A 72,089-nucleotide genomic window follows, 5' to 3' on the forward strand; every position below is an offset into this window, starting at 1 on the left:
GATGTCAAGTAATAAAAGGCACGAACACGAGCCGCGCACGGCTCAGTGTTCTTCGAACCACACTATCACACTCCTGGTGACATGGTGCATTATCTTTGTTCAAAGAAATGTGGCCGTCATGAAGGCTGTACGTGGTCTGCAACCTGGGTACGATACGCCTTGGTAGCCATGGTGTCTTGCAAAAGCTGCACTGGACCCATGGGAACCCTCCTGAATGTTCCTCAGTACGTAATGGAGCTACTGCCAGCTTGTTTTCGTCCCACAGTACAGGTGTCAGGGAGTTGTTCCCCTGGAAGACGACGGGTTCGCGCCCTCCTATTGGGCTGATGAACAATTAATCGGAATTAATTAGACCACGCAGTGCTCTGCCACTAAGCCAATGTCCAGTGCTGATGGTCATGTGGCCATTTCAGTCATAGTTGTCGATGTTGTGGTTTCACCTTGGTTTCGCCACGTGTCCATCACAGCACTCCTCGAACACCCGACAAGTCGTGCAGTTTCCGAAATGCTCGTGCCGAGCCTCAAGGCCATCACAATCAGCCCTCGGTTAAACCAGAATAGGTCGCACACCTTTCCCATCCTCCACACGGACCGCATGCTCACTCATTCAACATGCAACGTGCATGTGACTGCTAACAGTCATTCCTCTCCAGGTGACGCTGCTATCGCCTGGACCAATTTGTATCCATAGTGGGTCAGTGGCTATAACGTTCTGATGGTCAGTGTAAGTGCTGTAGCGTGCTAGACTTTTTGGTGCACAACGTTCCTAGAGAGCTACGCTGAGTTAGTTTATATTTTTTTAAATGTTGTCTTTATTCTAAATAGTGTTAACGTACGTTTATTTATTTTGCCTGCAGCTTACCGAGAGGAGAGGAGGGAGGACCAGCGTCTGGTCAGTAACGGTCGCGGAAAACCAACCAGCCAACGGCCATCCGACAAGAGAAAACGCCACTGGACCCATCTACATAAGTTATATTTAATTATTCTATAGTGTTAAGCAAAAATAAATGTGTTATTATAAAAGACGAAACGCTGTGACATTGTAAATAGGTTAGTCTACGGTCATCTGCCAAACTCTGTTCTATCTGCCAAATTGTTAACAGTACTGAAAGTATTATATCTGTTTATGATAACACGTTTTCTTACATTTTGCATTTGATTGTTTCTGAAGAATATAATACAGTTGATTCAAAAGTTTTTTATTGTATGGGAAGAAGTTGTTGGAAAACTTAAAAATGCATTAGGAAAAAAATGGGAGACTTTTAATGAACATCTCTCATTTTGCAGCGATTAAAGTCGTTTTAGCCAAAGAAAAGAAATGAAGTGAAGCTATTCTTACCTATTTATTTATAAGAAGCCACAAGTAAAGTCTATAGCCAGTAATATAATTCATATGTCAAAATTCAGTAACAACACGGCACTTGGAGTATACGAAGGTTATTCGGCAAGTAAGGAACGATCGGTCGCGAAATAGAAACCACAGTAAAAATCCGATGAAGTTTTGCACAGGTGTGTTGGGCAATGTCTCTAGTAGGGTCGTTGTTCGCGTTACGTAGTTCTTTTTAGTTCTGAGCACACAGGGAACACATAAAGACACCTAGAACAATAGCGTCTCCCGCCAAGTACGAGGGCCTGGTGTGAAATTTCGCCTGAAGCTATGTAGCCACCATTACATAAATGTCGTGCGTTTTCTTCTTCAAGACAATTTTCAGCCGCATTCTGCAGGGACAATGAAGATGCTACTGCATCGGTTTCAATTGGAAATGTTTGATTACCCACAATACACCCCGTAATTGTCTCCCTCTGAGTTTCATTCTGCTCACATGAACCGCTGACTATGAAGACAACATTTTGGCACAGACAACGAGCTGTAGACCAGCGTAGAGAATTGGCGGAAAGCACTGTCGGCTGCCTTATATAATGAGGGTATTGGAAAGTTGGTACAACGCTACGACAAACGTATAAGCCGGATCGGCGGCTATGGAGATAAGTAGCTGGAAGTTGTAGCTAATTGTTGCAAATAAAACAGTTTTGATTTTCACTGCGGTTTCCACTTCGCGACCTATCGTTCCTTACATTCCGAATAGCCTTCTTATGAACTATGGATTACCTTCGGGACAACAAAGTCCGCCACACACTATAAGTTTTCATAGCTACAGAAAACTCAATATGAGAAAAAGACAAATTTTAACGAGAGAATGAGATGAAAATGTAACGATGTGTGGCAAGAATAGACCACAAATACACTCCTGGAAATTGAAATAAGAACACCGTGAATTCATTGTCCCAGGAAGGGGAAACTTTATTGACACATTCCTGGGGTCAGATACATCACATGATCACACTGACAGAACCACAGGCACATAGACACAGGCAACAGAGCATGCACAATGTCGGCACTAGTACAGTGTATATCCACCTTTCGCAGCAATGCAGGCTGCTATTCTCCCATGGAGACGATCGTAGAGATGCTCGATGTAGTCCTGTGGAACGGCTTGCCATGCCATTTCCACCTGGCGCCTCAGTTGGACCAGCGTTCGTGCTGGACGTGCAGACCGCGTGAGACGACGCTTCATCCAGTCCCAAACATGCTCAATGGGGGACAGATCCGGAGATCTTGCTGGCCAGGGTAGTTGACTTACACCTTCTAGAGCACGTTGGGTGGCACGGGATACAAGCGGACATGCATTGTCCTGTTGGAACAGCAAGTTCCCTTGCCGGTCTAGGAATGGTAGAACGATGGGTTCGATGACGGTTTGGATGTACCGTGCACTATTCAGTGTTCCCTCGACGATCACCAGTGGTGTACGGCCAGTGTAGGAGATCGCTCCCCACACCATGATGCCGGGTGTTGGCCCTGTGTGCCTCGGTCGTATGCAGTCCTGATTGTGGCGCTCACCTGCACGGCGCCAAACACGCATACGACCATCATTGGCACCAAGGCAGAAGCGATTCTCATCGCTGAAGACGACACATCTCCATTCGTCCCTCCATTCACGCCTGTCGCGACACCACTGGAGGCGGGCTGCACGATGTTGGGGCGTGAGCGGAAGACGGCCTAACGGTGTGCGGGACCGTAGCCCAGCTTCATGGAGACGGTTGCGAATGGTCCTCGCCGATACCCCAGGAGCAACAGTGTCCCTAATTTGCTGGGAAGTGGCGGTGCGGTCCCCTACGGCACTGCGTAGGATCCTACGGTCTTGGCGTGCATCCGTGCGTCGCTGCGGTCCGGTCCCAGGTCGACGGGCACGTGCACCTTCCGCCGACCACTGGCGACAACATCGATGTACTGTGGAGACCTCACGCCCCACGTGTTGAGCAATTCGGCGGTACGTCCACCCGGCCTCCCGCATGCCCACTATACGCCCTCGCTTAAAGTCCGTCAACTGCACATACGGTTCACGTCCACGCTGTCGCGGCATGCTACCAGTGTTAAAGACTGCGATGGAGCTCCGTATGCCACGGCAAACTGGCTGACACTGACGGCGGCGGTGCACAAATGCTGCGCAGCTAGCGCCATTCGACGGCCAACACCGCGGTTCCTGGTGTGTCCGCTGTGCCGTGCGTGTGATCATTGCTTGTACAGCCCTCTCGCAGTGTCCGGAGCAAGTATGGTGGGTCTGACACACCGGTGTCAATGTGTTCTTTTTTCCATTTCCAGGAGTGTAGATATTTCAAAAGAGGCTCAGAAAAAGATTCCTGAAAATAGTGACCATGTCTAACAAATTATCGATAGCAATGACGATTTGCAGCCTGTCCCATCGTGTTAACCCCCCTGTTACTAACATGTTGCGGTGGGACATGGTGGCAACCTAGAACACAATCCTAGATGCTAAGCTGTGACAAATCAGTTGATTCAATAACAGCAGCAAGACTGTCTTCACAGTATCTCTTGCACGTTACGGAAAAGGTAAGTCAATCTCTATACTTAATATATTGCTCTTCCTCCAACAACTAGAGCTATGATCCACCGATTTGAACTCATATTCTCTTTATCCTAGAGATACATCGCACGTCAATTAGTCAGGAAGTTCTGTCTGACAAGTTTGCGTCAATCAAATCATCACTATGACAGAAAAACAAATGATGCAGAGCGAGGAGTTTCTCTTACGGTTTCATAACGCAGTGGACAGGCTTCCGGCGGCTTTAGAGACTCGTCAACTTTTGCCGTGCTGTCATTGGCCACTAAGAACATTATGGAGTAATTACTGTCACTGTATATTCTATAGCTACAAAAAGCTTTCAAAAATGGCTCTGAGCACTATGGGACTCAACTGCTGTGGTCATAAGTCCCCTAGAACGTAGAACTACTTAAACCTAACTAACCTAAGGACATCACACACATCCATGCCCGAGGCACGATTCGAACCTGCGACCGTAGCGGACGTGCGGTTCCAGACTGGAGCGCCTTTAACCGCGCGGCCACTCCGGCCGGCCAAAAAGCTTTCGTCTGCTTACGTTTCGAGAACTTTCAAAATTCGAGGAATCACCTGACACGATTTAGTCGCCTGTCTTGTCACAAATGTTTCCGACGGACTTTAGTGCAAGACAGTTTGATACTCCTCTCTTCCCCAACAACACAATTTCGTCAGGAAAAATAAACTGTCTTCTACTCCATTATTCGCGTCTCGCAGAACGATTAGAAGCCTAGCTACTGGACTACGCAAGACCTGTGATGATACGGTAGTGTTCTTCGGTGACTACCCAAGAGCAATATCATTCTGATTAGATAACGTTACTAGTATCTAACTATACAGCGCTAAATGGCATTGCTTTCGAGACTGGAAAATTTTAATTCAAAAATTAATTATTTTGCCTTGAAGGGAGAAGCAATTAATATTCATTAATAGAAATGGATGTTGATACCTTTACGTATAGCCACAATATGGGTCTTATTTTTCATGTACATCTAGGCTGCACAAACCACTTAAAGGTGCGTGTTGGACGGTACTTGTGACATCGCTAGCACGTCTCTTCCATCCTCGTTGAACTAGTGAGGGCTACACGGGAAGAGCGTGTGCCGCACAAGATCGTAGAGCAACTCCCTAACGCTCTGCTGCTTACTAATCCAAGAGCTCCACACTGAAGAACAATAGTCAACCACCCATCGAACTAATTTCTGAGTCAGTCAACCTGTGGATGAATTAAATTTCCTTTAGGGTCTTTCGATAAATCTCAGTCCGCCGCTTGCTTTCCCTATAACTAGTTTTATGTGGCCATCCCAGTTCAGGTCACTACTAGACACAGGATGACAATTATTGAACTACATGAAAAGAAAACGTAAATCATTTACAAACTACGGTGTGCACACACTTTATTCAACATGTGACCGTCACTACAGATGTTTGGATTTCGGTTAAGACATGTTCGATACGCCTGCCATCATTGGCGATGATATGGCGCAGACGAATAGCAAATTCTGAATGATCAGCTGAAGTGTCGGAACGTCGATGCTGTCGATGACTCCTGAATGGCTGGTTTTCGCTCAGCAATGATTTTGGGGTTACTGCTGTACACCTTGTCTTTAATATAGCACAAAAAAGAGTCGCATGTGTTGAGATCTCGAGATTACGGCGGCCAATCGAGGCCCGTGTCCGTGGCCTCTGAGTATCTCGCAGCCAGAATGCAGTCCCCAAAGTACTCCTCCAGGATATCACTCTCCTGCGTCGATGCGGTAGAGCTCCGGCTTCCATGAACCACATCTTGTAGAAATCAGGGTCACTTTGGATAACAGGGAGGATATCATCTTCCAAAACTTTCAGGTACCATTCGGTAGTCATCGTGTCATCAAGGAATATCGCAGAGCTCCGGCTTCCATGAACCACATCTTGTAACAATCAGGGTCACTTTGGATAACAGGGAGGATATCATCTTCCAAAACTTTCAGGTACTGTTCGGTAGTCATCGTGTCATCAAGGAATATCGCAGAGCTCCGGCTTCCATGAACCACATCTTGTAGAAATCAGGGTCACTTTGGATAACAGGGAGGATATCATCTTCCAAAACTTTCAGGTACCGTTCGGTAGTCATCGTGTCATCAAGGAATATCGCACCAATTATTGTGTTACTGAACATTGCACACTGCACAGTCACCCGTTGAGGGTGTAGAGACTTCTCGATCGCGATGGGGTAGAGCTCCGGCTTCCATGAACCACATCTTGTAGAAATCAGGGTCACTTTGGATAACAGGGAGGATATCATCTTCCAAAACTTTCAGGTACCGTTCAGTAGTCATCGTGTCATCAAGAAATATCGCAGAGCTCTGGCTTCCATGAACCACATCTTGTAGAAATCAGGGTCACTTTGGATAACAGGGAGGATATCATCTTCCAAAATTTTCAGGTACCGTTCGGTAGTCATCGTGTCGTCAAGGAATATCGCAGAGCTCCGGCTTCCATGAACCACATCTTGTAGAAATCAGGGTCACCTTGGATAACAGGGAGGATATCATCTTCCAAAACTTTCAGGTACCGTTCGGTAGTCATCGTGTCATCAAGGAATATCGCACCAATTATTGTGTTACTGAACATTGCACACTGCACAGTCACCCGTTGAGGGTGTAGAGACTTCTCGATCGCGATGGGGTAGAGCTCCGGCTTCCATGAACCACATCTTGTAGAAATCAGGGTCACTTTGGATAACAGGGAGGATATCATGTTCCAAAACTTTCAGGTACCGTTCGGTAGTCATCGTGTCATCAAGGAATATCGCAGAGCTCCGGCTTCCATGAACCACATCTTGTAGAAATCAGGGTCACTTTGGATAACAGGGAGGATATCATCTTCCAAAACATTCAGGTACCGTTCGGTAGTCATCGTGTCCTCAAGGAATATCGCACCAATTATTGTGTTACTGAACATTGCACACTGCACAGTCACCCGTTGAGGGTGTAGAGACTTCTCGATCGCGATGGGGTAGAGCTCCGGCTTCCATGAACCACATCTTGTAGAAATCAGGGTCACTTTGGATAACAGGGAGAATATCATCATCCAAATTTTTCAGGTACCGTTCGGTAGTCATCGTGTCATCAAGGAATATCACAGAGCTCCGGCTTCCAAGAACCACATCTTGTAGAAATCAGGGTCACTTTGGATAACAGGGAGGATATCATCTTCCAAAACTTTCAGGTACCGTTCGGTAGTCATCATGTCATCAAGGAATATCGCACCAATTATTGTGTTACTGAACACTGCACACTGCACAGTCACCTGTTGAGGGTGTAGAGACTTCTCGATTGCGATGGGGTAGAGCTCCGGCTTCCATGAACCACATCTTGTAGAAATCAGGGTCACTTTGGATAACAGGGAGGATATCATCTTCCAAAACTTTCAGGTACCGTTCGGTAGTCATCGTGTCATCAAGGAATATAGCAGAGCTCCGGCTTCCATGAACCACATCTTGTAGAAATCAGGGTCACTTTGGATAACAGGGAGATATCATCTTCCAAAACTTTCAGGTACCGTTCGGTAGTCATCGTGTCATCAAGGAATATAGCAGAGCTCCGGCTTCCATGAACCACATCTTGTAGAAATCAGGGTCACTTTGGATAACAGGGAGGATATCATCTTCCAAAACTTTCAGGTACCGTTCGGTAGTCATCGTGTCATCAAGGAATATCGCTCCAATTATTGTGTTACTGAACATTGCACACTGCACAGTCACCCGTTGAGGGTGTAGAGACTTCTCGATCGCGATGGGGTAGAGCTCCGGCTTCCATGAACCACATCTTGTAGAAATCAGGGTCACTTTGGATAACAGGGAGGATATCATGTTCCAAAACTTTCAGGTACCGTTCGGTAGTCATCGTGTCATCAAGGAATATCGCAGAGCTCTGGCTTCCATGAACCACATCTTGTAGAAATCAGGGTCACTTTGGATAACAGGGAGGATATCATCTTCCAAAACTTTCAGGTACCATTCGGTAGTCATCGTGTCATCAAGGAATATCGCAGAGCTCCGGCTTCCATGAACCACATCTTGTAGAAATCAGGGTCACTTTGGATAACAGGGAGGATATCATCTTCCAAAACTTTCAGGTACCGTTCGGTAGTCATCGTGTCATCAAGGAATATCGCAGAGCTCCGGCTTCCATGAACCACATCTTGTAGCAATCAGGGTCACTTTGGATAACAGGGAGGATATCATCTTCCAAAACTTTCAGGTACTGTTCGGTAGTCATCGTGTCATCAAGGAATATCGCAGAGCTCCGGCTTCCATGAACCACATCTTGTAGAAATCAGGGTCACTTTGGATAACAGGGAGGATATCATCTTCCAAAACTTTCAGGTACCGTTCGGTAGTCATCGTGTCATCAAGGAATATCGCACCAATTATTGTGTTACTGAACATTGCACACTGCACAGTCACCCGTTGAGGGTGTAGAGACTTCTCGATCGCGATGGGGTAGAGCTCCGGCTTCCATGAACCACATCTTGTAGAAATCAGGGTCACTTTGGATAACAGGGAGGATATCATCTTCCAAAACTTTCAGGTACCGTTCGGTAGTCATCATGTCATCAAGAAATATCGCAGAGCTCTGGCTTCCATGAACCACATCTTGTAGAAATCAGGGTCACTTTGGATAACAGGGAGGATATCATCTTCCAAAACTTTCAGGTACCGCTCGGTAGTCATCGTGTCATCAAGGAATATCGCAGAGCTCCGGCCTCCATGAACCACATCTTGTAGAAATCAGGGTCACTTTGGATAACAGGGAGGATATCATCTTCCAAAACTTTCAGGTACCGTTCGGTAGTCATCGTGTCATCAAGGAATATCGCACCAATTATTGTGTTACTGAACATTGCACACTGCACAGTCACCCGTTGAGGGTGTAGAGACTTCTCGATCGCGATGGGGTAGAGCTCCGGCTTCCATGAACCACATCTTGTAGAAATCAGGGTCACTTTGGATAACAGGGAGGATATCATGTTCCAAAACTTTCAGGTACCGTTCGGTAGTCATCGTGTCATCAAGGAATATCGCAGAGCTCCGGCTTCCATGAACCACATCTTGTACAAATCAGGGTCACTTTGGATAACAGGGAGGATATCATCTTCCAAAACATTCAGGTACCGTTCGGTAGTCATCGTGTCCTCAAGGAATATCGCACCAATTATTGTGTTACTGAACATTGCACACTGCACAGTCACCCGTTGAGGGTGTAGAGACTTCTCGATCGCGATGGGGTAGTGCTCCGCCTTCCATGAACCACATCTTGTAGAAATCAGGGTCACTTTGGATAACAGGGAGAATATCATCATCCAAATTTTTCAGGTACTGTTCGGTAGTCATCGTGTCATCAAGGAATATCACAGAGCTCCGGCTTCCAAGAACCACATCTTGTAGAAATCAGGGTCACTTTGGATAACAGGGAGGATATCATCTTCCAAAACTTTCAGGTACCGTTCGGTAGTCATCATGTCATCAAGGAATATCGCACCAATTATTGTGTTACTGAACACTGCACACTGCACAGTCACCTGTTGAGGGTGTAGAGACTTCTCGATCGCGATGGGGTAGAGCTCCGGCTTCCGTGAACCACATCTTGTAGAAATCAGGGTCACTTTGGATAACAGGGAGGATATCATCTTCCAAAACTTTCAGGTACCGTTCGGTAGTCATCGTGTCATCAAGGAATATAGCAGAGCTCCGGCTTCCATGAACCACATCTTGTAGAAATCAGGGTCACTTTGGATAACAGGGAGATATCATCTTCCAAAACTTTCAGGTACCGTTCGGTAGTCATCGTGTCATCAAGGAATATAGCAGAGCTCCGGCTTCCATGAACCACATCTTGTAGAAATCAGGGTCACTTTGGATAACAGGGAGGATATCATCTTCCAAAACTTTCAGGTACCGTTCGGTAGTCATCGTGTCATCAAGGAATATCGCTCCAATTATTGTGTTACTGAACATTGCACACTGCACAGTCACCCGTTGAGGGTGTAGAGACTTCTCGATCGCGATGGGGTAGAGCTCCGGCTTCCATGAACCACATCTTGTAGAAATCAGGGTCACTTTGGATAACAGGGAGGATATCATCTTCCAAAACTTTCAGGTACCGTTCGGTAGTCATCGTGTCATCAAGGAATATCGCAGAGCTCTGGCTTCCATGAACCACATCTTGTAGAAATCAGGGTCACTTTGGATAACAGGGAGGATATCATCTTCCAAAACTTTCAGGTACCATTCGGTAGTCATCGTGTCATCAAGGAATATCGCAGAGCTCCGGCTTCCATGAACCACATCTTGTAGAAATCAGGGTCACTTTGGATAACAGGGAGGATATCATCTTCCAAAACTTTCAGGTACCGTTCGGTAGTCATCATGTCATCAAGGAATATCGCACCAATTATTGTGTTACTGAACATTGCACACTGCACAGTCACCCGTTGAGGGTGTAGAGACTTCTCGATCGCGATGGGGTAGAGCTCCGGCTTCCATGAACCACATCTTGTAGAAATCAGGGTCACTTTGGATAACAGGGAGGATATCATCTTCCAAAACTTTCAGGTACCGTTCGGTAGTCATCGTGTCGTCAAGGAATATCGCACCAATTATTGTGTTACTGAACATTGCACACTGCACAGTCACCCATTGAGGGTGTAGAGACTTCTCGATCGCGAAATGCAGATGCGCCAGTTTTGATTATTGACGAACCCATCCATATGAAAGTGGGTTTCGCGTGTACATGCGCATACTAATTTCCATCATGCCCCACAGCCAACAATGCAGTTTCAACATCCTAACGCAAACCGTTCAGAAGTTATTACGATTTTATTTCTTATAGCTCAACAAGTGTCACCCTGCATTTTACCCACCAGTGATGTTGTTGACAGACCCGTCATCCTGCATTTCGCTAATCTCATCTGGCGTTTAAACTTTCTTCTATATACAGAAACAGCATCATCTGCAAGCAGCCTCACAAAGTTTCGGACTTTATCCACTAAATCAGTTATACACTCCTGGAAATGGAAAAAGGAACACATTGTCACCGGTGTGTCAGACCCACCATACTTGCTCCGGACACTGCGAGAGGGCTGTACAAGCAATGATCACACGCACGGCACAGCGGACACACCAGGAACCGCGGTGTTGGCCGTCGAAAGGCGTTAGCTGCTCAGCATTTGTGCACCGCCGCCGTCAGTGTCAGCCAGTTTGCCGTGGCATACGGAGCTCCATCGCCGTCTTTAACACTGGTAGCATGCCGCGACAGCGTGGACGTGAACCGTATGTGCAGTTGACGGACTTTGAGCGAGGGCGTATAGTGGGCATGCGGGAGGCCGGGTGGACGTACCGCCGAATTGCTCAACATGTGGGGCGTGAGGTCTCCACAGTACATCGATGTTGTCGCCAGTGGTCGGCGGAAGGTGCACGTGCCCGTCGACCTGGGACCGGACTGCAGCGACGCACGGATGCACGCCAAGACCGTAGGATCCTACGCGGTCCCGTAGGGGACCGCACCGCCACTTCCCAGCAAATTAGGGACACTGTTGCTCCTGGGGTATCGGCGAGGACCATTCGCAACCGTCTCCATGAAGCTGGGCTACGGTCCCGCACACCGTTAGGCCGTCTTCCGCTCACGCCCCAACATCGTGCAGCCCGCCTCCAGTGGTGTCGCGACAGGCGTGAATGGAGGGACGAATGGAGACGTGTCGTCTTCAGCGATGAAAGTCGCTTCTGCCTTGGTGCCAATGATGGTCGTATGCGTGTTTGGCGCCGTGCAGATGAGCGCCACAATCAGGACTGCATACGACCGAGGCACACAGGGCCAACACCTGGCATCATGGTGTGGGGAGCGATCTCCTACACTGGCCGTACACCACTGGTGATCGTCGAGGGGACACTGAATAGTGCACGGTACATCCAAACCGTCATCGAACCCATCGTTCTACCATTCCTAGACCGGCAAGGGAACTTGCTGTTCCAACAGGACAATGCACGTCCGCATGTATCCCGTGCCACCCAACGTGCTCTAGAAGGTGTAAGTCAACTACCCTGGCCAGCAAGATCTCCGGATCTGTCCCCCATTGAGCATGTTTGGGACTGGATGAAGCGTCGTCTCACGCGGTCTGCACGTCCAGCACGAACGCTGGTCCAACTGAGGCGCCAGGTGGAAATGGCATGGCAAGCCGTTCCACAGGACTACATCGAGCATCTCTACGATCGTCTCCATGGGAGAATAGCAGCCTGCATTGCTGCGAAAGGTGGATATACACTGTACTAGTGCCGACATTGTGCATGCTCTGTTGCCTGTGTCTATGTGCCTGTGGTTCTGTCAGTGTGATCATGTGATGTATCTGACCCCAGGAATGTGTCAATAAAGTTTCCCCTTCCTGGGACAATGAATTCACGGTGTTCTTATTTCAATTTCCAGGAGTGTATATTTTGTAAACAGTAACGGCCACATAACACTTCCCTGTGCTATCCTCGGAGCACCATTATCTCCAGATTTTCTGCTAGGAAGTCCTGAATCTAGCCCCACATCTGATCTGATACTCTTTAAGTTAGTATTAGGTTCAGTAAATGATGATGTTTGGTTTGTGGGGCGCTCAACTGCGCGGTTATTAGCGCCTGTACAAATGCCCAACCTTTGCTCAGCCCAATCTCGCCACTTTCATGAATGAAGATGAAATGATGAGGGCAACACAAACACCCAGTCACCTAGAGGCAGGTGAAAATCCCTGACCCCACCGGGAATTGATTCCGGGACCCCGTGCACGGGAAAGGAGAACGCGACCGCGAAACCACGAGCTGCGGACGTTCAGTAAAAGAAAGAGAAGTTCCATATCGAATGATTTCTAGAAGTCAATGGAATATTGATGCTGCATCAATCTACACACAGATGTCAATGGTACTCTAGATTTCATGGAGGAACAGAGCAACCTCAGTTTACGGAATCCAAGGTGATCTTGAGATTTTAATTCATAAAAGAGACACAATACGTGAGCGTAAAACACTTTCCAAAATTTCATAGCTGGACCTCATCTATGCAGGTATACAATTACGTCCACCTGTCCGGTGAATGTTCTTCAAAATTTGGGAAAGTTATTCCTTCTTATATACCTGGGACAATGACTAAGTAATGGAAATGGAACATCGCAGCCGTATTTTCGAAGTATTTATTATTCAAACGCTTACTTTCAACGCAACATTTGTGTCATCATTAGGTCCTGCTATTAACCAAATAAGTACTTCATCATTGTCTCATGTATGTTAGGATCCGTACAATAACTACTGTATGTGCCGTGGACCGATATTCATCAGGAGTGTATATTCCGAACGGGGGAATGAGCAGTGACTATCTGTTCGGAATATGCACACCTGAGGAATAGCGGTCCTCGGCACATAGTTACTTTATGGGTCCTAACATATATGAGCCAATGATGGAGTACTTATTTGGTTAATAGTAGAACCTAAAGATGTCGCAAATGTGGCGTTGAAAGTAAACGTCTGAATAATAAATACTATAACAACACGCCTTTAGTGTTCCATTTCTATTACACCTTGAAAATGGCCTGTACTATGTGTAGTCACTTGCTACCTTCAGTTGATCCAGCGAGCTGCCATAAACTGCTTCTAGAAAAGTTGCAAGTCTCGTCACTTAGTCGTGTACAATCAGTTGTTTGACATTTATTTGTATTGCATTAATTATATAGCAAATCTGGTCTGGTCATTTGATGGCGCTGGTCATACACTTCGTCTCAGTTGCATAAACATCAAACTAACTCAACACATTTAGGCGCTGCATATAAATTGAGTACTGCCCCTACAGATTTAGCCTCTCTTTATACGTGCTTACTGTCATTTGTCTTCTCTGCCATTAGTACGCTCTTCTTTGTACCTTCACTCATTCGATTTTTATTATTGGGGTGGGTTTAGACGACTACTGAGTGCTGCGTCAGACATATAGTTACTTCAGTGCGCACCACGAGTGATCACACGTTTGCTAATTTTACAACATTAGAGCACTTTGCATTTGAGCGCTACCAACCACACGTTGTAAAATAAAAAATTTTGTTTTGTAATTTAAACGGCGCAGTGTATGAAACAGTATTTTTGTGCCGTTCTTATCATGCCAGCAATTGCATAGTGTTTTTCAGAAGTAGCTTATCAGTATATCTTCCATGGGGTTATGTCTGATAGCCTATCCTAGGCTTTAGCCAAACGTATCGACCGTCAAATGTCATCACGCACCTTTATTTATCCCCGGTCTTTAAGCAGAAGGTACAGTCGCAACAACTAAATAATGACCTGTGTAGGGAAACAGAGTTCACCCTTTAATAACAGAACACTGTTCATCTCTGGAGATATTAAGTGAAACTCAACAATGAAAAGAGTCAGAAAAAAATTTGTCTAAAAACCCAAAATAACGTGTTTAATGAACTCAGCAAAGGTATGGAAGCAAATATTCCACAGTACACAGAGCGAAACAGACTAGACCACATGCTGGAAGTGCCCAAAAATGCGTTTCTTCAATTGTATACTGTGAAACTTCCTGACAAATTAAAACTGTGTGCCGGGCCGAGACTCGAACTCGGGACCTTTGCCTTTCGCGGGCAAGTTCTGTACCATCTGAGCTACCCAAGCACGACTCACGCCCCGTCCGCACAGCTTTACTTCCGCCATTACCCCTTCTCCTACCTTACAAACTGTAGCACAACACGTCCTTCCTCCCCCCCCCCCACCCCCAACCCCCACCCCACCCACAAAAAAGGGCTACTTAGCGCACGTCAGCGTAGCTGATTGATAGTACATTCATTGAAAGTCTTTAACAAGTGGAAACGTACCAGCGAATTTATCATTAAACAGTTTTATATCACTAATTTGTTTCTTCCATCATTCATCTTTAGCCACTGAAATACCGTTCTTCTTAGTATATGCGTGACGAGCGCCGCTTCACTGCTGGAATCAGTTTGCCCTGATCTATGAGAAGTAGAAAATTACGTGACAATATTCGCCTCGAACACAACAGCATAGATTCCGTAATCTCACTGTTATGCCTCATTAAGACATGCCTCGATGTCCCTAGGCGACTGTCTGAACAGTCTGTAGAGAAAATCCAGCTATATATTGGATACAGCGAAAATATAAGATGGCAGACTTCGAGTATAAGTACTCGTGTTAAGTTAAAAATAGCACGCAATACAAGTCACTTATGTGAATATATCTGAATGTTGAGCGCATATTGAGCTACGGTAGGCCGAAGTGGCCGTGCGGTTCTAGGCGCTGCAGTCTGGAACCGCGAGACCGCTACGGTCGCAGGTTCGAATCCTGCCTCGGGCATGGATGTGTGTGATGTCCTTAGGTTGGTTAGGTTTAACTAGCTAGGGGACTAATGACCTCAGAAGTTGAGTCCCATAGTGCTCAGAGCCATTTGAAACATTTTTGAGCTACGGTAAAAAACTGTGTAACTCGTAGGATCGGCGTAACAGTAGCAACACTAAACAAATATTATCATAAGTTTTAGTCCACAGTGGAGCACACAAAATATATTTCCAGTGCAAGGAAGATGTCATGTTTCAAAATAAATAATTTTAATGTTATTAAATTTATTGACAAGATTATTTCCAACTCAAACAATAAAGACTGAATAATCACACATCTTATAAATATAAGAGAACCATATCAAACACGCAAATTTAACGAATTATGGCAGATGAGTTCATAAATGCGAGTTGCCTAACTGAAATAAATTATTCTTATAACGAGATACAAGAACTGTCTTTTTCGCTCCAGATGTATGTTATGATTAGATAACCTCCTAGAGTACTGTGTGCTGATTAATGATTATTATAAGTGGCCCATCTGCGAATCTTCCGATTACAATGTAAGTGACAAACGAAAGTTTTATCTGGAAACGGGTGTACGTCTACATCAGCATTAGCGAGGCCACTTCAGCACAAGGAGACACTTCAAACTGACCCTCTTGGTGCTATGGACATCTCATCACACTCACAGCTAGTGACGTTTGAGGAAAGATGTTTCGCCATCTTACCGAGTAAGAAGAAATGCGTCTCGTTTTCTGACTGACACTAAGTTTTCTCCTAAGAAGACGATTCAGTTCTCTACTACGGGTGAAGATAGTTAGGCAATTTCGAAGACTTCACTGGATCTCAGTTACCTTGGTTGTCGATTACAATATATTCCTCGTTTCGAGTTTTTTAAGTATTCAGATGTTTTCCAAAGATTGCCGATATTCGATCAACTGGTTTTCCAGTTGTCGTTAAAGTTCTTGGACATATCAGACGATACTCACGCGTTGCTCTTGGACCGAATGATAGTTCAAAGCGTCTCTCTTCTTCTCCACTTGATAAGTCGACGTCGAAAGAAGTGTGGTTATGGAGCCCCTAATACAAGCAGTAATCAGCGAAAAAAATCACCTGATGATCATTGAAAACAACGGATGGAGAAGATGTGCGCTAGGATAATTTAGGAGAGAATCTAACTTCAAAGATCAGCAAGCCGTATCAAGTGATTTATCAGGGCGAAATTCTCTACACATATCTGCAAAGGGAAAAGATTGGAAAAGCCGAATTTATAGCTTTGTATCTAGTGAGCTGCCTTCGAAAAGGTGCACGAGCAACCCACACTTCTTTCGAACCAATTGAGACTGGGCGCTATCGTTTGGTGTTGTGTGTCGGTTCATTTTCGCTTGGCATTCTGGTTAGTTGTCCCGACTGAGTTCCTGGTTGGTTGTCACCAGTTTGGCATGTAGTGTTTCCTTAGAAGTCAGCATGTGGAGTACTTACATGGTGCAGTAGGGCAGAGCGGATGCTGCTGCGCTCATACATCCTTCCAGTTATTCGTCGAGGTCATGGATAGACGATTTTCCCACGCCCGGGTTCCCGGGTTCGATTCCCGGCGGGGTCAGGGATTTTCTCTGCCTCGTGATGGCTGGGTGTTGTGTGCTGTCCTTAGGTTAGTTAGGTTTAAGTAGTTCTAAGTTCTAGGGGACTGATGACCATAGATGTTAAGTCCCATAGTGCTCAGAGCCATTTGAACCATTTGAATTTGATAGACGATTTCGTAATAGCTAATAAAAGTTGGCAATATCTGTGAAGAAAGGCAGTCATCAGAAAGTCGTTCGCTGGAATAACATTTCTTTTGACAGTGCGAAGAAGCATCTTCACAAATCAAAAGATGTGAAACGTGGTTCTTTCCTAACTGTTCAAACACTGTTCAACACAGTAGTCTACACTAGCACGCCTCCTATCAGATCTAAATTATCAACTTGTCCGCACACTATTAATGTAGTGCCACTTGTTCATTATAGATATTAATGCTGCATTTCACTGAATCCCATAAGAGTTTGAGCCCGATGTGGTGTGCGTCTGTACTGAAGGGATCGTTGGCTGTCTCGCCTTCATCAAAAGTATCCGGACACCGCCAAAAAATACGTTTTTCATATTAGGTGCATTGTGCTGCCCTTTACTGACAGATAATCCATATCAGCGGCATCAGTAGTCATTAGACATCGTGAGAGAGCAGAATGGGACCCTCCGCGTAACTTATGGGTTTCGAATGTGGTCAGGTGATTGGGTGTCACTTGTGTCATACGTCTGTACGCAATATTTCCACACTCCTAAGTATCCCTAGGTCCACTGTTTCCGATGTGATGGTGAAGTGGAAACGTGAGGGAACACGTGCAGCACAAAAGCGTACAGTCCGACCTCGTCTGTTGACTGACAGAGACTGCCGACAGTTGAAGAGGGTCGTAATGTGTAATAGGCAGACATCTATCCAGACCATTACACAGGAATTCCAAACTGCATCAGGGTCCACTGCAACTACTATGACAGTTAGACGGGAGGTGAGAAAACTTGGATTCCATGGTCGAGCGGCTGCACCGTTAACTGCCAAACGACGCCTATCTTGGTGTAAGGAGCGTAAACATTGGACGATTGAATAGTGGAAAAACTTTGTGTGGGGTAGCGAATCACGGTGTACAATGTGGCGATCCAATGGCAGGGTGTGGTGAACGTCATCTGCCAGCGTGTGTAGTACCAAAAGTAAAATTGAGAGGCGGTGGTGTTGTGGTCGTGTTTTTCGTGGAGAGGGCTTGCACCCCTTGTTGTTTTGCGTGGCACTATGACAGCACAGGTCTACATTGAAGTTTTAAGCACCTTCTTGCTTCCCACTGTTGAAGAACAATTCGGGGATGGTGATTGCATCTTTCAACACGATCAAGCACCTGTTCATAATGCACGGCCTGTGGCAGAGTGGTTACACGACAAAAACATCCCTGTAATAGACTGATCTGAATCCTACAGAACACCTTTGGGATGTTTTGGAACGCCGACTTCTCAGCAGGCCTCACCGACCGACATCGAGACCTCTCCTCAGTGCAGCACTCTGCGAAGAATGGGCTGCCATTCTCCAAGAAACCTTCCAGCATCTGATGAGCGTATGCCTGCGAGAGTGGAAGCTGTCATCAACGCTAAGGGATGGCCAACACCATATTGAATTCCAGCATATACAGTCCTGGAAATGGAAAAAAGAACACATTGACACCGGTGTGTCAGACCCACCATACTTGCTCCGGACACTGCGAGAGGGCTGTACAAGCAATGATCACACGCACGGCACAGCGGACACACCAGGAACCGCGGTGTTGGCCGTCGAATGGCGCTAGCTGCGCAGCATTTGTGCACCGCCGCCGTCAGTGTCAGCCAGTTTGCCGTGGCATACGGAGCTCCATCGCAGTCTTTAACACTGGTAGCATGCCGCGACAGCGTGGACGTGAACCGTATGTGCAGTTGACGGACTTTGAGCGAGGGCGTATAGTGGGCATGCGGGAGGCCGGGTGGACGTACCGCCGAATTGCTCAACACGTGGGGCGTGAGGTCGCCACAGTACATCGATGTTGTCGCCAGTGGTCGGCGGAAGGTGCACGTGCCCGTCGACCTGGGACCGGACCGCAGCGACGCACGGATGCACGCCAAGACCGTAGGATCCTACGCAGTGCCGTAGGGGACCGCACCGCCACTTCCCAACAAATTAGGGACACTGTTGCTCCTGGGGTATCGGCGAGGACCATTCGCAACTGTCTCCATGAAGCTGGGCTACGGTCCCGCACACCGTTAGGCCGTCTTCCGCTCACGCCCCAACATCGTGCAGCCCGCCTCCAGTGGTGTCGCGACAGGCGTGAATGGAGGGACGAATGGAGACGTGTCGTCTTCAGCGATGAGAGTCGCTTCTGCCTTGGTGCCAATGATGGTCGTATGCGTGTTTGGCGCCGTGCAGGTGAGCGCCACAATCAGGACTGCATACGACCGAGGCACACAGGGCCAACACCCGGCATCATGGTGTGGGGAGCGATCTCCTACACTGGCCGTACACCACTGGTGATCGTCGAGGGGACACTGAATAGTGCACGGTACATCCAAACCGTCATCGAACCCATCGTTCTACCATTCCTAGACCGGCAAGGGAACTTGCTGTTCCAACAGGACAATGCACGTCCGCATGTATCCCGTGCCACCCAACGTGCTCTAGAAGGTGTAAGTCAACTACCCTGGCCAGCAAGATCTCCGGATCTGTCCCCCATTGAGCATGTTTGGGACTGGATGAAGCGTCGTCTCACGCGGTCTGCACGTCCAGCACGAACGCTGGTCCAACTGAGGCGCCAGGTGGAAATGGCATGGCAAGCCGTTCCACAGGACTACATCCAGCATCTCTACGATCGTCTCCATGGGAGAATAGCAGCCTGCATTGCTGCGAAAGGTGGATATACACTGTACTATTGCCGACATTGTGCATGCTCTGTTGCCTGTGTCTATGTGCCTGTGGTTCTGTCAGTGTGATCATGTGATGTATCTGACCCCAGGAATGTGTCAATAAAGTTTCCCCTTCCTGGGACAATGAATTCACGGTGTTCTTATTTCAATTTCCAGGAGTGTATATGTTTTATCATTGCATATATTGTTCTTTAGTTCCACGGCTAAGAGATGAAAAATCATTCCAGTCATTTTTACATTATTTTCCCGGAGATCGTCTTTGCAGTGATTAATCACAGTTAGAAGAGTACCTACCCCTTGCCATTCTTCTTCATACGTCGTAAACAGAAATTTTACCATAGGTGTCCTCTACTATTGATAAGAATACATAGTAGTATTCTATTCAGGACAGTGGACCTGTCACCCAAAGCGTAAGCAGACCTACAGGCCACCGTCGCTATTCGCTGCTCCCCACTGCGACTTCTTAACACTGAACGGCACTACACGACTTACTTGGCAATATTCGAGCAGCCTTCGCTTTCAGTACAGGGCAAGCCGGCCGATCTGCCGCTCTGTTTAACACAGATCAGGCGAATTCGGGCCAGTTTGCCGTGCTCGATGTCACAAGAACGTCTCTGGCAGGTAGCGATGATTCCAGTGGTGTAAAGTACAGAAACGAGGAGGATACATCATTTTGTGAGTCGCTAAGTGTTGTTTCGAACATCTATCGTCAATTTTGATTGACACAGTTCTGTATTGATGTCTCACAGTGCCTAATGTCTTAATCTGATCAAAACTTCTGTAGAGTATGCAACAGTAAATAATGATTAGTGCTACTCTACTCATATTGATAATTGTAGAATTACGTCTAGAGTCTGTAGTAAATACCTTGTTGCAGTGCAGAAAGATATATCAGGCAAATGAATTTTTTTTTTTAGATTTTCCCCATTCAGGCCAAGCCAAACCAAGACAGGCTCAAGTGTAGTTTCACAACCAGAATGTCAAACAGGCAGGAGAGCCGATACTTTAATATCGTGGCATACTATCGAGATCGTCGCTACACATCTCTCGATGGAAATGTCTGAATTGCCAATTCAGCAATGTGATCTCACTGTGAATTTAACATACCCTCATTCTGACAGCACTGCAGTGTGCCGTAATAACACACAAATCTTACACAAGAGCGCCCGACAGCCTCCTGTTATCACAGAATGCGCCAAGCTGAAGCGTTGAAAGCCACAATTCAGCACTGAGGAACGGTGAAGAACACTGATGAACCCCACAAACGAGGCCACATTCGGTTATCCTCACCGAGACATAGCGCCATCGCCTCTCACAGACAGCTACAAATACTCAGGCTCCCAAGCCCTTCTGTATTCCAGCTGCAGTGAGCCAGTTTCGATGCAGGACGGGTGCTGTGCTGACTACCATTCGCCGGGCGACTACTGTGTTCGAGGTCGCAGGCAACCTGGTATGCCGGACTCAGTCGTGTGAGCTGCCGAGTTCTCCACTTCTGATGTGAAGCCTTGAAGTCCTCTACTACCAACTCCCTTGGAGCCAAACTGATGTGACGAACTAGAGTCTTCCCGCACCATTTCGCTGGGAGCCAAGCCGATGGTTTCTGACACACTAGCAGTGAACCAAATTGAACAAGTGTTAGCTTTCTGCCTATAGCATCCAGCTGTGCGACGATGACGGTTCCTCAGTTTCGGGAGCATTGATGTTGAATAGAAAGGATCTGTACATCATCTGAAAGAACATATAATTTCTAAATATTGTCTTTATTTAACATCATAGAAATCTGCGAAATCCTTCCGCGATATGTACGAAACAGCAATCGGCCAATAAACACCCATCCACCCGCTTGGCTGCAGTTGGGATGTAACAGCATACCAAGAAAATTTGCTTATTACGAGGGCGTGAGGGCATGCTGAATCGTAATGCCTCCGAAATTAGTTTGAGAAAACCCTTAAAACTTTTTAAATAAAACAAACGTTATTAACATTCCACATCTTTATTCTTCATCTCTGCATATTTATTTCTCGACATAGTCACCCAGGTGATGAACAAATTCCATTTCTCTCCTTGTACGATTCAAGATTTCTACGGTGATATGTTAAAAATGCATTGCGAATCTGTACGTTCACGTCCTGTAGGTCTCTAACCTTGCTTCACTACACCAGATCCCTTACAAAAGTCTGGTGGTGTGAGGTCAGGAGATTGTGGCAGCCGCTCACTTGCACCATCTCGTTCAGTCCACCTATCCGGAAACCTTTTGTCTAGACACTGTGGACATTTAAGTACCATTTAAGTATCCTGCTGGAATATGATTCAAATGGCTCTGAGCACAATGAGACTTAACATCTGAGATCATCAGTCCCCTAGAACTTAAAACTACTTAAACCTAACTAACCTAAGGACATCACACACATCCATGCCCGAGGCAGGATTCGAACCTGCGACCGTAGCAGTCGCGCGGTTCCGGACTGAAGCACCTAGAACCGCTCGGCCACCACGGCCGGCTAAAATATGACATCACGTTGTAGGTGTTCCAACTATGGCACAACAAACTCCTGTAACATGTCCAGGTGATTAACAAGAATGGATCAATGATGCAATCGTGCTTCAGTCCCCAACGAACAGTGACCTTGAGACTGCCTTTTTTCCATTTCACGTTCTAACAACCCTACCACAACAAAGGTCAAAATTTAATAATGATTGTGGTGTTGCTCAATCTGCTAAATACTGAATTTTCGGGCAACAACATAGTTATTATGTGGCAGGTGTCCTTAGATCACAGTTAATAAAGTCATTTCATGTAATAAAGAATAAACTAGGCACTCATCTTTTCGTGTTTCCCACGCTGGTCTCGTTCTAAAACCATGGCTCAATCGTCGAAAATCTAGGTGGTGATGATTCCAAGTTCGGATGCAAAGAGGCCTAGGTTTTATTCTGCTATATTCAAAAGTTTTGTAGATGCGCTTCACAAACCATTCTTGAAGATTAAACCTTTCAAAGTTAGCACAATGGTGATGTAAAAAAAAAATAATCAACACTCCGAATTTAAGTTACACTTCCTTTTAATTGCTGTTATTGCAATATCACGTAACACACAAAACATCACTTCACAGTACAAAACATACTTGAAAACATCTTCCTCACTGTTAAAGTTTACATTTTATAAACTGGCTACAATATGCGTCTTTCCAACATGACGTCCAAGACTTGACTTTTTCACGGTCCGACTCTCTAACAACTAACTAATAATCGCTTACGCGCCCAAAAATCAGAGTTACAAGTACGTCAAAGATCATAGTGACAAAAGAAAGAATACACATAAGAATAATATCATTGCAATATAAACATATCGATGTATCACAAATGAAATCAAATCTGAATGTTGTCTCAGAAATATGTCAACTACTTTACAGAAACACAGTAGAATATTGCTGGTATCGAGAGGTTGAGTTAAGGTGCCGTAATGGTTGCGTAATTCAAGTACCATTACAACGTGTAACCCGAGAATGCTGTGAACCCCACATATGAACGTTATGACGTTTCAATTTGCCAGATAGATAAAACGCTGCCCAATCGGCGAAATAAATATTTTCCAAAAAGTCATTGTTTTAGACAATCTTGCCTATCATATCTTCTGCGAACTGTTTTCGCTGAGGTTTCTTCGTAGGTTTTAATGCCTGAAGTAGCTGCATCTTGTAGGGATATAGCCGTCGCCTCCTACGTTAGACATTGAGCACTGTTGAAAGTCTGAAGTTGTAAAGATAATTTATGGATGTATTCTGAAACTCTTCCGTTGATCCATGTTTGCATAAAAACAACAATATGGGATTGTGGGCCTTCCTTGATGCAAAACACTTTTGTTTGATTTTCTTTCCTGAACTAGTTTCAGCGAAAATATCTCGATCGTCAGTGGGTTTTCTCTGTTCTAAAACATGCAAAATTAGTGTCGTTATAAACATTATAAAACGTTATTACATCTGAATTGTTTGGTCAAGACAAGAGATTGTGTGAATACTTTTATAAAACCTTATTTCTTTTAACAATGCATAGTTTCTATGCTCGTTGCCTTAGTAACCAACGAACGTGAGTACATAATAGATTACGTAGCAGCGTAGCGCACATCAAAATTAGATCCACAATACCATCGCAATTCCCAATAGTATAACACTGATGTACCCAAGGTCACAATTCCATATTTGTTAATTACAGCCGCTGATACAGTTATAGATGACATGTAGTATGTCGAAGAAACGGCAAAAAAGAAATCCACAGAAAATGTGACGTATATCACTGAAACAAAAGTAAAAAACATACTGTGACTTAAAGTAAATGAGGTATTTAAAGCTATTCACACGAAACAGTATTTGGAACAAAGCAGCACACAAGTCATTACGTTTTGTAACGTTTATTTTGACGCTAATTCTGCGTGTTTTAGAATAAAGTAAAACCCAACGATGGCGATATTGTCACTGAAACTAGTTTCGAAAATAAAATACAAGTGTTTTGCATGAAGGCGGACCCATAATTCCATATTGATGTAGAATATTAATAACGTTTGTTTCATTTACAATAGTTTTCACAGAACAATCGGAGGCATTATTTTTAGCACGTCCTCGGACTAATTCCTTGTGAGATTTGAATTCAATATTTCATTTGTGATATGATCTGAATATTTGTGGATCACGAAGCCCGGCGACAATATTCAACAACTGCAACGTGGCACTATCTAGTGCCATAATACAAGGATAATAAAGTACAGGAAATAAATCCAAAAGAAGTGAATCGATAAACAGTTATCTTGTAACTGAACACAAATTATTTTACAAGATCGCATGAGTACTCAAATCTAAAACGCCAAGTTGCAGACTCACATAAAAAACTGGAACATCATGTACACATTTCACGGTTTTAAACAATGCAAGAAACAATTTTGTGCTTCAGGAGAAGGTAAAAAATTTGAATTTACGCCATGGCGAATTTAAAAAGTAATGCACAGCGTTAAAAAAGGCATCGATTGAACTAAGTATGAGCAGCCTATTAGATTCCGTTTTAAACGGCCCCACTCTTTATTGTGCAGTAATCGTAGTCAAGCACTGTCAGAATAACTCACCACTTTGACTGAATTTCACCACGGAGAGTAAATTGAAACAGTCACCCAACTCTTTACGTATTATAGAATCTCAACAACAGCACGGACCTCCCCAGACAAATGCAGAATTCTTTCCGAACACGATTCCATCAAATAGCATCCTATCAGAATCGGGAACAGAAAATAGACTAGAATGGCGAATACTCTTTCAAACAAGAATGGTCTTATGTGTTGGTCGAAAACGAAGTGACCCCCTAAAGATGTGAAACTGCTTCAGTGACTACGCAAAGAGATTACTGCAGAACTTATATCGATAAATCAAACTGCTTAGAGCAGACCCGCGTAAAGTAATAATCCAGTAAATGTGCAATATAATGGGAAGAAACGAAAGTGCCAACAGTACACGAAACTTTCACATTCCTTACACGATAATTTCATTTCTTCTTCAGGAGTCTCCTGCCAAGTACAATTTCAAAGTCTTCCAGTGATTTGATTTCTGTCTTTCCACTGATCAGATTTCGTACGCATTTTGTAATCACAGCTTATTATAAATCTTTTTCTGACCTCAAAATTCAATTAGTAGAAATTTCTTTTTATAGGAAAACCCTTTAGCTTGCGCAATCCTCTCTCCTACGCCTTTCTTGCGTCATCCTCGTTTACCTATTGTACTTCCGAGGTAGCAAAATGCGTCACCGTCTTCAAGAGCTACTTGAACAAATTTAATATTTAACCATACAACGTGTCCTCCTGCTGCGTACACCGTTACCGTACTTGTTTTTCTTTCTCTTATCCATACTGTACTCGTCTGTTGGCATATGATGTACTTCATTAACGAATTCTTGTTCACTTTTGGTGATTATGGCACATCACAGCGAGTGTACTGTCCTGATTTCTTGCCTATGATCTTCGAGTACGTTAACTCAACAAGTGGTAAGTCTGGGAATCTGTTAGCCTATGCGCAGCTGTTCCCAATACAAGAACCGTACACGGCTTGCAACGTACTCTCCAATAAGCAGCTACCAACCAAACATTTTATGCCGCTATTGAAGGAGTGTAGAGCCAGAGCGAATATTGTACTGCTCTTAGTCGCTCTAGCATTTCTTACCAGTTGTTCTAGTTCGGTATTAGTCTCTTCAAAAGTCATTTTGAGAAAATGTCTTCGCAGTCCTTTAGTGCCCACTCTATCATTTATTCCTCTCTCAGCTGCTGACTCACAGTTCGGGTGAGCGTTGGCTGTCGCAAGTCACTCCAATCCCTGTGGAAGCTTTCCCCAGATTACGCAGCGCGTCATCCTGACAACACCTCGTTACCGCACAGTGACGATATTTTGATTTGTCACGGGACCCGTGAGAATGGTTTCTACTTCACTTGTTATGAATCTCGTATCAGAAATAACACCAAATTAATGTAATGACACTGCATCCTTTCTTCAAGATAATTACAAAACCAAGAAGTATATAAGTCTCGTCACAAAACAGACAGAACACTATGGGCTTGCAGTAGCCTACAAACATCTTACAGTTGACGTCGTGAACTGTAAGTGTTCCACTACTTTACAAAACTTTAGTTCATAATGGCTGTTTGTTATGTCAATGGTTGGTGCGTTTCTATCTCTCACAATTTCTAAAAGACTCGTGAAGTGTTTCACATTCTAGTAAGTGAGATATTCTTTGTGTATATGGATAAGTAAAGAACAGCAGTTATAAAAGTAAACCATAATCGTTATTTACGTCTGCTTCGGGGTAGTACCTTCGAGTTATTAAACCTGTTGGATTTATCAAATATATGTTTCTGTCACATGAGTCATAATGCTTTTACGCATCGTTGTCAATGTTGAGGACAGGTTTACAAGCCACAATATGATAGTTCTCGCGTTTATTTGCCCTTAATATCTTCCGAATTGAGCGGGTGATATTTTTCCGATAGTCTGACGGTATGTCGTCAGTCTCACGAATTCTACACCCGAACTGAGTAATCGTTTGGTTGCCACTTCCACAGAGATTTTCGAAATTTCGATGAGATATATTCTATCCGTCCTATCTTATAGCTACATCTACATACATACTCCGAAAGCCACAGTACGGTGCGTGGCGAAGGGTACCTTGTACCACTTCCCTTTTCCACTTGCACACAGAGCGAGGGAAAAACGACCATCTATACGCCTCAGTATGAGCCTTAATTTCTAGTATCTTTTATAATTTGTCTCAATCCGAAATGTTTGTTGGCGTCAGTAGGATACTTCTGCAATCAGCTTCAAATGCCGGTTCTCTAAACTTTCCCAGTAGTGTTCTTCGAAATGAATATCTTCTTCCGTCCAGGGATCCCCAACTGAGCTCCCAAAGCTCATCCGTAACACTTGCACGCTGATCGAACGTACCACCAACAAATCTAGCATCTCGCCTCTGAACTGATTCAACGTATTCTTTCAATCCGACCTAGTACGGATCCCAAACACCTGAGCAGTATTCAAGGACAGGTCGCACTAGCTTTCTATATGGGGTCTCCTTTACAGATGAACAACACTTTCCTAAAATCCTCCCAACAAACCGAAGTCGACTATACGCCTTCTTTACTACAATTTTCACATTCCCGTTCCATTTCATATCACTTCGCAGTGTTACGCCCAGATACTTAAACGACGTGACTGTGTCAAGCAGGTCATAGTTAATGCTGTACCCGCACATTACGTGTTTATTTTTTCCACTCATACGCATTAATTTACAAAAATCGTTCCAACTGGCTCTAAGCACTATGGGACTTAACGTCATCAGTCCCCTAGAACTTAGAACTACTTGAACCTAACTAACCTAAGGAGGCAGATTCGAACCTGCGACCGTAGCGGTCGCGCGGTTCCAGACTGAAGCGCCTAGAACCGCTCGGCCACACCAGCCGGCCATTAATTTACATTTTTCTACATTAAGAGCCAGCTGCCATTCATCACACCAACTAGAAATTTTGTCTAGGTCATCCTTTACCAACTACTGTCACTTATCTTCGACACCTTCCTATACACCACAACATCATCAGCAAACAATCGCAGATTGCTGCCCCTCTCTCTGCCAGATCATTTATGTATATAGGAAATAGCAACGGTCCTATCACACTCTCCTGGGGCACTCCTGATGTTACCCCTGTCTCCGATGAATACTCGCTGTCGAGGACAACGTACAGGGTCATATTACTTCAGAAGTCTTCGAACCATTCACATATCTGGGAGTCTATTCCATATGCATGTACTTTCATCAACAGTCTGCAGTGAGGTGCCGTATCTAATGCTTTTCTGAAATCAGATTGTTGCCCTTCATCCATAGTTCGCAGTACATTATGTACGTGAGAAAAGATCAAACTGGGTTTAGCACGAGCGATGCTTTCAAAATCCGTGCTGTTTCGTGGACATGAGCTTTTCGATCTCAAGGACATTTATTGCATTAGAACTCACAATATGCTCTAGAATTCTGCAGCAGACCGATGTTTTGGTTACCAGTCCCTAATTTTGCTGGTCCGTTCTCTTACCGCTCTAATATAAAGGAGTCACCTTCGCGTTTTCCCAGTCGCTTGACACTTTCCGCTGGACGAGAGATTGGCGATAAACGCAAACTAAGTAAGGGGCCCACTCTTCGTAAAAATGAATTGGGATTCCATTCTGATCTCAAATTTTCCACAGCCCTTTTAAATTCTAATACTGGCTCCCCTATCTCTTCCAGATCGACTCCAATTTCTTCTGTCGCTTCATCAGACACCACCTCCCCCTCATAGAAGCCTTCGGTGTACTCCTTTCACGTACCCGCTCTCTCCGCCTTTAACAGTAGAAACTCCATTGCACTTAATATTACCACACTTGCTTTTAATTTCACCGTAGGTTGTTTTGACTTTTCTATGTGCTGAGTCAGTCCTCGCAACGATCTTTTTTCTTTCATTCGTTTTCTTCACATTTTTTCCTGCAGCCATTTCGCATTGGCTGCCCTGTTTGTTTCTCTCTTAATTGATTTATATTGCTGTATTCCTGTTTTTTTTTGTGGACATTTTTGTACGACCTTCTTTTGTCTAGCAACAGAATTATTTCTTCTGTTACCAAACGCTTCTTCGCAGTTACAATCCTTGTACCCATGTTTGTCTATTCTATCCCTTTTTAGTGATGTCCACTCTTCTTCAACGGAACTGCTTACTCTGACATTCCTCACCCCAGTATCCACATCATTAGTGAACGAACGCATCACATTGTTCCTCAGTACTTTTGTATGCTACTCCTCCCACACTGATTCTTCCGGACGATCCTCTTCAACTTCAATCTACTCTTCATCATTACTAAATCGTGATCTGAATCTATATCTGTCCCTGGGAACGCCTTACAATTCAATATCTGATTTCTGAATCTTTGTATGGCCATGACGTAATCTAGCTGGAACCTTCCCGTGTTTCCTAGTCTTTTCCTAGTATACCTCCTCCTCTTGTGATTCCTGAACAGAGTATTCGCTATTACCACCTAAAATTACTCTTCTCCACTGTCATTCTTACTGTCAACTCATATTCTTTCATAAATCTTTCTTCTGTCCTTTCCCTACAACCACCCTCCAATCCTACAAGATTATTAGATTTCCATCTCCGTTTACATACTGAATCACCAGATCAGTATCTTCATATACAATCTCTATCGACTTCGACGTATATACCTGAATTATCGTAGTTGGCATTGGTTGTTTGTCGAATCTGATGAGAATAACACTATCACTGTTCACAGTAGCTTACTCTCTGCCCCTATTTCCTATTCATTACTCTTTGCTCTTACTCTTTGCTGCTGTTGATATTACCCTATATTCGTCTGACCAGAAATCCTTGCCTTCTTTCTATTTCTCTTTACTAACCCCCACTATATCTAGACTGAGCCTTTACATTTCCCTTTTCCTATTACGTTTAACCTTCTAACATCCAATGCTGTGTCACGTAAAATGTTACTCCTTTGTTGGTTATTCCATATTTTTCTCATGCTCACCTCCAACTTGGCAGTACCCTCCAGGAGATCCAGATGGGGGACTAATGTGGGATGTTCGTCAATGGAGAGGTCATCGTGAGTGTAATTATGTAATATGAAGATCAGTGAATGTGTGATTGAGAGCTAACAGTAACAACTACGTACTCTGGAGTTAGAAAGAAACGTGTTGCCAATTACCTTACTCGCTGGATGTTGTAAGGTGGTGTCTTGTAACAAAATGGGGCCCTGAAAGACTTACAAATGAATTTCATTAGTATGACAACCAAGTGTACATTTCCAGTAGAACAAGGCATTGTATTGACACCTGTTATGTGCCTGACTGTTGGCAGAGACATCTGGGGAGGATGCGACTGCTGCTGGTGGTGGCGAGTGTGTGGCTGGTGGGAGCCGTGGGGCAGGCAGGGGCCAAGCCGCCCAACATCGTCTTCATCGTCGCCGACGACATGGTGAGTCGCCATGCACTGAAATCCTTGTTTGTTAAGTTTTCAAGAAGGACTGTAGGACAGATGTGCTCAACTATAGCTATAGCAGTACATCACTGACATCAGTTGTTAGAATTATGAGACACGTTTTGTGGTAGCATTTTATGACCTCTTTGGATACTGAAAATCTCCAGTTGCTAGTGCTTTATTAGATGGTGCAAACTGACCACATGCAAGGCAACGTTATGTTGTGTGACATGGAGTACAATGAACTCTGCTCATCATAATCACAATGCCATGACTATGGTCTTCAAAGTTAATAGTTCACTTTACCTTCAGCCAATCTGGGAACCAGGTAGGTCCAAAGCGGTCTGAGTTGTAAAGTTTACGATCTCACTTAATGCCAAGCAAAGTTCGAAAGGTTGTACTGGCAATGGAATAGAAAGTGAAAGTTCTCACTTAGTTTCGATCTCGCAGATTATTTGTCTCGTCTCTAGGCTTGAGTCGTATTACTGGCAAGCGTGATAAATCGATTGAATAATAAAGAGAAGTTATGGTTAAACTACCAACAACCACAACATCTGTAGTTGTAAAATTTAGAAGTAAATGGCTTTTCTACATTGAGTTTATACAGTTGCAGATAACAAACTGTTGAAAGTAAAGAAAATGTAACGTAAAACATAAAAACCAGAAAATCACAGCATGTGTTAACAAGGTGTACCTGTACATCCACAGAAATTCGTTTGTTCTTCAGATTTGTAAATACCCGCTTAAAGACTCAAATTTATATGTGTACGCATACTAAAGAACATTCCTCCTGCTTAGTACAAACAAAATAGAAGCTCACGGACGACGCTGAAATTCCAGCGAAACGCCTCTAATTTACAGAAGGAAAGAAAAAAAATGGTGTGTTGCCCTCAAGGCGGACCCTCCCCCCTCGAAAAGCAAAAGTGAAAGTCATTTTTCACCGTGTTCAGTAAGAGGTAATCCTATAGCAGATAGTACCCTTGTAATTTGCTATGGCTAGTCACTTCTTTCCTCATTCGTGCTGGTCTATCTAAGTATTCCTTTTTTTTTTTAATCTGGATGCGAAATGTCATGAAATTCTGATTTGTCCATCGGCTTACATTCCTTAAATGGAAAATCCTGATCAGAATAAACTGGCGCTGTGAACTGACTGAAATCTGCTGCTGAGTAATATCTCCACCACAGTTCATGTGCTAGGCGCAGTCTCTCGTCTGATCGCACAAAAAATCTGCATGTGTGAATACCTTAGCCATAACCTCTGTTTATTGTTCAATTGATTTACAAGCCTTGATAATAATACGCAATAGACCCAGGGGCGAAAAGAATAAACTGCGGGACGGAAACTAAGTGAAAAGGTCTTTAGTAATGAATAGAGAACATGAGGAAAAGAAATATTCTAAAGAAGATAGGAAAAATAGCACTCTATTCTGTGGTTTGAACACAGATCAATCCGAGCGTTACAGAGGTCAGTATCGGAACAGCCACAGAAACCGGAATGGGAACATTACGCTCGATTGGAAAGTAATATTGTTCATTTTGAATATTATTGGAAAAAAGTGGATGCTTCAGAGGAAAAAGAGCAGGAAGGTAATTTTTCATGAGAAAGTAGTCCACAACCTAAATACATTGCGTCAAATTTTAAAACAACGATGAAGGATAAAGGTTTGGAGGAAAATTATGTTATAAATTGAACGTGAACAATAGAAGGAAGGGGGAAAGAAGACGGTGATCCCATTTGAAGGGTGGTACTACGTAAGGTTTTAAAAATTCCATGTATCAGAGTGTTTGCATTTTCGGTACAGGAACTGTGAAATACAAAATGCTTGGAACGTCTTATGAAAGTGAAGACTAGCTTTGTTGGATACGCGATGTAACAGCCAAACAGAGAGGAAACAGAGATCTCTTCAGCTTATTCAAACATGTCACACCGAACAGTGGTAAACAGATATAATCAATGACAATTTGTCTTTATATTTCATGGCGCTTCCCTCAGCACCGCTGTATCTTTAATCCATTAATCCATCTTAATACGTGTGTAAAATAGGCCCAAATGATTAATAAGAAAATACGGTAGTCTCATTACAGACGTGTGCTCATGAGCTGAAGAATGCGTGTGACGTAGCAAAACGTGTTGCAGGGCTGGAACGACGTGAGCTTCCACGGCTCGGACCAGGTGCCCACGCCCAACATCGACGCCCTGGCGTACCACGGGGTGATCCTCAACGGCCACTACGTGCAGCCAGTCTGCACGCCGTCCCGGTCGGCCATCATGACTGGGAAGTACCCCGTCCGGCTGGGTGAGTCTGACGTCAGCGACGGTCCGTGCTTAGCACTGCACCAGCGCTTTCTCGTTATAATGCCACGTGAGGAGATTATACACAGCAAACTCCTCTAGTGTCTCTCAAATTTAATGTTTGTGTAAGTTTTCGTTCTGGTTCTCAATTTCTGATACCTCTTCTTCAATTGGAAGTGGGATTGTAAACTTCTTCCTTCCTACGACCTCGTCAGTAATTAATGCAGATGTGTTTTGAAGCCCCTTTCGTTTCCTCAGATAACTGCAGAGAGCAAATGCTGTTGCGTTATCAGCAGATGGATTGCTCCACAGGTTTTCCATCTACGTGTGTGCGTTGTGACATTAGACGCCGGCCGCGGTGGTCTCGCGGTTCTAGGCGCGCAGTCCGGAACCGTGCGACTGCTACGGTCGCAGGTTCGAATCCTGCCTCGGGCATGGATGTGTGTGATGTCCTTAGGTTAGTTAGGTTTAAATAGTTCTAAGTTCTAGGGGACTTATGACCACAGCAGTTGAGTCCCATAGTGCTCAGAGCCATTTGAACCATTTTTTTGACATTAGACACCTCGTGTTGTTGCAGGCATGCAGGGCCACGTGATCCTGGGGGACGAGGTGCACGCGCTGCCCGAGGGCAAGATCCTGCCGCAGTACCTCAAGGACCTGGGCTACGTCACCAGGGCCATCGGCAAGTGGCACCTGGGCCACTACTCCAAGGTCTACACGCCCACCTACCGCGGGTTCGACTCCCACCTCGGCTACTGGAACGCCGGCGTCGGCTACTACGACTACATATTTGCAGACCAGGTAACCAGTCGGCTTCTTTTCTGCACTACAAGTCACCTCACAAAGTCGTATACTGTAACGTTAGAGGCCCAAGCGCACATATCACTTAATCCCAATTGTTTCGAGATTGAATTATTAAAAAAAATGAGAGAGAGAGAGAAAGAGAGAGAGAGAGAAGTTAAGCTGATGGTTTTAACGCTTTAGGGGTTTTACATAGCCTTCCACCACTTGAGTGCAACGCACGAAGCCTTCATAGAATCATGTGAAATAATTATAAAACTCCTTCTTTGAGATGTTGGTCAACTCACGCGTCACGTTGACCTGAGTGTCGATTATGTCGTCTAAGCGTTGTCCCTTCACGCGAATTTCGGCACTTTGTTGTTTTGTGGTAAGTTCGTATTGATTTTTTTCCAGGAAAGGATAGTCCTTGTTTTGCATTTCAGGCAGGCATCCATGCATCGTTGTTTTTGTTTGAAATTTGTGCTGGACAAACTCTGCACACACTTTCATCTTCTTCAAAGTGTTGTGCAGAATGCCTTGAAAGCTGGATTTAGAGATGTTGCGATGTGAGACACAACAAAGTTGACGCACTACAGCAGCACGTCCACAGCTTAACTCTGTCGGCTCACAATTGACATGCCGAATACACGTCTGTTGTTTACAGTGTTCGGTTCAAGCTACCGCCGCAGTTCAGAATGAGATTTTCACTCTGCAGCGGAGTGTGCGCTGATACGAAACTTCCTGGCAGATTAAAACTGTGTGCCGAACCTACACTCGAACTCGGGACCTTTGCCTTTCGCGGGCAAGTGCTCTACCAGCTGAGTTACCCAAGCACGACTCACGCCCCGTCCTCACAGCTTTATTTCTGCCAGTACCTCGTCTCCTACATTCCAAACTTTACAGAAGATCCTCTGCGAACCTTGCAGAACTGGCACTCCTGAAAGAAAGGATATTGCGAAGACATGACTTATCCACAGCCTAGGGGATGTTTCCAGAATGAAATTTTCACTCTACAGCGGAGTGTGCGCTGATATTAAACTTGCTGGCAGATTAAAACTGTGCACCGGACCGTAACTCGAACTCGGAACCTTTGCCTTCCGCGGGCAAGTGCTCTACCATCTGAGCTACCCAAGCACGACTCACGCCCCGTTCTCACAGCTTTATTTCTGCCAGTACCTCGCCTCCTACATTCCAAACTTTACAGAAGCTCTCCGCCGTAGTCATCGAGCTGACGTCTTGTATACGCCAGGAATAAAGTCAGCCTCTGACCTTTCTGTAGAGACGGTGTATTCACTACCACAGCTTAACTACAGTCTCAGACCTTTCTCCTGTTGCGATAACGAGATATTTCTTGATGTCAGTCTGTACTCCGCACTGAACACTTCATCTGACAAATGTTATCAGGTACATACGTGCCACGTTGGCTTCAAACTTAGGTAATATCTCCACATGGCGGTAAACAAAAAGTTCCACGTTCCTGTCATTGTCTCGGAATGGCCTCTGTTTGATATCCTGAATGGACAAACACCTGTGATGTTATTTCCAGTCCATAAGGTGCAAAATGTTCTGCGTATTTTTAGTACATCAGTCAGGTGTGTAATGAATTTGGTGATTTTAGTATCTGAACTCGTCATTTCATAGCGCTCCCTTACATTATAAAGCATTATGAGCATTAGATTTACGTGTGTCATATTACGACGATGTAGGCGATTACCTTCGGTAATGGCTTCTTAACCAGAGGTGATCTTTTTTCTCGATCATTAATTCATTTTTGATAGGATTGTCACAAGAAGTATAGCAATTTCTTGTTATTGTGGAGAGTAACATGAGCTTGTTGAGTAAAACCACGTCGCACATGTGGCTGAGTGATATCCTTTCGGTAGATGGTTTCTTGTCTACCAACTGTCCTTGACACGCAGTGTATAAGACGCGGGGAACAACACGAGCTTCTCTGAGACAGTGTCCCATCCGTAGCTGAGTGCTGCGTTTTCCCCGGCAGGGTGCCCACGGGTACGACCTGCGCGAGAACCTGACGACGGCGTGGCAGTACAACGGCAAGTACGCGACGGACGTGTTCACCGAGGAGGCGGAGCGGCTGATCCGGGAGCACGACACGGAGCGGCCGCTGTTCCTTTACTTCGCGCACCTCGCCTGCCACCCCGGGGACCACTCGCAGCTCATCAACGCCCCGCAGGACCTCATCAACAGCTTCTCCTACATCTCGCACCCCGACCGCCGCATACTCGCAGGTGAGCCGTTTCACAGCGCTGGTTACACTCTCTTACTGCTTTCCGTCCTATGAACACCTTCATCACCAGTGAGGTGATGCTGGGATGGAACATTTAGTGTCCAAAATGGCACTTCAGCGTCTTGTTCATAGCTTATGGTATTAATATGACTCAGATATTGTTATACACCACGATCTGTAAATTATGGTATAATAAGTGGGAATGTTATTGTGTTGACAGCGGTGATGGCGAAGATGGACGAGTCGGTGGGGCGTGTGGTGACAGCCCTGCACGAGCGCGACATGCTCAACAACTCCATCATAGTGTTCGTCGCCGACAACGGGGCTGGCAGCGACGTCAACTGGGGCTCCAACTTCCCGTTCAGAGGCGTGAGTCGACTTCTCTACATTCTCATAAAGTCCGAATTGTGTTGCGTTATTTTGGACACATTTTCTTAATGAAATGTTATCCCCATCATAGCTATCCTCCGTAGCCGAGATCGCTAACACACGCCTTTGTCCTGGAGCTTACTCTGAGGCAGGCTGGTTCGAATCCTCGCGGTGGACAACATTTTCACTGATCTTTTAGGTGCCATTCGAGAGAAAAAGGCTATTTGCCGGCATCATGTTTCACCCTGTGCCCTCTCTCTTCATCATCGTACAACATAAATCTAGCTACACAAGCCTGCGTCTATATAGAGCCAACGGTCTAGCCGCAGTGGTAACACCGGTTCCCGTCAGGTCACCGAAGTTAAGAGCTATCGGGCTTATATGGGTGACCATCCGGCCTTCCGAGCGCTGTTGGCAAACGGGGTGCACTCAGTCCTTGTGAGGCAAACTGAGGAGCTACTTGATTCAGAAGTAGCGGCTCCGGTCTCGTAAACAAAAAGGCTGGGAGAGCAGTGTACTGACAACATCCCTCCCCCCCCCCCCCCCCAATAACCGCTTACAGTGACGCCTGTGGGCTGAAGATTACACGGCGGCCGGTCGGTACTGTTGGGCCTCCATGGCCTGTTCGGAAGGTGTTTAGATTTTTAGTTTAATCTCTATAAAGACACATGTGAAACACCTCTCGTTTATTCGTAAGGAAAGGGGCCAATGAGTGTGGAGGAAGAACAACACTTTCAACAGGAGACTGAGCCGAAACAGTGGGATTTCAGGTCTACGATATCATACACTTACGTTTTTGCTACTCTATAGCGTCAAGTGTCCTAATTGCTACGTAGTGGTTGCACTCTTGGTTTTGGAAAGACCACAAAACTCTTACAGAGGACATAGAAAGATGTCGTTGCTCTCTTCCTCCTGTTGGTGGTGGTTCCTCTGCAAATATGCAACCCTGTCTATGTTGGTGGGACAGGTTAGAAGAGGAATGGAAGAGCTGCAATATTTCACAACTGATTTATTAAACAGCAAAAATTACGAAAGGTAATTACAATATTCATATCAAATAGACATATTTGTTCGAACTTAGTTCAGCCTGTAAGCAAATCAGAATATGAGGCTCAAATTTACAATTTCATTCAAAATGGTGAACTCTATGAGACTGTAACTATTCGAAAATAATAAAGTAACCTTATATATTTTTTTTATAATTTTCTATGCGATAGGGTCCGCAGCTGCGATGAATTTTTTGAATGATTTCTTGAAGCCTTCAGCTTCCATTTTCTTTATTTCCTGTACGATTGTACAATTTTGGCCTTAGGCCATTTTCAAGTATTTTATGGATTAGTTTTTGGTAACAGATTATGTCATCTACGTCGTTGCTCCTATGACATCATGTTATACTCATAAATTAGTTCGAGGTGTTCACGCTATTTTAGGAGCACGTTACTTTCGAGCAGTTGTTGCAAAGCTTACCAAAAATTCACCCATAAAATACTTGAAAACGGCGTAAGGCCGATACAATCGTACAAGAAATAAAGAAATTGGCAACTAAAGGCTTCAAGAAATCATTCAGAAAAAATTATCTTATATTGTTGAAAATAGTGGCTTACTTCACTGTCTTAAAGATTTGCCTCAGTAACTAGTGACTCTATTAATAATGTTTTTGATCACAATATAACCTTATATAAAAGGCCAGCTTTAGCAGCCGTTGGATTAGAGATATTACGAAAAAATATCGGCGAAGACCCGAACAAAATTCATCCAACAGAATGAAACGCTACTCTCCACAGTAACTGGTGACTGTGGTGACTACGGAAATGACTTACGCAATGATATTACTCCAAACACCAAATGACCCTAAGAGGAAGTAACCGCCATGAGAGGAATACGATAAGATGTTCTATGACTGCTTCTCCAACACGTAGAAGTCCGGCACCAAATCGCTCAGTGTACCTCGCACCAACGGAGTGAAAACTGAAGTAGGCACGCGAGCCGGCTGGTTGCCGTCCTGTCCAACTCTCAGGGACAACTCTCCACAGGCGGAAAGTACCTGTTTGCCTGAGCCAACGTGAGGCCATCAGCGTCCTCCATATGAACCAGCGGCCTCACTTGGCAACACAGCCGGGAAATCCACCTCGAACGGCCCGTGCCGATCGCGCCTCAGTTGTTACTTCTGTAGCGTTCCCGCCGCTGGCTTCTCTAGGAGGCCCAAGACATTCTCGTTGGCTCTTCTTCATCTGCAAGCTGCTGGTGGCTCGAATGAAATTTCCAGATTAATCGCTTTCATATTGCTTCACCTGCCCCTTGCAAAATGTCACGTTTCAAATAACAGCTGATCACAGAGAACTGCTTCAAGACTAAGGGGTCAAATTTGCTGGCCAACTTGTGTCTTTTCAGTGGTCAGGAAATCCCTGATTCGGCGATTTCCTAAGATTTATGGAGGCTCTTCCCAAGTTATGTATTCATTGGAAGCATACTCAATTTTTCTCTTTCAGAGGTAATGTGGAAAAAAGATTCAGTGGGTTAAAAGTATATGCTATACTCCGTCACAAGGTGCTTCAAAGTCTTTGCGGCAAACATCTAGGGGTGACAGATCACGTCATGCGGATCAAGTTTAGTTAGAGACAAAATGTTCACTGACACGTCCCAGCGACGCCAGCTGTCCGTTAGCATTCGCTGTTCCTGTGAAGACAAAGTTTCACCAAACTAGCAGAGTCTACTAACCATGTGTGGAGCACACTATCTACCCTAGTAAACACAGATTTACAACGAGAAAATCTATGTGTGTCTCTAATCGTGGAAAGATATTTTAGAAGCGAATCAGGAATTTCAATTATGCTCGTTCTACCACCTTTCACACAGAGCAGATGTCTGGTTGATAGGCAACACACATTGCATACGAGCGTAGCAAAATGCCTGTGCGCTGCTGCCTATCAGGTGCATAGCCAGTCTTTACGACGCCTAGCGTAGCCGGGAAGCGTCAGCAAATATTTTGTCTCTAACAAATACACTCCTGGAAATTGAAATAAGAACACCGTGAATTCATTGTCCCAGGAAGGGGAAACTTTATTGACACATTCCTGGGGTCAGATACATGACATGATCACACTGACAGAACCACAGGCACATAGACACAGGCAACAGAGCATGCACAATGTCGGCACTAGTACAGTGTATATCCACCTTTCGCAGCAATGCAGGCTGCTATTCTCCCATGGAGACGATCGTAGAGATGCTGGATGTAGTCCTGTGGAACGGCTTGCCATGCCATTTCCACCTGGCGCCTCAGTTGGACCAGCGTTCGTGCTGGACGTGCAGACCGCGTGAGACGACGCTTCATCCAGTCCCAAACATGCTCAATGGGGGACAGATCCGGAGATCTTGCTGCCCAGGGTAGTTGACTTACACCTTCTAGAGCACGTTGGGTGGCACGGGATACATCCGGACGGGCATTGTCCTGTTGGAACAGCAAGTTCCCTTGCCGGTCTAGGAATGGTAGAACGATGGGTTCGATGACGGTTTGGATGTACCGTGCACTATTCATTGTCCCCTCGACGATCACCAGTGGTGTACGGCCAGTGTAGGAGATCGCTCCCCACACCATGATGCCGGGTGTTGGCCCTGTGTGCCTCGGTCGTATGCAGTCCTGATTGTGGCGCTCACCTGCACGGCGCCAAACACGCATACGACCATCATTGGCACCAAGGCAGAAGCGACTCTCATCGCTGAAGACGACACGTCTCCATTCGTCCCTCCATTCACGCCTGTCGCGACACCACTGGAGGCGGGCTGCACGATGTTGGGGCGTGAGCGGAAGACGGCCTAACGGTGTGCGGGACCGTAGCCCAGCTTCATAGAGACGGTTGCGAATGGTCCTCGCCGATACCCCAGGAGCAACAGTGTCCCTAATTTGCTGGGAAGTGGCGGTGCGGTCCCCTACGGCACTGCGTAGGATCCTACGGTCTTGGCGTGCATCCGTGCGTCGCTGCGGTCCGGTCCCAGGTCGACAGGCACGTGCACCTTCCGCCGACCACTGGCGACAACATCGATGTACTGTGGAGACCTCACGCCCCACGTGTTGAGCAATTCGGCGGTACGTCCACCCGGCCTCCCGCATGCCCACTATACGCCCTCGCTCAAAGTCCGTCAACTGCACATACGGTTCACGTCCACGCTGTCGCGGCATGCTACCAGTGTTAAAGACTGCGATGGAGCTCCGTATGCCACGGCAAACTGGCTGACACTGACGGCGGCGGTGCACAAATGCTGCGCAGCTAGCGCCATTCGACGGCCAACACCGCGGTTCCTGGTGTGTCCGCTGTGCCGTGCGTGTGATCATTGCTTGTACAGCCCTCTCGCAGTGTCCGGAGCAAGTATGGTGGGTCTGACACACCGGTGTCAATGTGTTCTTTTTTCCATTTCCAGGAGTGTATTTCTCCCCATGGCGCGATCTATCAGCCCTAAACATCTGTCGAAATTGAAACACCAATTATATACAACACAAGAGTGTCAGAAATAGCCCAGAAGCCTACAACGCTATGCGCTGAAACTAAAATGGTCAGAAAGTGCAGAACAAATTTTGAAATACCAGAAGGCTCCTTGTGAGACGCACAATATATTACTTTCAAAGATATAGTAACCGAGTAGTGTTCATCATAGGGAGACTGGAGGGAATCCCGTACATCCAAGGATATAAAACATTCTTTCACACAACACTCGAGAACGCAATGGGGAAGGGGTCCATAATGCACGTGTACGTCCTTCATAGCTTCCTCCGTATTCTTTGAGACGGTTTGCGGAACAGTAATGTAGCTGCAGTATGTGCAGTACACATTCTATCTGTACCTGAAGAGCTGTATATTTGCCGTATTTGAGTGAAACAATTGTTTTCCCTATGTGCTGCGTCCCGAAACGCTGCATTTAATTTCTTAGCTGTAGGACATTATATGTAAGTTATAGTACGGTACGTGTCATGCTGTGACGTGTCGTGCTGTTTTGTTTCCAGATAAAGAACAGCCTGTGGGAGGGTGCAGTGCACGGCGTGGCAGCTGTGTGGAGCCCCCTGCTGCAGAACACGTCCAGGGTGGACCACGAGCTGATGCACATATCGGACTGGCTGCCCACGCTGTATGCCGCAGCAGGTACGTCCGGGGGAGAGGGGGGGGGGGGGGAAGAGGGGGTAGGGTGCTCATTTGGGAGGGCACCCAGGGAAACGGTCACATCTGGTGCCATTGTCAATACCACTCGCATGTAATGCCAGTATTTCCACAAGGGTACGTCGAGAGCAGTGTGTGTGTGTGGATGGGGGGGGGGGGGAGAGGGGCGGAGCTCAGTTGTTGGGAGAGCTGGCCACCAGAGTGGTCACGACAAACGTTGGCCATACTGCGGAGTCCCACCCTTGTTGTTGTTGTTGTTGTTGTTGTCGTCTTCACTTCGAAGTCTGGTTCGATACAGTTCCTACGCTAGTCAGTTCTGTGCAAGCTCCTTGAGCTCTACTACTAAAACCTACATCCACTTGAACTTACTTGTTGTATTCGAATCATGGTCTCCAATTTTTACCCCCACACTTCCCTCCATACCAATCTGACAATTCATTAACATCTCACAAGGAACCCCTTGAATGCCAGGTCGAAATTTCAGTATTCAGAAGGTTCGTTTGAAACTGTTGCGTTAACAATTATGACAGGACAAATGTTCGCTGCTAATGAGTCTCCATGTGCATTAGTAGGGCGACAGAAAACGAGAGTCCGCAAGGGGCAGAGATCAACCTTCTACGGTATGTATGTATCATATTTCACAAAATGGACATCGTCGACATTTAAGCAATTTTCGAAACAAACCATTAACTTGCACCTTGAACACTGAATAAAAAATAGCACGCCGCAGTGATCATAAATGTTCGCACCATCAAGATCGAAGACGTGCGTGCTCCTTTGCAGTTACCAACCCTGCAGAACGTCCAGCTTGGTATCCACTGTTAAAGAATGCTTACACAGACAAATTTGTGTAACTGAGAACTGGTGGAATGGATGGCATGCAACCGAATGCGAAACTGTCTCTCGAGGAGCTTATTGGGAAGCTGGCGGAATTTGTCCAGTGGTTCCAGGTCACACACTTTTCAGGAGGGACAGTTTGCTCTTTGAAGTATGATTTTTAAGTGCAGACCAGAAATCAAGGAAAAGCAAGTTTTTTGACTAGCTATTGGTGAGAAGCAGTGCTCATACCATAGTTGCAGTTCTCTTACCCCCATTTTCCCAGTCTTGCTTGCTGTAACGTAAATATCCATCTCTGCCCTTACCAGATCACGCACACGAGAAAGAATCGTACGGGCGGAACACCTCAAACTTCTCGCAGCACAATAAGTAACTTTCCAGCCAATTTACCATCCAGATTAAGAGCCGGCATAAATGTATACCAATGCATCAAGTCATTGATGCTAGCTGATCTTGATACAACTCTCTTGGTACCTCTGATTTCCGGGATTCCTTTCATATTTCCTCTTCAAATACCGATTGCTCAGAACTGAAAGCAAATTCCTTACTGAACGATACCATAAGTTCGTTTATATCATCTTCGGGCCGATTCCGCAGTTTGCTATGCATCGTTAAGTTGACGGTTGGTTTGAAATGTCATTATCTTACGTCTTGCAATTCTGTAGCACTGTTTGCAGTTATGCAACAATTCACTGGTTCCCTTGATGATGATGGTGTTTGGTTTGTGGGGTGCTCAACTGCACGGTCGTCAGCTCCCGTAGTCATACCCAATCTGTACACAGTCCAGTCGAACTACTTTCATGAATGGTGATGGAATGGTGAGAACAACACAAACACCCCATCCCCGGGCAGAGATCGGGACCCCGTGATCCAGAGGTAGCAACGCTAACCACTGGACCACGAGCTGCGGACCCACTGGTTTCCTTGAAATCATTATACTCTATGTCGTGAGTGTTTTGATTAGCGTAACGTAGAAGGCCACTATCATACACATCCTGTAAATTTTGTCGAGCATTCTTGAAACGCGCAAACACCAATTTTTGTAACAAGTGCGCCTTTTCCTCTCTTGAACACCCGCACTACAATGTCGCATTGCTACGAACTTATTCGAAATCTACTCATAACTGTTTTTTTTACTATGCAAAGAATGACCTTGTATGCACGTAATTATTTATAGTACCTGCCCCTTCAACAACGGTTGTCCTTTACTACGTTTCACTGGAGACAGGATTTGTGACTTCCTGTCCGACAAGGATTATAAACTACATGGCTCTAAATCTTTCTCTATATCACTTTCACTTGTAAAGCACGTATCGTCGTCATTGTACTCCTCATGTACACTGTCCTAACAGTCGAGAGTATACGACACCACATACATTCCACTGACACACCTTGCAGAAATGCTTATATTTCATCTGCCACTTCTTTCTCACTCAGCGAAATTTCTTGGGTTCTTTTCTGAGGAAATGTCAACTACTACAATTTGTTTCTGAAGATATAATGCAATGTTTGCTTTGTTTATCATTGCCATTGCTCTGCTTTGTATCAACTCCACTAGCACTGTAGCACTGCTGCGAATCACTCGTCGATTAAGCAGTTCAACTACACTCCCGTAGTCTCATACTGTGCTCACGTTTGGATACCAGCAGTCACGCCCCCTGCTACCATTGGCAACCAATATTCTCGTTTCATGGTAGACAATGTGTGCAGTGACGAACGCCGTAAACATATTTGACCTTTTGCGATCCTACACTCAAGGCATTCCTTGTCAGATTTTAACCTGTCAACCGATCCCTTCTTTTAGACAAACTGTGCCATTTATGTCTCTTACTCACACTTTGTTTCAGCACCGCTCATTAGTTGTTCCATCTTCGAATCTAATTTTGAGGATTCTTCTGCATCTCCCCATTTGGAAACCTCCTATTGTCTTCTTGTCTGAACTGCGTATCATCCATGTTTCACTTCGTACAATGCTACCCTTGACAGACAAATACCTCTCTAGTTCGGCCAGAATTACCAAGATTAAACTGCTGCTGTCAGTCTCCCATTTCCCAGCCTAAGTATCGTATGATTCAATTCAGCCTCACTCAGTTACCCTTGATTCACTTTTCTTTTGACGTTCTTTTAACTTAGTACAGATTATTTTTTGAAATGTGGCGCTTCAGAATAATGCTGCGGATTATGTGCTAATAAATACGTACTAAATCAGTGGAGAAATAGAGTTGTGACAAAATTTGATTTAAAAAAGGAGTCACTTTATAGGACATATACTGAGGAGTCAATTAATTGTCGATTTGCTAGTGTAAGGGTGTAAGGAAAGGGGGGGGGGGGAATGATTAAAAGTGGAGCGAGAGACCTAGGCTTGAAAGCAGTTAGCAGATGCAAATGGATGTTGAATGTAGCAGTCATGTACAGATAGACAGGCTTGTACAGAAGAGATCAGGGTGGAGAGCTGCATAAAACTAGTCTTAGAACAGAAGACCACAAACAACCTCTTAAAAGAACAACTTCTGTAACCAAAAACAAAAGGTCCCTTGAGTTAAAGTATGAATGTATGGTAGCAAACTGTTCATTCTGCATTAACATTGAAAGGTCCTTAAATTTTATTGTCATTTTCATTGTAGCTACATCCAGTGCAGCTATTTTGGATATACACAAATTATTCTAGAGAAGCTTAAGTATTGTGGTATGAGTGGGACAGTGCACAAATGGTTTAATTCATACTTAACTGGAAGAATGCATAAGGTTGAAATTAACAGTACAGTAGTCTACAAAAACCAGCAGAGTCCTCTAACTGGGGAGGTATCAAGAATGGTGTCCCACAGGGATCAGTCTTGGGTTCCTTATTGTTCTCAATATATATTAACGACTTGCCACTCTGTATCCATGAAGATACAAAGTTAGTTCTTTGTGTTGATGATACAAGTATAGTAATCACACCCAAGAAGCAATCAAACCCAAGAAGCAACAATCAGCTGAGGAAATTGTCAGCTGAAGAAATTGCAAATAATGTCTTTCAAAAAATTATTAAGTGATTCTCTGCAAATGGACTCTCACTAAGTTTTGAGAAAACACAGTTTATACAATTCTGTACAATAAATGGCATAACACCATTGATAAATATAGACTATGTACGGAAGTCTGTTGCTAAGGTAGAAAAAATTTCTGGGTGTGTGCATTGATGAGAAATTGAATTGGAAGAAACACATCGATGATCTGCTGAAACTGTTAAGTTCAGCTACTTATGCTATTAGGGTTATTGCAAATTTTGATGATAAACGTATCAGTAAATTAGCCTACTATGCCTATTTTCATTCATTGCTTTCATATGGCATATTTTGGAGCAATTCGTCATTAAGAGAGAGAAAGTATTCATTGCCCAAAAGCGTGTAATCAGAATAATAGCTGGAGCCCACCCATGATCACCTTGCAGAACTCGGGATATTCACAGTACCTTCGCAATACATATATTCACTTATGAAATTTGTAATTAATAACCCATCCCAATTCAAAAATAACAGCGAAGTGCATAGCTACAACACTAGAAGAAAGGATCAAATCCACTATTCTGGATTAAATCTCACTTTGGCACAAAAAGGGGTGAATTATGCTGCCACAAAAATCTTTGCTAATTTGCCAAATGGTATTGAAAGTCTGACAGACCAACATTTAAAAGAAAATTAATTTGTAAATGACAACTCCTTCTACTCAATAGATGAATTCTTAGATATGAAGTAGTAACTGGAAAAAAAGAAAATTAATTATTTTGTGTAAAGAAAACTTATGTTAAAGTGACACGATCCACATCATTACGAAATGTAGTATTCATGATCTATGGAACAAGGATTAATATATGTATGTACGCACACATATGAAGCCTAAAAGCAGGCCCATATTTCTGTCGCTTACGGAGCTGCCTTTTCCAGGAGGTAATGCGTCAGACCTGCCGGACGACCTGGATGGCGTGAACATGTGGCCGCGGCTGGTCTCTGGAGAGCCCAGCCAGCGCACGGAGATACTCCTCAACTACGACGAGGTGGCCGAGAACGGCGCCGTCCGCGTTGGCGATTGGAAGCTCGTCAAAGGTCAGTAGCAGCCATATCCGGACTGGCGTTATCTGGAACACCACTACAAATGTAACAACAGTACTAACAGTACAAAGGCACAGTAAGTAGACAAGTTCAGAGATATGCTGCGCAATCTGTGGTTCCAATGACCATCGAGACCAGAATAGATAACTATGATGTGTCCATTAGAGATATAACTACTATGTGTTACGAGCTAGTAATATTTTATTTCGTAGTTTATAACGTATTGTCTGCAGAACACAATTCAGCGGAACATCGGCAAGAACGAGAGATTTTTAGATGCAAGTAGTTTTTCAGGTATTTATATGATAGTGATATTTTGCTACCAGAGTTCTGCCATGAAAGATAAGAAAGCTGGTACAGCCAAAAGTCTGGAGAAGAGTCGAAGAGACACTGTAGGATTTAGCTCTAGAAAAGGCAATCGTGAATTCGTATTAATACCAGAAAAACGATTGACAGAGCACAGTGAAACACCTATGACTTTCTTTATCAGTTAGCTAACTAGCAGAGCATTTAGAAAGGGAAGTACGAAACATAGACTGAATAGTTTTGTGACGTTGGTATGGATCTGAAGCTACTGTAATTTTCAGATGATGTAAGACAAAAACTTGTAAGAGTGCAAAAAGCGAGAGTATATGAAAAAGTAATAGCGACATGATGTTGGGCAGTTGCATTTAGTGCATACACAATCTGGTAAAAAGTATTCGGACACAGTTATGCAATGAGGAATTGACCACTAGACGCCACAACAGGCGGATCCTCAAGTATAAAAAGAGATGGGCAGTGTTGTGGTATCGATGCGTTAGTCAAGAGAGCTCAGAGACTATGAACGTGGACTAGTCATTGCACATCACCTGAGAAACAAATCACAAATCCACTGCGGACATTTCAACCCTTCCAAAGCTGGCCAAGTTGACTTTTGGCAATGTGATCACGACATGGAAACGTCAAGGAACAACCACAGCTGAACCAAGAACAGGTAAACCTCATGTACTGATGGAAAGGGACTTTTGTGCGGGCAACTCATTTCCGTAGTAAGTGCTAAAAAAAGTTTGAGGTGGTGCAAGGAACGACACCACTGAATATTGCATGACGAGTCATTCATAGAGATAGATCATGCTAGACCCTGTATGAATCCAATGGAAAGACGGATTTGGCGAATGCCTGGATTACGTTTCATGCCATTACCTCTAGCGCCAACAGTGAAACACAGAGAAGGTGTGTCCAAAAAAATGGTTCAAATGGCTCTTAGCACTATGGGACTTAACTTCTGAGGTCATCAGTCCCCTAGAACTTAGAACTACTTAAACCTAACTAACCTAAGGACAGCACACACATCTATGCCCGAAGCAGGATTCGAACCTGCGACCGTAGCGGTCACGCGGTTCCAAACTGTAGCGCCTAGAACCGCACGGCCACTCCGGCCGGCCGATATAGGTAATGACAGTGGCACGTAAAGTGCCCTCCGCCACACACCGTTGGGTGGCTTGCGGATATAAATGTAGATGTAGATGTAGGTGTCTTTCGTGGTTAGGGTGTGGCTCCATTATCGCACTTAAGAAAACGCTGGATGCAGAAGGATGTGAACACATTTTCCAGCATTGTGTATTATGTACAGTAAGGGACAGAGATGATAATTGACTGTATCAGCACGACATTGCACAATTCAGTAAAGGAGTATCTGTGAGGCGATGGCTGGTGAACAATAACAGTCTTGAAATCCATTTGACTACTCAGAATCCCAACCTGAACGTAATGGAACACCTTTAGACTGAGTTAGATCACCTACTTCGCTCCAAACCCCAGCATCCAACATCATTACCTACCCTGGTTTCGGCTCTGGAGGGAGAATGGGCTGCCATTCCTACAAAAACATTCAGACACCTCATTGAAGATGTCCCCAGCATAGTTCAAGCCGTCATAAATGTAGAGGTGGACACGCCCATATTAATGACCAGTAATATGTGGCAGGATACTTTTAATCAGATAATGTACGTAATATTGTAAGTAGTTTGGACAACAGCAGTAACAGCTGTGTTCGTGTGGCAGGTGTGCAGAACAACGATTATTACGCGGGGGCAAGTGGTGATGAGGACCCGCTGTTCACGCCGGCCTACAATCCAGTGGAGGTGCTGGCCAGTCCAGTGGGGCAGGCGATCTCCAGCGTGGTCGGTGCTGCCCCGGAGGTGGAGGACGTCCTGCGGCTGCGTGAAGAGGCGACCGTGTCCTGCCCGGAGCGGCCCGTGCACGGACTGTGCAACATCACGAGCAGCAGCGGCTGGTGTGTCTACAACATGAGGCAGGATCCGTGCGAAGCGGGCGACGGCTCGCCCGCCGACATGCCGGAGGGCCTCGTGGACACTCTGCTGGAACGGCTGGAGACGCTGTCGCAGCCTCTGATGCCGCAGCCGGGGGCCAACGTCACGCAGACCGCAGAGGCCGACCCCAAGCGCTGGAACAACACCTGGGTGCCCTGGGTCGACTGCCTCCAAGACGAAACGGATCCCATGTGCAACGTCATCACGTAGATCCTTCTCTCTCTCTCAACACCTATTTTGTACCACTACTTTGATGTAACTAGTTGAAATACCAATAAAAGTGTGTCACACATAGTACTTCGTGATTTTCTCTCAATATCAGTTCCAGTGGAAAACCAACAAAAGTTGCCTGCATTAAATAGAACAATATAGACGAACCTTCTGTAGAGGGAAGCCAGCTCAAAAAGCCTATTTATAGTGGCAAAAGGTCAAATCTGTGGCTCAAGCCGGTTACCTATCATCCTCACTTCACTAGATAGGAATTTCTCTATTCACCGTGGCACTAGGAGGGCTAAGGGTGATGGGCGACTCACGCCAGCCTCCTTTTACCCCAAGGAGACAACCCCAATAGTAATCTTAACAGCAGGCTGAGTGGTCCTGGGGCCGTCCTAGAGGGAATGGAACGGCATAAATCCTCAACCTGGTATCTCCTGGGCTGGATCCTAATAATATACACTACTGACCATTAAAATTCCAACACCACAAAGATTACGTGCTACAGACGTGAAATTTAACCGACAGGAAGAAGATGCTGTGATATGCAAATGATTAGCTTTTCAGAGCATTCACACAACATGAGGAAAATTTCCAACCGATTTTTCATACACAAACAGCAGTTGACCGGCGTTGCCTGGTGAAACGTTGTTGTGATGCCTCGTGTATGGAGCAGAAATGCGTACCATCACGTTTCCGACTTTAATAACGGTCGCATTGTAGCCTACCGCGATTGCGGCTTATCGTATCGCGACATTGCTGCTCGCCTTGGTCGAGATACAATGACTGTTAGCAGAATATGGAATCAGTGGGTTTAGGAGGGTAATGCGGAACGCCGTGCTGGATCCCAACGGCCTCGTATCACTAGCAGTCGAGATGACAGGCATCTTATCCGCATGGCTGTAACGGATCGTGCAGCTACGTCTCGATCCCTGAGTCAACAGATGGGGGCGTTTGCAAGACGCAAACAATCTGCACGAACAGTTCGACGACGTTTGCAGCAGCATGGACTATCAGCTCTGAAACTATGGCTACGGTTACCCTTGACGCTGCATCACAGACAGGGGCGCCTGCGATGGTGTACTCGACGATGAACCTGGGTGCACGAATGGCAAAACGTAATTTTTTCGGATGAATCCAGGTTCTGTTTACAGCATCATGATGGTCGCATGCGTGTTTGGCGACATCGCGGTGAACACACATTGGAAGCGTGTATTCGTCATCGCCATACTGGCGTATCACCCGGCGTGATGGAATGAGATGCCATTGGTTACACGTCTCGGTCACCTCTTGTTCACATTGACGGCACTTTGAACAGTGGACGTTAGATTTCAGATGTGTTACGACCCGTAACTCTACCCTTCAATCTATCCCTGCGGAACTCTACATTTCAGCAAGATAATGCACGACCACATGTTGCAGGTCCTGTACGGGCCTTTCTGGATACAGGAAATGTTCGACTGCTGCCCTGGCCAGCACATTCTCCAGATCTCTCACCAACTGAAAACGTCTGGTCAATGGTGGCCGAGTAACTGGCTCGTCCAATACGCCAGTCACTACTATTGATGAAGTGTGGTATCGTGTTGAAGCTGCATGGGCAGCTGTACCTATACATGCCATCCAAGCTCTGTTTGACTCAATGCCCAGGCGTATTAAGGCCGTTCTTACGGCCAGAAGTGTTTGTTCTGGGTACTGATTTCTCAGGACCTACGCACCCAAATTGCATGAAAATGTAATCACATGTCAGTTCTAGTATAATATATTTGTCCAATGAATACCCGTTTATCATCTGCATTTCTTCTTGGTGTAGAAATTTTAATGGCCAGTAGTGTACCTACTAGACCATCAGTTTACGATGGCGTCCTCAAGAAAGCAATTCGTACAAGTAAATGCAGAAAACACATTGTCCAGTAAGACTAACTGAAAAATATGCCGTCATAGATAAGTAACAGGTTTTCAACATTCAGAATTATCCATTTGATGTATGTAGAACAAAACCATTAGCTAGCTCGCAGCCGTAAACGAGGGAAACACATGATCTACAGGACTTCAACAAGTACAGAGAAGAGCATCATGAGAGTGATGAGGAATATGCCTTACCAATGTACAGGCTTCAAAGCCAACGTCAAAGTATCTACTCCATATTGCCATCCCATTATCAAGTGAATGAGAATCCTATATAACCTTCCAGACCTTCTATGAATTGTCTATGTCTGTTAGCTTCCCCATGACTCCTAGTGACATAAAATTATATAGAGCATTTGTGAGCGAAGTGGAAGAAATGATTGCTAACAGTCCAGAACATTATATGGTTAGCCAGGTGAGAGACTAAGTCGCCCTCACTGGAGAAGAGTGAAGATTCAAGAACATAGTACAGAGTGAAAAACATAAAAGCGAATCCATAATGAAACCGCTATCTGGCATTGCGTATGAAAGAGTCTAAGACAACTAGTGCGACTTGGCGATATACGTTAGTACTGATTATTGCTGCCGTTCATCAGACGGCCACGAGTCACAGTGGTATTGAAAGTGTAGCTGTGGTCGTGTAATATGTCTTGTTCAAAACCGAAGGGAATGTCTATAGTTGAGACCTATATTCGTCCACAGTCGCTTGAATTAACACGTCAAGTGATCATAGTAGGAAAAATTCGGAATGTCAGTTACCAGCGAAGAGTAGCAGACACGATTTACTGAAATAATTGGCCAAGTGCGAGCAGGGTTCGCGCACTGAGTGTTCGGTACAAACTTAATTATGTATATAGATAGTTCATTTACGCCGATAATCAAGAATCTGAAAGATTTTTCTCTTTTATCGATAATGGCAAAATATCGTCCCCGGGAATTCCAAGACCGTATCAAAATCTCTACCTCAGACTAGCCTGAAGATACAAATAAAATCGAGCACGGGACTTACATATAAGATATAAAACATTTAATACAACATTTTATTTACTTACTAAAACATGATAACACATTTCATTTTAACATGCAGTAATATTTTTCTGTTATTCTTTTGATGGCGGATAAATGCGGTGTAAGTTCTGATGGTAAAATGATATTTTATATGATATAATTACAATTTTTCTTTACTTGTACTGTGGAATCTTGCTTGTCGCCAAATTTCATGAATCTAGGTCAACGTTTAGTACCATATAGGTTTTGATGAATGAGTTTGCGAGTATCAGAATATGTGCCGTATCTTTTGCCGACGTTTTGGATGTACTGACTTAGAAGCTAAATGTGTTACACCAACAAGGGATCGTAGACCTTACCCTAAAAACGGTGTACAACAGGTTAGGTTTCAAATATAAAACGAAATAGGCAATCTGCCTTTACAAATCCACAGACCACTGCCGGTAATGAAAAGAGACTTACCGGCAACCCAAAAATATAAGCACACAAGTTATCCCATCAACCAGGTGTTAAATACAGAGGGTTTCAGAAAACTGTAGACAATTTTTGATACTTAATATCTTTGAAATTTTTCAAGGTAGCGCAGTGCATTGTTTTCTCAACAGGTCTCAGCGCGCGTTTTGCAGCAGACGACAGTGCATCAATGAATGGTGTATGATTTTCATTTGAGCAACGTACAAGTGGTATTGGAAGTGCGAAATCATGATGGAGGTACAACGACAATGGCATAATGTGTACGAACTCAGCCACGAACACGTACAAAAGTACCGGCTGTTAATGGGTGGTGTGGTCTGCCATCGCGCTGTTTGATTGAGCCATTCTTCTTTGAAGGTACTGTAATTGATGAGGTGTATCATTTGGGATAAATCTGAAGCCGACTGTTCAGGATGTGCATAAGGAAAGGTCTGGCGGACCAGAAAAATCAACAAGTCCAGCTTCCAGCGCCACTGTGTTGCAACATTTTACTCGGTCATCTCAAAAATGTATGGAGCAATGTGCACGTGAAAGCTGGATCAGCCGACGAACCGTACAAAATATTCTGAAGGCTGCAAAGTTGAAAGTGTACATTCCAAGACCACTGCGCGATATAAACGAGGACGGCCCGGATCGAAGGATAGTGTACTGTGGGTGGTCTGAAAGCATGCTTCGCGAGGATGAACGATTTGCATGCTTGGTTATCTGGTATGACAAGGCACAATTCAAACTGAACCGTACTGGGCTCCTGAAAATCCTCAGATTTTTGTGAACAAACATTTTAATCTACCGGGTGTTAATGGGTGGTGTGGTCTGCCATCGCGCTGTTTGATTGTGCCATTCTTCTTTGAAGGTACTGTAATTGATTAGGTGTATCATCATGCGCTACAAACATCGATTTTACCTGCCATCCGAGAGGTGTGTTGAACTGCAAGATTTTATCTACAACAGGACTGCACTCGCTCTCACTACCACAGAGGTGTCAGAGGCTACTTGGAACACAAAGTGGACAATGGAGAGATCGAGGAGGAGCTGTTGAGTACTCACCACGGACTCCAGACCCTACATCTCTTGATTTCTACCTGTGGAGGACCTTGAAAAATGAAGTTTATCGGCAGAAGCCAGCTACACTCAACGAGCTACGGGAAAACATCGAGGCGTCCTGTGCGGCTGCCAAACCAGCAACACTGACAGACGTAGTTCGGTCAACAGGTCAGCGGCATCGACGTTGTTAAGCATCCAATGTGGGTCACTTTGAACACAAAAAAATAACCTTCCCAACGTGCGACAATTGTAACGGTATGTCATGTTCTTACATTAATATGGACTGTTAAATAGTGTCTACATTTTTCTGTACATATCTTGCCTAAAATTCTTCATGAATTAGAACTGAAACCATACCGCGTTTCAACTGTGCAACAGCTGTAGCAGACAGACAAACCGAAACAAACTGGTTATTTCTACTGCCTTCTGGAAAACATTGTTGGTAGACAGATAAACCTAATGTATTTGATATCAAACGAGGCATGATTTCATTCATCGGGCCATCGTGATTCGGGGAACGCAAGGAATTGGATTGTGGGGAATCCTCGCGAGATATTCTAAAGTCCACTTCACGACGAAAAAGTTTGTGTTTGGTGTGCAGTTTCCGGTAATCGTATAGCGATAAGAATATTTTTGCCGGATTATCAACGCCCGAATGAACTTCATAATTTTTGAAGAACTGACAATGAAAATGCCGCGCAGAGTGGCCGCGCGGTTTGAGGCGCCATGTCACGGATTGCGCGGCCCCTTCCTCCGGAAGTTCGAGTCCTCCCTCGGGCATGGGTGTGAGTGTTGTTATTAGCAGTTCGGTCCCTTAGAAATTCACACAAATTTTTGACAATGAAAAACAATAAAGCTTCTTCGAACAAGACGAAGCAACGTGCCACACATCAAACGTTTCACTTTTACAAATGAACGAAGAGTCGATAGCGGATAAGGGTTGTAATTTTGTGGTTTGGGGCTACTTAAACTAGAGAGTTTATGCATCTAATCCCCACGATATTGATGAAGTGGATGGAGGTGGATATCCAACGAGAAATCAACTGGCAAGAACGTTTTTCGTCAGACGACTCTCAATACGATCAGTCGAGCAAAAAAAGCGCATCGATCACCACGGTGATGATTTTGAAAATCTTTTCTAAAAATAATGTTGAGCCGGTGCGGAGCTGGTTGGAGAGTGGTAAGCGGCTGGGTTAAAAAAACTGTATATATCGTTTTTAAACAGTAACTTATTGTCAGTGAGCGACTGTAAAATACGCAATTTAATAGTGAAATCACTCATGATTAGTAAATAAGGCACTTAAACACAAAGGCTCACCGCATCACAAATACAGTTTTTAAAATGCATTGGTGCAAGATTACAATTTAAAAAAAGACAAAGAACGTTGCACGTTTGCTAGAAAAGATCAAAACTCCCTTTCTTTTCTTAACAAATAATTTCAAATACTAAGCAGATGCAACAAGAATTACTCAAATGGTTCAAATGGCTCTGAGTACTATGGGACTTATGGTCATCAGTCCCCTAGAACTTAGAACTACTTAAACTTAACTAACCTAAGGACATCACACAACACCCAGTCATCACGAGGCAGAGAAAATCCCTGACCCCGCCGGGAATCGAACCCGGGAACCCGGGCAAGAATTATTAATTTCCATATGGCCCTGCTCGTTAACACACCATTACAGGCCCGGAACTTCAGTTGATCGAACAAATAATTACACTTAGTTAATGCAACAGACGGTCTACCACGGTCAAGCTATTTCAAGTAATTAAATTGCACATACATATTTCCTTAAGGAGTACTACGCCGCGCACTTATAGGCCACCTTAAGCAGCACTGACCAATCGTAAGTGAACAAAATTTCACAACTCAAAAAAAACTTTAAAAACATTAAGACATATAGAATCAACTGCCGGCGGCCATGCATGCAAGTTTTACAATGGGCGACGGTGCTTTAGTATCTACACGAATTTGGTTATGAATAATTACTATAAAGGACTTTAAGCTAATTAACAAACATGCCTCCATGGGCAGGTAGACTATCAGGCTCGGTACCACAGTTATATAAACGGAATTTAGAATGAATCAGCTGTAGTAAATCGTAAGGTAAACTAATTATAATTAGATGTAAAAGTCCTCTGATTGTTATCACATACAACTGAAATATATAACCACAAACCAAGACACAAACTTAATTACATGGTATTACAGGCAAACAAGGTGCCAGAGACAGGGATTCGTGTGACATTGTTCTGGATGTCTTGTCCGAAAATTACCTTGAGCACATAGAGAACCAACTCGTGAGGGTAACATCTTAGACCTCCCGGCAACAAACAGATCTGAAATTTCTGAATCAGTTAACGTAGAGCAAGGTAACAGTAATCATAAATGACGGGTCCTACAAGGAATGTTAAGAACGGTAGGAAAATATATTTGTTCAGCAAGGGTGACAGGATACAAATTTCAGAATATCTCAACAATCAGCACTAAATATACGGTGATGAGGACGAAGATGTGGAGATCAAAAAATTCAAAGGCATCGTTCAACATGCCCTAGCCAAATATGTTCCGAGTAAGGTTTTAAGGGATGGGAAAGATCCACCATGGCTTAATAGCCGTATCAGAAAAGTGCTACGTAAACAAAGAGCACTATATCTCAGATTCAAGAGAAGTTAAAACCTAGCTGACACAGAAAAGATGAACGAAGCGAAAATGAGCGTAAGGAGAGCAATGAGAGAAGCGTTCAATAGTTTTTTAAAGTAAGACGTTGTCAACCGTCCTGAGTAAAAACCCAAAGAGATTTTGGTCGTATGTAAAATCAGTAAGTGGGCCAAAATCATCTATTCATTCTCTCAGCGATCACACCGGCACCGAAACGGAAGATAACAGAGAGAAGGCCGAAATACTGCGAAACTCAGCTCGCTCTGTTCCTCTATGAGATCCACAGCGCAGTGGACAATGGCGCTCGGGTTGTTGCCTTGTTCCATGATTTCAGTAAGCCATTTGAACCGTCCCGGTAATAAAGAAAATACGAGCTTACAGAGTATCGGAGCAGACTTGCGATTGTATTCAAGACTTTCTTGCCGATAGAATTCAACACGTCGCTCTTAACGGAACAAGATCGACAGATGTAAATTCAAAATCCGGAGTACCTGGAGTTGCTGTTTACAACACATATAAATGATCTAGAGAAAGCGTCGGACGCTCTTCAAGGCTATTCGCAGATGATGCACTTGTCTATACCAAAGTAGCAACACCAGAAGATAGTAAGAATCTGCAGAACGACCTTCATTGGACTGATCAATGGTGCAGTCTCTAGCAGTTGACCCTGAACGTAAATCAATGAAACATATTGCGCATACATACGAAAAGAAATCCACTACCGTATAGCTACACTATTGATGACAAAAAGCTGGAGACTCCGCCTGCCGTAAAATATCCAGGCGTAACTATCCAGAGGGACCTTAAGTGGAATGACCACATAAAACACATAGTGGAAAAAGCAGATACCGGACTCAGATTCATCAGAAGAATCTTAAGGAAATGTAATTCATCCACGAAAGAAGAGGCTTATAAGGCGCTTGTCCGTCCATTCTTGAGTATTGCTCATCTATCTGGGAACCCTGTCAGGTAGGACTGATAGAAGAGATAGAGAGGATCAAACTAAGAACGGGGCCGTTTCGTCTTTTAGCTGGCGAGAGAGCGTTGCGGAGATGCTGAAGAAGCTCCACTGGCAGACGTTACAAGAGAGGCGTTGTGCATCATGGAGAAATTTACTATCGAAATTTCGGGACATCGTATTACTTCCCGCCACATATATCTCGTGTGTTGACCACGAGGAGAAAATTCTAGAAATTAAAGCCATTACAGAGGCTTTCCAACAATCATTCCTCCCACACACTATTCGCGAGCTGAACAGAGCTAGAGGGATCAGATAGTGGTACCGAAAGTACTCTCCACCACAAACCATTAGGTGACTTGCGGAGTACGATGAAGCAAGCAATGGCAGTAGCTCATCACATATACAGAAAGAATTAGCAAAGCACAGCGTGCAGGAATGTCAAACAAACAAATCACAACATAATTATTACATAAGTGACTAATCTGTCAAACAAGTAGTAACAAGAGGGAGCTCACACCATGACTCCTGCGCTGTCGTTAAATCCGGAAGAGTAGGAAGCGGTGCAGATCTCTTCTGAACAGCACGTTGCAAGGCATCCAAGATACGCTCAATAATGTTCATGTCAGGGAAGTTAGGCGGCTAGCGGAAGTGTTTAGACAGAAGAGTGTTTCTGGAGTCACTCTGTAACAATTCTAGACGTGTGGGGTGTCGCATTTGAAACGTCCCCTTAGAAAAATTATTGAATTACTGTGCTGATAAATCTCTTACATTATTTGATTTTCAAACAGCTGAGCAAAACTGAACGTACTCAGACATTTCGCTCTTTATCTATTCTGATCAACACTAAACTGACACACAATATTTTTTAGCGCAACGCAATCTGACTTTCAATAGTCCCTACAAAAGAATGGCCCTGACTAACATTAACCTATACCTTTCACAAATCACTTACTTCACAAAAATCTTCGTTACTCGAACTACTGCAATACAGCGAGCGCCACTACTGCCAGCTAAATGGCTCAAATGGCTCTGAGCACTATGGGACTTAACATCTATGACCATCAGTCCCCTAGAACTTAGAACTACTTAAACCTAACTAACCTAAGGACATCACACACATCCATGCCCGAGGCAGGATTCGAACCTGCGACCGTAGCAGTCGTGCGGTTCCGGACTGAGCGCCTAGGACCGCTAGACCACCGTGGCCGGCCTGCCAGCTAAATAAAAGATTCACACTACGGAAGGCACTACCTACTGATAGGCATAGTTAGCAAATGAAAGATTTTAATAGAGAACAAACAATGTATTTACCTTAATAGTGTTGAAAAATCATAATATACATAGCAGTTCATGACATCCAGTCTTACAAATTTCTAAACTCCGCCATTTCTCTCCTCACATCCACCACTGCTGACGGCTCACCTCCAACTGCGCAACGCTACGCGTTGTTCGCATCCAGCTGCCCAACACTACAATGGCAGACAACAATGCAAATTAGCCACAGACTGCACACAGCACAGCCAGTGATTTTCATACAGAGCGCTACGTGGCGTTACCAATAAGAAAACCTAAACAACCTACTTACATAGTCCCCATGCTCCCCACAAAAAATTTTACAAATTGTTTTGAGCAGTGGCCAATACAGATTTGAAAAAATTTTTTCATAATTACAATAACAAAGAAATCAATTGCACACACTTATCGATACAATGTTGGTCAAAAACTAAAATTTTCTCACAGTCCATAAAGACAGTCCTGATCATTCATCACAGTAAAATTGCAGTGTTTTTTTTTCTCAAAGTCTGAGCAGTAAAAGAGAATGCACATGGAAGTAGTGGATTTCAATGCAGTCTTGAAGAAGTAGTGTTGTCCTTCCAACGGAAAGACAGTGCTGACTCTTGACATGCAGACAGGTAATGGGCCACAACAGAGCAAACCCACCGCAGAGTCAGTCGAAGTTTTAAAGAATATTGGTAGGTAGGTCATCACAGAGTAGACCCACTGTAGTCCTGGTAGAGATTACGGTATTGGTGGGCCACCAGAGGTGCAAATCCAGTGCAGTCCTTGTAGAAATAATGGTATTGGTGGGCCATCAAAGATGCAGACCCACTGTAGTCCTTGTAGAAATAATGCTACTGGTGGGTCATCAAAGGTGCAGACCCACTGTAGTCCTTGTAGAGACGGCCAGCAGCCATCTGTTGTAACTGTGCAGGTGCACAATCACCATCGAAGAGTCTTTCGGACAATATAGCAAGTCCATAAACCACCACTTGTGCACTCACAAAGTTTTTGGAATTGTCCTTAGAACCAGCAATGCTGTTATCCAGTCCCTTGCTGAATTATTAACACACGTGCAAACACTATCAGTCCCTACTTCTCACATATTGTCCATATACTATGACCAACAGAAACGTATGCAGTGAAATGTAACTTACAAGTTACTTAATTTGATGAACTGGTGTCAATTACAATTTTATAACATAAGAATACAATAACAAAGGTACAAAATACATCATTAAAGAACATAACAATACAGATAACATTTGTAGTAATACAGGCTTTACAAAAGAATAGAAATAAACATATACATCAGTGTTACAGGAATTATGACATGAGTACATACATAAAAGATCAGAATAAATTTCGAAACATCAACTTCACACATGAGCATTAAAACAGAACAGAATAAATAATGTCTAAACATCTTTAGAAAGAAAATAACATATATCAGAAAAATTCTACAACATAACTCTTATTAGATAAACACATTAAGACAGGAAAAACAAAAATTCACATAGTGTAATAACACAAAAATACAGGACAGGGTTTGTTTTCAGTGTGACATTTGGTACTGCAGTCCAACCCTAAACTTCATCCTGTAGATCTTTCCTCTTATTTCAACATTTGTTTCCACCAAAAAAAAGTCCTATCCAAGCATGCTTTCTATATTCTGTTCACATCCTCTTTCAAAAATAGTTTTTCTCCACTGTACACTACTTTTTTTGTCAAACCATTTTCTTATAGCTTCTCAATGGATTTCTTCCAATTCATCATAGTCAGTTTCTTATATAGTCTACCCCCTCTTAAGCTAACTCAAATCTACTGGGCTCAGATGCTAAACTAAGGGACGAGGCAATGCAGCAGCACAAAATAGTTAACACAAACAGCAATGACAAAAAAATTCAAATTGGCAAAGCAAGCAGCAATATTACAACTAATATAAGGCAATGAGCAGCAAACAAGAAAAATAAATCAGTAGTAAAACTGGCTTAACAGAGTAATGTAAAGTGAAATTTAGTAGCACTATGCCTGGCAAACAGCAGCATCAAATGCAATAACTTATATCTAAACATGACATAGCTCAAGCAGAAAAAAATATTACACTACACACAACAATGCAGACAAGGGAAATGTATATTCATATCGTAATGTCTATGTAATTAAAGTGGTGCACCACAAGAACTAATTCTACAAAAAATTACCAAGTACTTGAAAAGAAAATTATATATGCAGTTACTGTTATTAGTCCCTTCTTATTGTTCTTTCCATTCCAAGAGCTCCTTTTTCGAAAAATGTGGATCATAAAATAATTATTTAATAGATCTGTTGACAGAAAGTGTTCACATTAGCAAATGCATTTAATTTTATTTTATGAAACCAATGCTGCAAGACAGCTGGAAACCAGATATTAAATGAAATAAGCAACTATGTACAAAGTAAAGCATAAGAACATCATTCAGTAGTCATGGGGCATTTCATAAGTTAGTAGAAATTCTCTCAATTCTCGTCGAAAGACACTTGTCCTAATCAGGTGTGCAGATGTGCGAAAATTTCCCATCAATTCATAAGCATAGGTAGCACAAAGTATGAGTAATCATATGTTTCCAAGTAATGAGCGTGTCGTATTTGCGATGCTTTCTACAAAGGAATGTCAATAGCAAGGATAATGGTACCTTTTTTTTTCACCTGTGCCTCTGAAAGGCACACACTAATGGCTTTTTTCCAGGCGACTGTCGCGCAGCTGGGTGCCCACGACTCATTACGTGAAGGTGGCCACTTAACTTTCTTACTGAAATATTTCCGACACCAGTTTGCATTACAGTGACAGTCTCATATAAACAATTTCACAGGTCGAGAATATGAGTTGCAAATGTGTAGAAACAAAATCCTTTGAATATAACTGTGTTCAAAAAGTTTTCGTCGGCATTGTGATACATTCGTCCATTTACACACATTTCATAACTCTTAAAGTACGATTCTTGGTTTCCAGCATCCTTTTCCACAAATCAGAGTCCCTAACCACTACTCATTATTCATATACGTATTCGTCGACACTTCTTCAATATTTCATCAAAATAAATAGTAGCATAATCAAATTCCTCATTTACGGTAGCATCATCTTATTGATCATAAACATACCTCAACAGCATAATACACATCGTCGTCGTAATAATAACATCATAACTCCTCAGTCAAATCTCAAAAACATCGTAGCTTTCTGCAATAATGTCAAAACCTAAAATAAATTCTCTGCTCATTTCAATAGTGTCATCTACCTCGAACGTACTTTAAAATCATGCTCCCTTACCAAATACATCACTCAAAGTTCTCATAGTATCACAATGGTTCCGAAAAGATATGAACAGTTCACAAAGTACAGACAAAATACAATTTCATGAGTGTGAAGTTACCCAACTGTGTAATTGCGTAAACATGTGTCACTGATGTAGTAAAAAAAAATGTTTATCTCTCAGTTAAATGATCAGATAGCTGTGTAATTTGTGTGTTAGAGAAATATGGTACCGATGTGTAAAGTTGTATAAGCAAATACCATATTAGCTAGGGCTCCTTGTGCTTGCCAAACACATGGTACACAAAGTAAGCGTGAACCCCCCTGAGGATTAATGTAACTATAACCTCAGGTGTTACAAATTACAGCAACGGAATGAAATGTATCACGGAAAACCTTTGTGTCATTGTAATTCAAAAATCTTTAATAGTAAATGTTTTAAGTACAAAATTATTCACTCAAATGCGTGTCCTGTAGCGCTAAATGTGCGTCCTGCTGTAAGATAATTCTGTGGAGCTGTCATAGGTATCGTCCTCTGTAAGCAAAATTCTGTAGAAGTCAATGTACTCACCTCCTCATAAACAAAAGTGAAATGCTTTGCTTATAGATATCTTAGTTACTACGCTTATTGCCGTGATGAAGAAAGTACTGTACTGTAACGTATTGTTGTGCTATGTAAGAGGTTGTCTCATTGTAGCTATACCACAAAAGTTACTACTAAAACATGTTTTACTTTCCAGAATAATACATAAAAACTGTGCAGATATAAAACAGATACACTGCAAAAGCAACTATGTAAATTGTGACACACATTAGTAGCGTCGTGATATAATCGTGTAGCTGTCAAAGAAACCAAATACTAAGTCATCTTTAATCTCACAGAAAGTACTTCAAATAAAGAATGTCTTTTCAAGTAAACCAAAATGTTGCATTAAAGTCTCATTAGCAGTATATGTTCTAAGTATGTAAGCCTTATAGTCGTTACATAATCGTGCAACTAACAAGCAAGAATGTACACACACAATAACACTGTGACGTCTGTTCACTATAACAATGCATTCGTAATTTCTGTTTAAATAAGTTCTCTTGGTTCTTGACTGGATATTTAACTTCAAACATTGTTGCATATTAACAGATTCTAAGTCTGACAAAGCATACTAGTAATGTAAAGTGAAAAATTTTATAACAAAGACTTAGTTAAAAACCAGATTATCTCTCAATAAGCGGTTTTACATGTGAAGTGTGGTGCAATCCTTTACTCTTCATAGTTCTCAGATTTTGAACTTCAATGTAATTATCATGCGGTATACGTCGGTAAAGAATACTGGAATTTTTCTCAAGGTTAGCGTCAATGTTATTTTTCCCTGAGCCAGCCGGCGCACGTGGCTGCCTGCAGTGCGAGTCATTATCTATTGTGTCTTTGTTGGCGCGCGTCGTTATTGGGATTTGGAGACCTAACTTTTACAAATTCACCTTGCCGAGAGGGTCCTGCCCTGTTTGAATTCCGCCAGTTCTGATGAAATTCAGGTCTGTCGTTACGATTATATCGTCCGTCGTCATGTCGGTAGTTTCTGTAATAAATTTCTTGTCGGTCACGTGGTGGAGAACTTCTCCCTGAGTCGTAACTGCGCGGAGAACCGTTGTGTCTAAAGTTATTGTGTCTTCCTTGATAATAATTGTTTAGGTTCCCACATTGTCTGTTTCTATGGTGTTCTCTGTCACATTCATTACTATGGAAATGCGATCTTTCTCTGTAATTATTACTACTCTGACAACGGTTGTCATACGGGTGGTGTCTGTTTTGGTCACGATTTGCGTTGTAAGAATAGCCTTGTCGTGTCCAGTTATTATTTCTGTCATCACGGAGTTGTGACTGATGTGACCTGTAATTGTTGGGTTCCTGTTATCGCGTTCCGTGATTGTCAGTGTCAATTTCCAATTCTTGTAAGAGTCCCTGAAAAGCTTCAATGTCGTCTTTGCAACGTCCTGCCAAAATAATATGTCGTAAATGTTCAGGTAATTTGATTAAGTAAATGCGGATGAGTTCTGAGGGGCTGTATGGGTTTGTCAGGTACTGATTCTTGTGCAACATGTCTTCAAAATATTTCACAAGACTGGAAAATTTAGATTGTTCGAAATGTTTCATCATTATGATGCTATGTTTTACTCGGTCTTGTGTGGCTTGAGACCAATATGCTGAGAGGAAGGCATGGTAAAATTCTCCTTCACTGTGGCAATCGTGAATGACCGATCGCATTATTACAGCTGGTTCATTCTCCAAGTAGCCACACATAAATTCTAATCTGTGCTCTAATGACCAGTTGGGAGGAAAACAATGAGAGAATTGATGGAGCCATGCGTGTGGATGAATGTCGTTGCCAGAATTCTTAACTGTTTTGAATTTACGTGTAGTAATGAACAGCTTATAGTCAAAATCATCATGTCGGCGAGTCGCATGTCGGTCATTGTTACGTCGTTTCGGCGGTTCCATCTCAAAATTCGGTGTACCTTGCCAATTTCTTTCATAATTTCCGAAGTGTCCTATGTTATTATTTTGTTGTTGTTCCGTATTTCTATGTCCCTCTTCCCGTGTTGGAGCGCGAGTGTCCTCTGAAATACGTAATTCTTATATTACCTGTGTCAGCTGATCTTGTACTTCCCGGATTTCTCTTTTGTGTTGTGTATTAATTTGATTCTGATTTTGTTTGAATTTCCTAATTTGTTCGTACTCTTCTGTGTCATTAAAGACAACCGGTCTTGCGTCATTCACATTATCATCTACCTTCGTTGATAAATTATGTAGCTGATCCAAAAGTTCGACTACTTTCTCTGATAGTGAACTAATTTCCTCCATGTGCCTTTCTGAACCAATTTTTAGAGTATCTACTGTGTCCTTCAAGTTTTCCTGAGTTTTTGCAAGTTGCGTAACCGAATAGGTAGATGCAACTGAGTCAATTTTAGCTTGCAAGGTCTCATGATTTTTATGAACAATAGTTTGCAGTTCTTTTATGGCTGCTTCGTGATTCTGTAATGCATTTTCAAGACGCGAAAAAATAGGTTGGAAATGGTCACAAATTTGTGTTTTTACGTCATTACAGACTTTTTGACATTTCGATTCAATGTTATGTAACTCAGTAGTTAAATCTTCACGTGTTTGTTCAATCGTGGTGTCTAACTTCCGAAGATTTTGTTCCATTGTGTATAACATTTGAAGATTTTGTTCCATTGTGTCTAACTTTTGAAGCTTTTGCTGTGTTTGTCTCTGGTTTTGTTCCATTGTGTCTAACTTTTGAAGCTTTTGCTGTGTTTGTCTCTGATTTTGTTCCATTGTGTCTAACTTTTGAAGCTTTTGCTGTGTTTGTCTCTGATTTTGTTCCATTGTGTCTAACTTTTGAAGCTTTTGTCCCATTTGTTGCATTAATTGTAATAAAAATGCACTGGTGTCTGAAACATGTTCCTGAGTGCTTTTCGGCAGTGAATTTGCACCAGCAACATTCACATTTTGACAAGCGGAAAATGTGTCTTGACTCATTTGAGAAAACGGTGAGAACCCAAAACCTGAGTCTACAGTATTTGCAATATTGTGTTCTGTCATTCCCGATTCCTGAGGCGAGCTGTTGCCGACCGATCTATCGATAATGCTTCCCTGTTCACTACCTGTTTCACTGTCTACACCATTATTTGACGCCCGCTCCATTTCCCTATGCACAGTTACCAAATTACTACTTTGAATGTCTGTTAATTCATTACATAGTGGTGTTGGTAAGCTACGCTCGTCGTCACTATTATTTCTCAGTTTACTTTGGAGCCTAGTGTTACGTTTTCCACACGCCATTATTGTCACAATATTTCACACGATAACACAGAAAAGCACAATTTGAAGAGCAAAAATAAGAGAACACATTAACATAGCGCTGAAAATAATATCTAGTTAATTGCAAGCGCAGCTGCGGAATACTTGGTGCAAATCTACATGCATGCCACAACTGTTTTACTGTACAACAGTGAAAGACTGCAACTACAAAGGAGATTCTCTCTACAATTACGCGCTAGCAATAAACAAAAGCTAACTAATTACACAAACTACAAAAAAAAAATCAGAAGATTCCAGTGAGGTATCCTCGGCTAACGTCCCCTTAGAAAAATTATTGAATTACTGTGCTGATAAATCTCTTACATTATTTGATTTTCAAACAGCTGAGCAAAACTGAACGTACTCAGACATTTCGCTCTTTATCTATTCTGATCAACACTAAACTGACACACAATATTTTTTAGCGCAACGCAATCTGACTTTCAATAGTTCCTACAAAAGAATGGCCCTGACTAACATTAACCTATACCTTTCACAAATCACTTACCTCACAAAAATCTTCGTTACTCGAACTACTGCAATACAGCGAGCGCCACTACTGCCAGCTAAATAAAAGATTCAAACTACGGAAGGCACTACCTACTGATAGGCATAGTTAGCAAATGAAAGATTTTAATAGATAACAAACAATGTATTTACCTTAATAGTGTTGAAAAATCATAATATACATAGCAGTTCATGACGTCCAGTCTCACAAATTTCAAAACTCCGCCATTTCTCTCCCCACATCCACCACTGCTGGCGGCTCACCTCCAACTGCGCAACGCTACGCGCTGTTCGCATCCAGCTGCCCAACACTACAATGGCAGACAACAATGCAAACTAGCCACAGACTGCACACAGCACAGCCAGTGATTTTCATACAGAGCGCTACGTGGCGTTACCAATAAGAAAACTTAAACAGCCTACTTACACATTGTCCTGCTGGAACTGCCCAAGTCTGTCTGAATTCGCAATGGACGTGAATGAATGCAGGTGATCAGACAGGATGCTTACGTACGTGTCACCTGTCAGAGAAGTATCCCGTATCACTCTAACTGCACACGCCCCACACCATTACAGAGTCTCCACTAGTTTGAATGTTCCGCTGCTGACATGCAGGGTCCACGGATTCATGAGGTTGTCTACCACCCGCTCAATACAATTTGAAAGGAGATTCGTCCGACCAGGCCACATGTTTCCAGTCATTAACTGTCCGACGTCGGTGTTGACGGCCCAGGTGAGGCGTAAAGCTTTGTGTCGTGCAGTCATCAGGAGTACACGAGTGGGCCTTCGGCTCCGAAAGCCCATATGGATGATGTTTCGCTGAATGGTTCGCACGCTGACACATGTTGATGGCCCAACATCGAAATCTGCAGCAATTTGCGGAAGCACTGCACTTCTGTCGCGTTGAACGATTCTCTTCAGTCGTTGTTGGTCCCGTTTCTGCAGGCTGATTTTCCGGCCGCATCGATGTTGGAGATTTGATGTTTTGCCGGATTCCTGATATTCACGGTACATCCGTGGAATCGTCGTAGGGGAAAATCCCCCCCCCCCCCCACTTCATCGCTACCTCAGAGAAGCTGTCCCATCGCTCGTTCGCCTACTATGATACCACGTTCAAACCCATTTAAATCTTGTTAACCTGCCATTGTGGCAGCAGTAACCGATCTAACAAATGCACCAGGCACTTGTTGTCATATAGCAGTTGCCGACAGCAATGCCGTCTTCTGCTTGTTTACATATCTCTTTATTTGAATAAGCATGACTATAACAGTTTGTTTGGCGCTTCATTGTGTGTATTTTAATGAATATGTGGAATTTACGTCTAACAGAAAGGTGCAGAAGCACTCAATGCGGAAAAAAAAGTTGACTTGTCAGAGAAAGAGGGAAAATAGTAGGGTAAGATTAGCAGATGAGATGTAGAGAAGAAAACAGAAAATGAAGGGAATGAGGAAAGTATAGATAAGTTGCTATATGACAAAGATACTAACTACCCGTTGGGCTGAAAGAAAACACGAAAGATTACCGAGAGACAAGCTACGTCGATGATGAAAGATAAAGCTTGAATCTTTTCTTGAATGTGAAGAGGTCTGGGATAAGGCGCAGGTTATAGGCTAATTTGATCCGCAGGCGTAAGCTGAAATGCAGAAGGAGTTGGCGAAAAACATTTAGAGTTATGCAAACGTACATCCAAGATATTGGACGGATCCGATCCTGGTATTACATTTGTGTAATGATGACAGATATTTAATACGTGAGTAGAGGTACTGAGAACGCCAGTGGCTAAGAAACAGATGGGGTAAACAGAGCGTGTGAAAACTCGCGGCCTATCCAGTCGTGTCCGACCTGAACGTCGGAAATAGTGATACAGTCAAACAGCTGGATGGTGCAGACATACCGTATGGCAGCATTCGTCGTTTGCTCGAGTCTTTTGGAATTTTCACTGTACAGATTCAATTGCCCCATCGATTTCGTTTTATGTAACTCTCAATGTTATATCCGGCCTTCAAAAACCACGCACCAGTTTTTAATAATCTCTCGCTACCTACGGAGAAAAACGAAGAGGGCATTTTTGTAGGAAATTTAATGTAGTTTTAGATGGAGGCCACGATTTTCCAGTTATTAAAAAAACCGTATAAAAGTGACCTTCAAAGACATTTTCATCGCCAACTCATCCCTCACTAAGCCTGATTTCTACTATGTTGTTCATGGCACTCCCTCCTACCACTGAACAAAAATATCCGACAACGTGAACTAACTCTGATATTCGACGTTTTTTGGTCTCTATTGGCTGGGCTATTTCGCCACCAGCATTGTCGGCTATTTCGTTAACATTATTAATTTAAAGGTGCCCGTTATGGTAAGGAAAGAAAACTGAATTTTGTAAGCGTTACGCTAAAACTAATTACGTTGACAATTCTATCCAAACTTCATCCTTACAATCACAGTAGTTTCGTAGTCAGAAGGCCTGGCTAGTGTAACACTGTAACTGCCTTTTTTATGCTGTTAAAAGCCTGAAAATTGTTAGGTAAAATTTACACAAACGTCAACTTTACAAAACTTCCTGGCAGATTAAAACTGTGTGCCGGACCGAGACTCGAACTCGGGACCTTTGCCTTTCGCGGGCAAGTGCTCTACCAACTGAGCTACCCAAGCACGACTCACGCCCCGTCCTCACAGCTTTACTTCCGCCAGTACCTCGTCTCCTACCTTCCAAACTTTACAGAAGCTCTCCTGCGAACCATGCAAGACTAGCACTCCTGAAAGAAAGGATATTGCGGAGACACGGCTTAGCCACAGCCTAGCCACACAGTTTTAATCTGCCAGGAAGTTTCATACAAGCGGACACTCCGCTGCAGAGTGAAAATCTTATCCTGGTCAACTTTACACTTTGTAAGTGGCGTAATAAGGCCAGTCAATGAAGACCTGAAAAGGCCGAATGCGAAAAACAATTCATGCAGTCGCTAATTTTTGTACAGTGGTTGGAAGAAGTGCCAGAAACAACATACTAGAAATCCTGACCGGTGGGGGCTGAACGTGGTGCGGGTGCGTTTGAAGATCACTTCTGCACACTTTTGTCAAATAAATCGAAAACAACGGCCTCTAGCAAAAATGTATCTTAATTCAAAATGTAACAACATTAAATTTCCTACAAAAAGGTCTTGTTCACTGTTCCTGTAGGACTAAGACCTTGCGCGTAGCGAGAGAGATAATATGATAATGCCTCATGTGGTTTTTGAAGGCGGGTTATAACATTGCGGGCTGCATAAAACGACATTGGTAAGGGCAGCTGAACCAGTCTGTATGTGCCGCGTTGAACTACAACACATTTTAATACGTATTTGGCAGTACTATAGACTCGCCAAATTCTTGTTTCAATGGAGGTGGGAATATTTTTCTAAATTTTTAGACTGCTTATAACCAAGGGAAAGATTTGCTGACACTCGTAGTTACCGTACATGTGATTACATTGTTACCAGATTGTCAACCTTTAACGTCCATTTACTACCCGAAACATGCACAGGACGAAATTTTGTGAGAAACATTTTTGTACTGTCAGTATGTGTGTTGCGATGTTACTACTTTTCGTTAACTGCATTTCTTATTCGTAAGAAATTTGATTGTGGGAGACTTAAGAAAATTAATGAAAGTTCGAGTGTATAGTTGGTGTCGAACCTCCCAGACCAAACTGTCTGGTTTAGCGGATTTGGCGATATTTGGGAAGTACTCACGATTTTCTGTAAAATCCTGCCCTGTAACATTTGTGTCTGCTTGTGTATCTAATTTTTCCATATAAGAATATCTAAGGTCGTTCAAGAACACTCGCCAACCGTTAGAAGCAGTATGGACATATGAGGTACTATTATAAGATACTATGAAGAGAACTTCGTAAAAAGGTCGAGTTGACCGTAAAGACAACTGAAGAAGGCATGAAGTGGATACACAAGCTGTTGTGGGAGAGGCATTCCAGAGAGGAAACCACAAGCTTCCGTCTGATAAGACCCATAACCTTGCAAACAGGAGCTGATACTATGAGAGACTGTACAGAGAAGCAATAGAGGTTACTACACATACCAGCATAGCCAAATGTGACGCTTAATGTTACCTGGCTCTAGTTAAATGTAAAAAGGTAGTACACCTCTCTCGACGAAAGATCCGAAAGAGTAGAAAGTTGCATCGGTCACACACGTGAATAATCCACTAAATAGCAAGCCTATATCATTAACGTCAATAAGCAGCAGAATTTTGGAACACATATTGTGTTCGAACATTATGAATTACGTCGAAACGAACGACCTATTGACACACAGTCAATACAGATTTAGAACACATTATTCTCTTGAAACACAACTGGCTTTTTACAAACACGAAGTATTGAGTCCTATTGACAAGGGATTTCAAATTGATTTCGTATTTTTAGATTTCCAAAAGACTTTTGACATTGTACCACACAAGCGGCTTGCAGTAAAATTGCGTTGTTATGGAATATCATCTCAATTATATGACTGGATTCGTGATTTCCTGTCAGAGGGTTCAAATGGCTCTGAGCACTATGGGACTTAACATCTGAGGTCATCAGTCCCCTAGAACTTAGAACTACTTAAACCTAACAAACCTAAGGACATCAGACACGTCTATGCCCGAGGCAGGATTCGAACCTGCGACCGTAGCGGTCGCGCAGTTCCAGACTGAAGCGCCTAGAACCGCTCGGCCACACCGGCCGGCTCCTGTCAGAGGGGTCACTGTCCTTAGCAACAGACAGAAAGCCATCGCGTAAAGCAGAAGTGATTTCTGACTTTCCCCAAGATAGTGTTACAGGCCCTCTGCTGCTCCTTATATTTATAAACTATTTAGGAGACAATCTGAACAGCCGTCTTAGGTTGTTTGCAGATGATGTTGTCGTTTATCGTCTAGTAAACGCATCAGAAGATGGAAACAAGTCGCAAAACGGTTTAGAAAAGGTCTGAATGTTGTGAATACTGTAAATTGCCCATAAATAATGAAAAGCGTGAGGCCATCCACATGAGTGCTGTAAGTAATCCGCTAAATTTCGGTTACACGGTAAATGACACTAATCAAAAAGCCGTAAATTCAACTAAGTACCTAGGAATTACAATTAGGAACAATTTAAATTCTAAAGAACACGTAGAAAATGTTGTGGACAAAGACTGCATTTTATTGGCAGAACACTTCGAAAATTAAGAGACTGCTAAAGAGACTGCCTGCATTGGAGTACTATTGCGCGGTCTGGTATCTTTACCAGACAGGATTAACGGAGTACACCGATAAAGTTCAAAGAAGAGCAACACGTTTTGTATTATCGTGAAACAGGGGAGAGAGTGTCACGGACACGATACAGGATTTGGAATGGACACCATTAAAACAAAGGCGTTTTTCGTTGCGGCGGAACCTTCTCACGAAATTTCGATCACCAACTGTCTCCTACGAATGCGAAAATATTTGGCTGTCGCCGACCTACATAGGAAGAAGCGATCATCATAAGATAAATGGAATCAGAGCTCTCACGGAAAGATATAGGTTTCTTCTGCGCGCTATTAGAGAGTCGAGTAATAGAGAATTATTGTGAAGATGGTTCGATGTACCCTCTGTCAGGCACTTAAGTGCGTTTTGCAGAGTTTTCTAGTACATGTAAATGTAGGAATGTAATGTAGAAACGCCGGCCAAAAGAGGGCTCGACACGACATTAGGAGGTATCCCATGACTTTTGTCAGCTAAATGTAGTTCCGGCCGCAGGTCGCTAGAATTTGCTGAAGGGCCAGTACAGATTGCGTCGTTTGAGGGAAGTCTAGCTTGCAGGAGTTGCCCGTCACTTTCACAACACACAAAATGGTATTAGAAGTTAGTTTCATACTGATGTCACTGTCATCAGTTACTAAAATGCATACAAAATTCTAGTTTGATCGAGCAATGTGGAATAGAGAATATGTTGATTACAGTTTTCAGCCACAAAGACGCGTCAGTATACTTATAATGTTACCAAAGGCATAATAAACTAGAATTTACGGCGTTCAACGACTTTTCCTAGCCTCAAGAGATATTCGAAAGTCTTAGAAGACATGCTACGAGCTTCTGTCACTGTTAATATAGATGCCCTTTTTCGTAATGTATTTCCACCAGTAAGGACCTCAACTGGATTTACTGGTTGGTTTCTCTATTCCACCCACTGAAGTGACACTGAGCATCAACGTCAAGGTACAAGACTATGACAACACAGCAGCAAGACTCAAAAGATAAATATAGAAATGTTCCATAATAACGCAGAAAATTCAGTGCTTGTGCCGTGTACTGTCATACCCAACATTATCCGAACAACCTGAATTGCGTTTCGCTTGATTTGTACGCAGCCCACATAGTGCAGCTGTCTTAAAGGTCCTCTAATTTCTTTCTAGTATAGTCTTTTGACTATACAAAATGGATACCACATGTCCAGGTTGTAAACCCTAGGATATGCGTCATTAGAGATGAGGTACTCTTTAACGCTTGTAAACTCAATTTTATTACAGTAAGAGACATTTCAAAATCA

At 43.6% G+C, this 72,089-nt stretch overlaps 1 protein-coding gene across 1 annotated transcript; it reads left to right on the forward strand.

The window, feature by feature from the left end:
* The first annotated feature begins 30,162 nt into the window (after positions 1–30,162).
* On the forward strand, positions 30,163–48,560 carry LOC126204239 (arylsulfatase B-like). The gene is made up of 8 exons (XM_049938634.1): positions 30,163–30,264; positions 32,405–32,564; positions 33,138–33,361; positions 35,340–35,589; positions 35,809–35,957; positions 40,957–41,092; positions 45,871–46,029; positions 48,082–48,560. Exons 1-8 carry the CDS (start codon positions 30,163–30,165, stop codon positions 48,558–48,560), a joined length of 1,659 nt encoding a protein of 552 aa, XP_049794591.1.
* The last annotated feature ends 23,529 nt before the right edge of the window (positions 48,561–72,089 follow it).

Source organism: Schistocerca nitens, chromosome 9 (assembly GCF_023898315.1).
Source record: "Schistocerca nitens isolate TAMUIC-IGC-003100 chromosome 9, iqSchNite1.1, whole genome shotgun sequence".
NCBI classification, from domain to species: Eukaryota; Metazoa; Arthropoda; class Insecta; order Orthoptera; family Acrididae; genus Schistocerca; species Schistocerca nitens.

What these genes read in the sequence shown, in the direction of transcription:
- LOC126204239 (XM_049938634.1), top strand. Translation starts at nt 30,163, where the DNA reads ATGCGACTGCTGCTGGTGGTGGCGAGTGTGTGGCTGGTGGGAGCCGTG. An exon ending in GAAGTACCCCGTCCGGCTGG is followed by an intron (nt 32,565 to 33,137) that starts GTGAGTCTGACG and finishes GTGTTGTTGCAG; the next exon opens with GCATGCAGGGCCACGTGATC. An exon ending in CCAACTTCCCGTTCAGAGGC is followed by an intron (nt 35,958 to 40,956) that starts GTGAGTCGACTT and finishes TTTTGTTTCCAG; the next exon opens with ATAAAGAACAGCCTGTGGGA.